We start from the raw sequence: 72,089 nt of genomic DNA, 5'->3' as shown, positions 1-72,089 counted from the left end.
TATTTTCTTTTTTTTTTTTTTTTTTATTCTTCCAATTTTATTTTATTTTTTTAACTTTACATAATTGTATTAGTTTCACATCTTCCCACCCTCTCCCTCTCCCACAGAGTCCATAAGACTGTTCTATACATCAGTGTCTTTTTGCTGTCTCGTACACCGGGTTATTGTTACCATCTTTCTAAATTCCATATATATGCGTTAGTATACTGTATTTATGTTTTTCCTTCTGGCTTACTTCACTTGTATAATAGGCTCCAGTTTCATCCACCTCATTAGAACTGATTCAAATGTATTCTTTTTAATGGCTGAGTAATACTCCATTGTGTATATGTACCACAGCTTTCTTATCCATTCATCTGCTGATGGACATCTAGGTTGCTTCCACGTCTTGGCTATTATAAACAGTGCTGCGATGAACATTGGGGTACACGTGTCTCTTTCCCTTCTGGTTTCCTCAGTGTGTATGCCCAGCAGTGGGGTTGCTGGATTACACCTTTTTTTACTGTTCTCCATAGTGGCTGTACTAGTTTGCATTCCCACCAACAGTGTAAGAGGGTTCCCTTTTCTCCACACCCTCTCCAGCATTTATTATTTGTAGACTTTTGGATCGCAGCCATTCTGACTGGTGTGAAATGGTACCTCATAGTGGTTTTGATTTGCATTTCTCTGATAATGATGATGTTGAGCATCTTTTCATGTGTTTGTTAGCCATCTGTATGTCTTTTTTGGAGAAATGTCTATTTAGTTCTTTGGCCCATTTTTTGATTGGGTCGTTTATTTTCTGGAGTTGAGCTGTAGAAGTTGCTTGTATATTTTTGAGATTAGTTGTTTGTCGGTTGCTTCATTTGCTATTATTTTCTCCCATTCTGAAGGCTGTCTTTTCACCTTGCTAATAGTTTCCTTTGATGTGCAGAAGCTTTTAAGGTTAATTAGGTCCCATTTGTTTATTTTTGCTTTTATTTCTAATATTCTGGGAGGTGGGTCATAGAGGTCCTGCTGTGATGTATTTTCAAATAGTTTTGCCATGTATCAACATGAATCCGCCACAGGTATACACGTGTTCCTCATCCTGAACCCTGTCCCAGTGCTTTACACCTTGTTTTATGTCGCTGGGTATGTTCCACTGTCTCCTGGTTTATAGTCTATGGGAACTTGAATAGAATTTGTGTCCTACTGTTGTGTGAAAATTGTATGGTTTGTCAGTTGCTCGGTCATGTCTGACTCTTTGTGACCCCATGGACTGGAACCCCCCAGGCTCCTCTGTCCATGGGATTTTCCAGGCAGGAGTATTGAAGTGGGTTGCCATTTCCTTCTCCAGAAAATTGTATACATCTTATTTATGTTGAATTGGTTCATGGTGCTTTTGAGTTCTACTATATCTATATTGTTCTACCTTTCTCTATATATGTGTGCTGTGTTTAGGCACTCAGTGGTGTCTGATTCCTTTGCGACCCCATGGACTGTAGCTTGCCAAGCTCCTCTGTCCATGCAGATTCTCCAGGCAAGAATACTGGAATGGGTTGCCATCTGAGCCACCAGGGAAGCCTTTTTTTAGAGTTTGATACCGAAACTAAAACTAAAAGTGTTAATTTACCTCAGTTTAAAAAAAAATTATAATACACAATGCTTCCCTGGTGGCTCAGACCGTAAAGAATCTTCCTGCAATGCAGGAGACCTGAGTTCGATCCCTGGGTTGGGAAGATCCCTTGGAGGAGGGCATGGCAACCCACTCCAGTATTCTTGCCTGGAGAGTCCCCATGGACAGAGGAGCCTGGCGGGCTACAATCTATGGGGTAGCAAAGAGTCGGACACATCTGAGCTACTAAGCCACAGGACATACAGTAGAACTACATGTAACTTTGTTCTGTATTTTCCAAGTCTCTTGTAAATGTGTTATCATACTTTCATAATTTAAAGACTAAAAAAGAAAGAGAAAAGAAAAGAAATGTTGTGTACTCTGCATCATAAACCCCTTGTTCCATTGCACTTACAGAGGATTCAACAAATTTTAAATGCTCACTATACTCTGGTGGTAGTGAAGTTTGCCTTCATTCAAGCCTAAAGAAAAGGACTATGGGATGCTTAAGTATAAGTAGCATACCTAAGGAACCAGTCATCTGCTTGTATTAAGAAAAGGCAGAATAACATGGAAGCTAAGTGTGGGCTCTGGAGCCAGATAGCTTACATTTCAATATTGACTTGGCTGTTTATCCTAGTTATGTTATGGTTGATAAATTTTATATGATCCATAGTTGTGTGTTATTTGTGAAGATTAAATTAGATTATCCATACATTGGTGCTTAGAAGGGTGCCTAGTGTGTGAGAAATATTCAATAATTTTCCCTTTTCTTAATAAAAATTTTGAATGAATATTTAAAGCATGTTTGCTTAAATCAATGCCCAATTATTCTGCTGTGGCAAGTCATTGGATTAATTATTTATTCTTGATGAATCTTGTTTCAACTAGTTATATTTGGTAATTTTTAAAAATATTTCAATATCTTCATCATAAAAATGTATTATCTTATAGTTTTAATCTCTTCTTCTGTTATAAACATTTTAATTTTAATGCTATCTTTTCCTTGTTATAGTTCTCTTATACAAATTTGCAAAAATTTGCCTATTATATCAGTCTTTTTCAAAGAATCTACTTTTGGTGATATTCATGAAACCATTTTCCTTATTATTTTCTATTCCATTATTTTTTATATTTATCTCTATTTTTAATTGCTTTTACTTCTTGATACCGAAGAATAGGTGGATTCCTTTATTTTCAGTTCCTCTTAATTTGAAATTAACATACATGTTTTCTTTTTTAATCTATTTTAATTGGAGGCTAATTACTTTACAATATTGTGATGGTTTTTGCCATACATTCACACGAATCAGCCATGGATGTATATATGTTCCCCATCCTGACCCTCCCTTCCACCTCCCTCCTCATCCCATCACTCAGGGTCATCCCAGTGCACCAGCCATGAGCACCCTGTCTCACGCATCGAACCTGAACTGGTGATCTATTTCACATATGATAAAATACATGTTTCAGTGCTATTCTCTCAAATTATCCCACCCTCACCTTCTCCCACAGAGTCCAAAAGTCTGTTCTTTACATCTGTGTCTCTTTTGCTGTCTGGCATATAGGGTCATCATTACTGTCTTTCTAAATTCCATATATATACGTTAATATACTGTATTAGTGTTTTTCTTTCTGACTTACTTCACTGTGTATAATAGGCTCCAGTTTCATTCACCTCATTAGAACTGATTCAAATGCATTTTTTTAATAGCTGAGTAATATTCCATTGTGTATATGTACCACAACTTTCTTATCCATTCATCTGCCGATGGAAATCTAGGTTGCTTCCATGTCCTGGCTATTATAAACAGTGCTGTGATGGACATTGGGGTACACGTGTCTCTTTCAATCTGGTTTCCTCAGTGTGTATGCACAGCAGTGGGATTGCTGGGTTATATGGCAGTTCTATTTCCAGTTTTTTAAGGAATCTCCACACTGTTCTCCATAGTAGCTGTACTAGTTTGCATTCCCACCAACAGTGTTAAGAGGGTTCCCTTCTCTCCACACCCTCTCCAGCAATTATTGCTTGTAGACTTTTGGATCGCAGCCATTCTGACTGGTGTGAAATGGTACCTCATAGTGGTTTTGATTTGTATTTCTCTGATAATGAGTGATGTTGAGCATCTTTTCATGTGTTTGTTAGTCATCTGTACATACATATTTTAACATATTAAAAATAATACTTTGTCTACATAATATAGCCTTTTGTTTTTAAATGAGAAACACCATTAGTTGTTATCTGAGGTATAGTTTATAAAATATATTTTTTTATTTTACTTTATTGAGGTTTTCATTTGGGTTATAAGGTAAATTTTTGTAAACAAATTAGTGCATTTTGAATGAATGCATTGGGTATATAAGTCAACACAATTTTGTTATTTATATCTTAATATTTCCTACCTTTCCTTAGTTTGGGGATTTTGATATGTCAATTCCAGAGGGAAATTTGTTGTATCTTTCAGTATACTTATTATGTATTTGTCATTTGGCTCTTTCTCACTTTCTTTTCTCCTTAATATTTCAAAATATATATTGGATAACAATACTTTTTAGCAAAATAAAATCTGTAGTCTAATTTTTGTCCTGAATTTTATTCACCTGACCTGAATTCCAGTTCTAGTGCTAAACTTTCTTTCCATTAGTGAAATTTTCTTGATAGGCTTATTTTTCAAATCGATTATATTCATTTGTTGAGAAATTGTATATAATTTTGCTTTTTAAAACTTTTCATATATAGATTTTTATATTTCTATATATGGATTTACCTTTAATAGTGTTGGATAACTTGTATTTTTAATGAAAATATGAACTCAATCTTATTTTTTAAGATCACTCATAAATATGGGTTTATTAAAATGCTATACTATCATTTTGTTATTTTTTTTTAAGATTTAGCATTTTCACCACCTTCCTTCTTCCCTTTATTTTTCTAGTGGTTTAGGTGATGCGTCTCCTATTTTTAGTTTCCTTGTCACTATTTTCAAATATGTAGCAGACAAAAATTTTTGATCAATATATAAATAGCGATTATCTATATCTTTCTTCTGAATAAGACAAGAACTTTGCTATTAACTTTTCCCCTACCTTCCACCCATATCCTGCCTTGAATACTACCCATGATCATTTGGAGAGTTAGTGACAGAATTATAACAATGTTTAAACCGAGTATTTTATGAAGTACTAAACTTGAGTATTTTCTTTGTCTAAAATATCTTTATTTTGTTACTTTTGTTATTTTCACATATATATGAAAGTTTAGGTAATTAATGAAGCAGGTTTAAAATTATGATTTCTAACAGGTTTAAAATTATGATTTCTTACAAATTGGTTAAGTGCTTTTTTAGAATCCTGAAAACCTTTTTTCTTTTCACTCTATGAACGTTTAGGATCTTCTCTTTATCCACACAATGCTGAAATGTCATGATTTATCTAATTATATGCTTTTTCAATGAGGGCTTCTCAGATGGTACAGTGATAAAGAATCCACCTGCCCATGCAGGAGATGCAAGAGATTCTAGTTTGATCCTTAGGTCAGGAAGATCCCCTGGAGTAGGAAATGTCAAGCCACTCCAGTATTGTTGCCTGGAAAATTCCATGGAAAGAGGAGCATGGTGGGCTACAGTCCATGGGGTTGCAAAAGAGTCAGATACAAATGAGCACATACACACACACACACATGCCTTTTTCATTAATCTTGTACTGTATTTTTTGCACCCTATAATCTGAAGACTTATGATTTAGTTATCAACTGTTGTCTACTATTATTTCCTTGATTATTTCTACTCTTTTATTTTTGGGAATTTTAACTTTTTAATTTATTTAAAAAATTTTAAGTTTATAGCAAAATTGAACAGAAGACATAGAAATTTCCATATGGCACTTATCCCTCACACATGCATAGGCTCCCCTTTTATCAACATCCCCCACCAGAGTAGTACACTTGCTACAATCAACAAAGCTGTATTGACTCATTATAACCACTCTAAGTCCATATTTTCTCTTCTTTTCATAGCTGTTTGTAAGCCATCCCCAGACAGCCATTTTGCTTTTTTGCATTTCTTTTCCATGGGAATGGTCTTGATCCCTGTCTCCAGTATAATGTCACGAACCTCTGTCCATAGTTCATCAGGAAATCTATCTGTCAGATCTAGTCCCTTAAATCTATTTCTCACTTCCACTGTATAATCATAACTGAACAGCAAAGGAGAAAAGGAAAGATAAGCATCTGAATGAAGAGTTCCAAAGAATAGCAAGGAGAGATAAGAAAGCCTTTCTCAGCGATCAATGCAAAGAAATAGAGGAAAACAACAGAATGGGAAAGACTAGAGATCTCCTCAAGAAAATTAGAGATACCAAGGGAACATGTCATGCAAAGATGGGCTCGATAAAGGACAGAAATGGTATGGACCTAACAGAAGCAGAAGATATTAAGAAGAGGTAGCAAGAATACACAGAAAAACTATCCAAAAAAGATCTTCACAACCCAGATAATTACGATGGTGTGATCACTCACTTAGAGCCAGATATCCTGGAATGTGAAGTCAAGTGGGCCTTAGAAAGCATTACTATGAACAAAGCTAGTGGAGGTGATGGAATTCCAGTTGAGCTATTTCAAATCCTGAAAGATGATGCTGTGAAAGTGTTGCATTCAATATGCCAGCAAATTTGGAAAACTCAGCAGTGGCCACAGGACTGGAAAAGGTCAGTTTTCATTCCAATCCCAAAGAAAAGCAATGCCAAAGAATGCTCAAACTACTGCACAAATGCACTCATCTCACACGCTAGTAAAGTAATGCTCAAAATTTTCCAAGCCAAGCTTTAGAAATACATGAACCGTGAACTTCCCAATGTTCAAGGTGGTTTTAGAAAAAGCAGAGGAACCAGAGATCAAGTTGCCAACATCTGCTGGATCATTGAAAAAGCAAGAGAGTTCCAGAAAAACATCTATTTCTGCTTTATTGACTATGCCAAAGCCTTTGACTGTGTGGATCACAATAAACTGTGGAAAATTCTGAAAGAGATGGGAATACCAGACCACCTGACTTGCCTCTTGAGAAATCTGTATTCAGGTCAGGAAGCAACAGCTAGAAATGGACAAGGACAACAGACTGGTTCCAAATAGGAAAAGGAGTACGTCAAGGCTGTATATTACCACCATGCTAATTTAACTTATATGCAGAATACATCATGAGAAATGCTGGGCTGGACGAAGCACAAGCTGGAATAAAGATTGCCGGGAGAAATATCGATAACCTCAGATATGCAGATGACAACACCGTTGTGGCAGAAAGTGAAGAGGAACTAAAAAGCCTCTTGATGAAAGTGAAAGAGGAGAGTGAAAAAGTTGGCTTAAAGCTCAACATTCAGAAAACTAAGATCATGGCATCTAGTCCCATCACTTCATGGGAAATAGATGCAAACAGTGTCAGACTTAATTTTGGGGGGCTCCAAAATCACTGCAGATGGTGATTGCAGCCATAAAATTAAAAGACGCTTACTCCTTGGAAGGAAAGTTATGTCCAACCTAGATAGCATATTCAAAAGCAGAGACATTACTTTGCCAACAAAGGCCCATCTAGTCAAGGCTGTGGTTTTTCCAGTGGTGATGTATGTATGTGAGAGTTGGACTGTGAAGAAAGCTGAGCACTGAAGAATTGATGCTTTTGAACTGTGGTGTTGGAGAAGACTCTTGAGAGTCCCTTGGACTGCAAGGAGATCCAACCAGTCCATTCTAAAGGAGATCAGTCCTGGGTGTTCATTGGAAGGATAGATGTTGAAGCTGAAACTCCAATACTTGGTCACCTCATATGAAGAGTTGACTCATTGGAAAAGACCCTGATGCCTGGAGGAATTGGGGGCAGGAGGAAAAGGGGACAACACAGGATGAGATGGCTCGATGGCATCACTGACTCTATGGACGTGAATTTGAGTTAACCCCGGGAGTTGGTGATGGACAGGGAGGCCTGGTAGCAAAGAGTTGGACACAACTGATTGACTGAACTGAACTGAAGTCCATATTTTATCTTAGAGTTCTCTGCTGGTTGTATATTCTATGCATATGCACAAACATCTAAATAACGTGTATCCATACTTATAGTGTTATATGGAGGATTTTTACTGACTTCAATATTCTCTGTGCTTCACCTATCCATCCTTCCCTTGGTCACAACAGCTCCTGTCAATAAGGAATCTTTTTTCTATTAATATCTCTATCATTTTGCTTTTTCCAGAACATCATATTCTTAGAATCATACAGCCTGAAGTGTTTTCAGACTAACTTTTTTCACTTAGTACCATGCATTAAAGACTCCTCCATGTCTTTTTATGGCTGGATAGCTCTTTTTTTTTAGTATTGAATCTTATTTCCCTATATGGATGTACCATAGTTTAGTCATTCATTCATCTACTGAAGGAGCTCTTGGTTGCTCCTAAGTTTAGGTGGTGATGAAGAAAGCTGCTATAAACAACTGCATGCAAGTGTTTGTGTGTACATGTTTTCAAATACTTTGGTTAAATGCTCAAAGTGTAATTACTGGATCGTATATGGTAAGTATTCTTTTGGAACTTTTATGAGGTAAAGGTTCGAGTAAATGGCCTATCATGTTCTTCATCCCTTCTGTTTCAGAGCCATCCTGAGATGATCCAGAATTCTGATACACCATCAAATATGGCTGCTAAGAGGTCTGACACTCTGGGGTCAGGTTGGGGTCAAATGCCAGTTAGTTCTCCTACTTTTTACCTGTATGACCTGAGGATTATTATTTCATCTTTCAAGCAGAAAATTTCTCACTTGTGTTAAAAGAAAGTGGAACTACTGATATTTGTTATAATTATTGTAGATACTAAGTCAGATAATGCATATAAAGTACATAGCACAGTGCCTATCACATACATTTTTGGTATCTGTTAACTATTATTGTTGTTGGATAATTTTTGTCAAAATTTGGAGATCCTTAATATGGGCTAATGACCTCTAGTGTGGATGTGTGAATTATCTTTTTTGGGAATTATGGTCACCTAACCACGTTGACACCTATTTTTCCACATGCGGTTGATCCACTGCTACAATTTGTCTATAAATATCACTATTACTAATGCTTGGGACTATTACTAATGCTCAGGGAAAGAAGGAGAATCTGGACCACCCAGCTGCAGCAAATGCATCTCTCTAATTTATCACCCCCAAGCCAATGACACTGCTTATTGATCAAGACCTGGTCTTCCTCCAATGTTCCTACTTTTTCATATTTCAGCTTGCATGTGTTTAGGGCTTTTTGCCTCCAGTTTTGTTCCCCAATATAGTGATAGTCATATATTTTCTAACTTTAAGAATTCTTCATTATTTATGAACAGGTAAAAATGTACTTATCAGATTCAGCATGAATTTAGTCTTCTTTAAAATAGTTTCTATTGTATCATGGGATTTGTGGTAGAAGGAAATCGTTGACTGCCTTAAACCAATCTCAATAGTTTTTTGAGAGTGTCTTGAATTAAGTTTTTCAGTCTATGTTTGATGTTCTGTCCATCCTCCATGCCTGGCTCCTATGATCTATTCTAAGTGAGAGGCTCTTATGGAAGTATACCCTTGGATATGTGGACTTTTATCATGATTCCCAGCCAGTCACAGGCACCAGAATTTCAGCAGTGTTCCAAGGAGAGTTGTCCTGCTTGAAGACCATTATAAACCTGCTTACTTTCTGGTTTCAAGGATTCAAATATTTTTCCAAACTACTCTCCTTTCTTTCAACTCTTGCTGTTCCTCCTCATAAATGGTAATGCTATTGCAACTATATTAATATTAGTCACAGCTTGAAAAAACATTAGGCCATATTTTTTATAAATCTACATTATAACATAGGACATAATGCTTTCTTTCTTAAGCTAACCTTGACAAAAAATACAGTATCCATTCATTGCTGTAAAAATATAAGCTATTTTCTAAATAATCCACTACTATTTAATCTTACTTTAAAAATTCTGATTCCATTTAGCCATTAATTGTGAAAAGTAAAATTAAGGGGCCAACAAATATACTTGGAGGTCTTACTTGAAAAGCACTTGAAAATATTGTATTCTTTAATCTTCAAAATAATCCTATGAAGTAAATGTACTCTCATATTACCAAAGAAATAGTTGGGGTTCAAAAATATAAGTAACTTGTCAAGACACCAGGGAAGGCTACACGATGGATCAGAGATATAAAGTCTGCTGGACAACAAAGTCAATTTCACATAATTTCACAGTTACACATAAGCAATTGGTAAGTGAGAACTTAAAGAAATAGAAGTTACTTGCTTCTTTTCAAGATTTTCATGAGTATCATATATTGCAATGGAAAAATATGTATGACTATGAAAAAGACTCAAAAATAAATAATTAGAGAGTATGACATTTCTACATCAGGGGAGGAGCTAAATGAAAATATATACCTAAATCTTTACCCTGAGACTAAAAAAAAAGGTTAGACATTATTCCATTATCTGGTTATCTTTAATGATGAAATCCTAATATATTTAATTCATTTTTCTTTTTAAATTGAAGCATAGAAAAGGATTAATAGTTTAAATAGAACACTCTTAAATTCTTCCACTTGCTCCTCTATAAAAATAAACTGGATTATAGGGGTTAAAAGTACAATGCCTGTAAAATTAATTTGTATTATTAGACAAGTTATGTTTTAGCTAAAGTACTGAGTGATGTTAATACGTGCAGAATGGTATCATAATATTTATAGCAAACAGAGTTGAGCTTTGGTACAAAGAGGGAAATGAGATTCCCAGATCAATTTCAAACTGTTGTATTGTTTGAGTCATTTCAAATGCCTCCTCTGGGACTGTCTAGATTGTGGGGTTCAGGGTAACGGTGCCTTCAGTACACATGAACTTTTTTAGGATATAATAATTAGTCAACATGGCTTATGTGATTTCTCATTTGTTAAGGAAAAAAATAATCACTGGAAAATTAAACAATAAAAAACCATGTTTCTCTATAACTTAATAACATCAGTTCAAATTAGATAATTTGGTGGCAATTACATATGTGGGTTAACACTGAAGAATGTCAGTCCAGGCTATTATTTTTAAAATTGCCATAACTTGAAGGGATTCAAACTATATTTGCTGAATCAATTTAGTTTTTGAATCAGTTACAGTATATTCCTTGAAAAATTATTTATTTTGTTTTAAAAAATTTTATTCTTTACAGAATGCAGAATCAGAGATGAATATGATATCTTCCAATCTTGCAGTATTTGGTTTTTAATTTAGATGACTGAAATAAAGATGATTTATAGTAATTCAAACAAACAAAAAAACCTTTTATCCAAGAATGTTTGTCCTATAGGGCAGAAAGTGGGAATGTTTATTTAAAAATTTCATTGAGAGTACCATTGTGCTGTGATGTGAGTAATTTGCACTTCGGGCTAAAGGTAGGGTCTCTTTATCACATCTTCAACCAATTAATTACTTAATTTTCAAAAATCTTGAAATAAGTTTGGAAATATGAATGCATTATTAACCAAAAAGATTTTTTTTCCTTTTCTATAACATAATTTAAACTTGTTAAGCTTATTTAACTTACATGAAAGCTTTGTTCATGATATGTGTTCTGAAGTATGGAGGGGATTCTAGTTCAAACCAACCACTAGCTTTACCTAAACTGAAGAAAGTGAAAGCATTCTTAAAAATAATATTGCCAGAGACTAAACTGTTAACTTCCACTTCAGCTGGCAGATCCTGTATTTTATTGTTCTCAGTGTACTAAGGCACAATTGTGTAACTGCGTTCCCTCTGGAACCTCTATAAAAATAGATGCCTATCTTAAAAAGCTGTCTAAGGAAGTAGAATTTTAAGTAAACAATATGATAACTTGTCTTAAGGCTAATCAGAGTTTTCAAATATCTGAAAAGAGGCGGTTGAATTGAATTTTTAGTTACTGTTTCTTTAAGTGAAACAAATATTAAATCTTTTGAAATGTAAAATAATATAGCTTATTTGAAATTTATAATTACAAAGGACTAAAATTATGTATGTATAATCTCAATTCTCCTTTTAAGTATCTCTAGCACACACTATAAGCTAATGGACAATTCATTTATGAATGTGTGGAATCACAAATAAGTTAGGAAACACAGAAAGCATTTTGAGAAGCACTCAAATATAATAGATATGTAGATAATGACACATTTCAACTGCAAGTTTGCAATAGTTATCTTCCAAGCAAAGTGGAAAGCTTGATTGAACAAAAGATAAAGTTAATACTATCTAATAAGAACAGACCATTATAGATCAGTGAAACTGCAAAACAGAGTTATAAGACAAGGGGCAAGCCACATTATCTAAATTAACATTTTTCCAGCTTGAACAAGAAGGGCCACTGTAGGCAAGCAAGAACTAAATAGTATGGCCTGCATTTAGTCAACCTGAAGTAATTATTAATTTATGGTTGTCTGTGATTTTAATGAAAATGAAAGCTATGAGGAAAGAATTGAGAGAGATAATGTGCCGTGAAATTGAGTTTCATTTACTTAGGGGCCACCTTTTCCTTTTTTGTTGTTAAAGGAAAGAAAGTTAATGCAAGATGTCCGCATTAAAATTTCACTAGGATTATGTAACCACCTAGTTAACTGGTAATCATTATATTCAAGGCAGAGTTAATGCAAAAGAAATTGAAGACTGGATTTAGAGCCTATTGGCAAGGGCAGAGTAAAAAACCACCAATGGGCTACAATTAATGTCAAATTTATAATTATTGTCTTTATAAATATGAAGAATCCAATAGCTATTTCATTAGGCATTTTATTCTTATTGTCATCATGAAATGCCCCTTTTGGTGATGCCATTGCTGGGAAGAATATATGTCAAGAGTAAGGAGGAAGCCACAGGAGGCAAAACAAATCATCAAAATGCAACCTCTTTCTTTGACCTCAAACAAAGTGTTTCTAAATGGTCATAAGAATGACAAGCCTTCCAGAGAGTAACAGACATGTCTAGTGTAATAGTGTGGAAAGAACAACAGTTCATGAATTGAATTTTGTAGCTTCCCACTACAAAAATAGCAACTCTGTTTCAAGAAACATCTGCAATGAGAAGTCAAATGATAGGTGTAAATCCCTCTTACAAATTGTAATAGGAAAAATAAAACTCAATGGTTTTTCAATCTTTTTTCCTTTCATGAAAGAAAAGCTTATTTTCTGATAGTTTATTTTTCAGTGTTAAGAAATAATAAGAAAATAGTCTAAAATTGAGATAATGTCAATATTTATTCCCATCTTAGACTTGAAAGGTTATCTTTGCTCTAGAAAATCTTAGGTGAAGTTCATGGAATGGAATGTATTTGATGACATTTGATTATGAAAAGATTATTATAAATATATTTTACCACATATATGTTATATCTTTTAATTAGGCATTTATTCAGTGTTTGACATTGTGCTGAAGTGTTGAATGCAAAATTAAATAAACATTACCTCTATTATTAAGGAGTCTGTACTGCACTAAGTCACTTCAGTCATGTCTGACTCTGTTTGCCCATATGGACTATAGGACAAGGCTCCTCTGTCCATAGGATTTCCCAGGCAAGAATACTGGAGTGAGTTGCCATGTCCTCCTCCAGGGGATCTTCCCCACCCAGGGGCTGAACCTCGGTTTTCTGCATTGCAGGCAGAATCTTTACCACTGAGACACCAGGGCAGCCCATTAAGAAGCCTACATGTAAGTGCTGCATATGGTGCTCTCTCTCACTGTAGGCAGATTCTTTACCATCTGATCCACCAGGGAAGCCCAAAGGACTAAATGAAACTTAATAAATGCAGCATATTTTTTTCTGAGGTGAGAGGAAAGGATTTATGTAAGTATGAGCATTTGAAGAGCACAAACTCTAGGAGGATAGAGCAATTGAGGATGTTTAAAGTAGACGGTAGAGAATGAATGTTTATTTCTAAATGAAAGAAGTGGAATTCAGATTAGTGTCCTGCAGGAATTAACAAGTGAAAGTGAAAGTGACTAACACTGAGTGACTAACACTCAGTCTTGTCTGACTGTTTGTGACCCCATGAACTGTAGCCTGCCAGGCTCTTCTGTCCATGGAATTTTCCAGGCAAGAATATTGGAATGGGTTGCCATTCCCTTTTCCATGGGATGTTACTGACCCAGGGATCAAACTCAGGTCTCCTGCATTGCAGGCAGAATTGCCAAAGACCTATGATATTTTGAGTAATACTTACTAAAGTACTAATAAAGCTACAGTAGCAAATGAATTCTGGAATTTGAGAAATAGCTATAAAGCAGCCAGATTTAAGTGGAGGTTGGTAGAGATGGGGTATAAATTTCCTTTCGTGTGGAAGGAAAGGAAATATTAGCCATTTCTTGTTTGTTTTATGTAAATTATCTACTGGGATTAAAGTTCAGGGAGAGCAATGTGAAGGCAAAAACCAACAAATACCTTTACTCTGTGAAGCCTAGACAACTCTGTTTCCTCAAATAGCCTGTGTGCTCGGTTGCTCAGCTGTGTCTGACTCTTTTCTGACCCCATGGACAGTAGCCCGCCAGGCTCCTATTCAGAAATCCTAAGGGGATTTCCCAGGCAAGAATACTGGAGTGGGTTGCCATTTCCTCCTCAGTGGACCTTCTCTACCCAGGGGTCAAACCCACTTCTCCTTCGACCCCTCCATTTGCAGGCAGATTCTATACCACTGATCCACCTGGGAATCCTTCAAACAGCCTAGTCAGACTAAAATAGCAGATTCTGGATTGTTCTGAACTCAAAGATCCAAAGCATCTAGATTACTATATAATGCTCCAATTCAAAAAGGATAGTTTGATTTAACATGTTCTTATTACAAATTCCACATGTATTTTGTTTTTACATTTGAAGAACTCTATAAGATTGATATTTAAAATCCTATATTGATTTGGAATATTTGACCAATTGTCAAATGTTATGCTAACTACTACAGTATTCCAAAATTCCAGGCATTAGATGCTCCTGAAGTAATAGCTATTAAACCCAAAAGAGAGTTGTCATATTTGATACAATCTATGGAGTATATTCGGAGAAGGCAATGGTACCCCACTCCAGTACTCTTGCCTGGAAAATCCCATGGACGGAGGAGCCTGGTAGGCTGCAGTCCATGTGGTCGCTAGGAGTCGGACACAACTGAGCAACTTCACTTTCTCTTTTCACTTTCATGCATTGGAGAAGGAAATGGCAACCCACTCTAATGTTCTTGCCTGGAGAATCCCAGGGATGGAGGAGCCTGGTGGGCTGCCGTCTACTGGGTCGCACAGAGTCGGACACGACTGAAGTGACTTAGCATGGAGTATATTATATTCCATTTGACCAGAAAACATTCCTTTGACTATAAAACCAGAACAAATAGAACATTTTCCTTAAAATGAAAAATAAAATGATTTTGTAATACCACCTCAGTTGATGTTACCTATAATATGATTTGACTAAGACACAGATCAAACAAACAAACAAAATCAGAAACTTGGCAGCAGTAACATAGAAAAATTCACAACCTCTTTCCAAACTTCTTTCATTTTTTCCTTATGCCTTATCATCACCTGGTAACATCTCTTGCTTTTAGAAAAAGCAGCTCCTGATTTCCTGAACAAACAATGCAATTTGAACCTTCTTTCTCAGTTTCCTGCTCATTTTGGACATGTCCCTATTGAAAACTTTCTTAGGATTCCCTCTCAAAGTAGGAACTCTCTCTCTGGGCTTTCTTTCTGAAAATATAACCATATCAATTTTGTTCATTAGTGGTACATAAGGTCTTTCCAAGTTCCAGCCATGTTTTATTCATTTTAAGGTATGGACCCATTTTTATCATTTAAAATAAGTGTGCAATATATACAGGCTGAATGCTGAAACTAAAGAAACCATACTATAAAATAAAATTTAAAGCTCAGTAGAAAATGCCTAGGCAATGCTATGGATTTGGAACACTCATGACTCATCTTAAAATCAAAACAAAGAGCTGTCATAATTCTTTAAAGACTAAGTACATCTGTCCATCTATGAGAACATCATTGACTGGGAAGGGCAAACATTTCTAATAGAAAGCATTCTCCAAAATATTAATACATCTGCTATTATTTCCATCATTCCACAAAGTTTTATCAATAAAACAATAGAAAATAAATATAAAGCCTTTTCAATGAGAAAAATTACTAAAAAAGCAGTAATTTTGAAGATTGAATAATTCATCAGGAAACGATAGGACTGATTTGCATTAGCAATGTGCATTTTCTTTAGAATACTTCCCTATTGAGGAGAAAGAAATAATGTCTGTGTTGTTTTAATCATCAATAGGTCATATTCTAACATGAATTTAATGTTTATTTTCACACAATGATAAATGGAAAGGAATTCTTACACTGTTATGTATTTCAGTCCAAGAGAAGATCTATTTCATGTTCCTGAGTCAAAGTGCAGAAATCTGATGTATCTGCGAATACCAGGAAATAAAAAAAAGTGGTCCACAGCAATAATTTTGTTTTTCATTCTTATATTCCATTATGAATACTTCCAAAAGGATTTCCCCTCTGGATTTGCCTACCTGCTAGAGTTCAAACACCTCTTAAACAAAGTGGTAATAAAAAGCTTTAATAAGTGCAAGACTTGCTGAGTGAGGAATCATTAGTGTAGAGGTGCAGAAAAACACACTTTTCTTATTTGTAGAAAAGTGTTAGGAAAGCAGAGTGTAGAAATAAGAGTCATCAAAATGCAAATATAATAAGCCATTTAAATAAGCAAATGTCACACTAATATTGTGCACTAAATTTTCTTTTCCCTAGCCTCCCTCCAAGTAGAGATTTCATTTCTTCTTCTATCTTAATAGACATTCTTATTTACTTTAGAATCTGTTGAAATGCTTCTGCCTTAGCAAGGTCCCTATGTGAATAAATTGCAGAGTTTGATCTTCTAACTCTGATAATTTCTTATTTATTTTACAGATATCTCTTAAAGGGGGCAGGGATTTTACTCTTGCTATTGGCCTTCTTAACAGACACCTATCTTACAGAGTCTTGAGGAAAAGAAAAGCATGACACTTGAAACAGTTTAAGAAAAGTGATTTTTACTAGTTCCACCAGGTCAGAGGTTAAGAAATATAATTAACATGATAGCTCTAAATCTTTCTGGATATAATAAAATAAAATGAAACAAAATTTTTAAATCAAACAAATAACAGTATTTTGCCACCTTCATAATCTCAGTTAACTTTTCATTTCATGTAAATGGTTGGTGCACAGAAAATGATGCTTAAATAATAACCCACATAGTTCAGTTCAGTTCAGTCACTCAGTTGTGTCCAACTCTTTGTGACCCCATGAATTGCAGCACGCCAGGCCTCCCTGTCCATCACCAACTCCCGGAGTCCACCCAAACCCACGTCCATCGAGGCGGTGATACCATCCAACCATCTTATCCTCTGTTGTCCCCTCCTCCTGCCCTCAATCTTTCCCAGCATCAGGGTCTTTTCAAATGAGTCAGCTCTTCGCATCAGGTGGCCAAAGATATATAACCACATAGCTGACTATCAAAATAAAGAGAGATCATTGCTCCTATTGGAGAAGGAAATGGCAACCCACTCCAGTATTCTTGCCTGGAGAATCCCATGGACAGAGGAACCTGGTGGGCTACAGCCCATGGGGTCACAAGAGTCAGACACAAGTTAGCGACTAAACCACCACCATTGCTCCTATTAGAGCAAGGGATAGAGAGATTTGAAAGTAAACAGTGAAGTTAAAAAAGCTTGAAAGATGTTTTAAAAGATATTTGCCACTGAGATACAAATCTGGTCGTGTGTATTAGGAGTTACTTTATAAAAAGTCCTGAGGTAGAAACACAATCTGAGAAGAAATTATTTTTTATAGATATAATTCATGGAAATACATAATTTTTTCTTAGGTCTGAATGGTAACTTCTTACTGGAAATTTCCAACAAGGTACAGAACGGTATCATTCTTCCTTTTTGTAGGTAAAATGATGGAGAGAGATGGACTAGAAAGGTAGATTGGTGTTTGAAAGTGACACACTTCTCAATTGCTATTATTTTAAGATAATATTTATGTCCCCTCTCATTTGATTAGGATATAAAATTATGAATGCCAAAGTTATGAATTGGATTCCTATGTAATTTTTATTTATTTACTTTTCTGCTTAGTCATTGATTATTATTCAAAGCATTTTTTTAATTCTCAGAATAATTCTCTGATACAGGTATTACAATTATTTTTTCCAGTTTATAGAAGGAAAATACTCAGATTAGTAACATTTTAAAATTTGAATTATGTTTTAAAATTACTCAATGAAAGAGCTCTAGAATATGAAACTATGCTGTTCAGTATGAACCTATGTCAGAGAAGGTGATGGCAACCCACTCCAATATTCTTGCCTGGCAGATCCCATGGACGGAGGAGCCTGATAGGCTGCAGTCCATGGGGTTGCTAAGAGTCGGACATGACTGAACAACTTCATTTTCACTTCTCACTTTCAAGCATTGGAGAAGGAAATAGCAACCCACTCCAGTGTTCTTGCCTGGAGAATCCCAGGGATTGGGGAGCCTGGTGGGCTGCCATCTATGGGATCGCACAGAGTTGGGCATGTCTGAAACGACTTAGCAGCAGCAGCATAAACCTATGTTGTCCAATGTGATATCCAACCTCTTGACTAGAACTATACAGCTACTGCTACCAAAAACAAATCTAAAAAACAAGAAAATTTTAATAGTGCTATAAAAGTTAGAACTAGGGTAAATTAAACTATAAAGTATTAAAAATTAACAAAACATGTTGGTGGCTGTATTTTCCAGAAATTCAACTGACAATATAAGAGCTGAAAACATTGGTTTAAAAAAGAGAGTGGCTTAAAGACAGCAATTTTTATTTATTTTTCTCTGGTACAATAAGTGTAAGTGTAGACAGTCCAGCACTAATAAGAAGGCTCTCCTGGCTGACCTCATAAATGTTCTGAATGCCTTCAGTCTTTTGTCTCTCTATCATGCCTGAAGCCTGGATTTTATATTCAATCTGTGGTTACAATATGGAAGCTCAAACAATTACATCCATATTCCAAGTAAAAAGGATTAAAACCAAAAAGGAAATAGATGGACTAAAGCTACCTGTCAGTTAAGCCATATATCTTTAAAAGGAGTTATCTAGGAAGTCCCTATTAAAACCTTAACCAATATCACACAAATTAGAAGTTGGTCACATGGCCTCCTCTGTCTATAATGATAGGAGTCAAATGAAATTTTTCAGGGGGGCATGTTTCTTATTCACTAGTACCAAAAAAGTGTGTTGGTGAAGAAGACTGAATGCCTGTCTTGTAAATAATCAACAGAATCTTTCTAACTTCAAAAATTATTTGTAAATATATATACATATTTAAAAACTATATGTAAATATGTGTGTGTGTATATATATATATATATATAAAACTGTGTATTTGTATGTTTCAAGTCATTTTTTTCCTCCTTAGGTAAGACCCAACAAATCGTGTATTTCCTTGTATTTTAAATATAGTGTAAAGAATGAATTATAAGGAAATCTAAATTCTTATAAAAGAAAAATTCTGTAAAAGCTATCCTACATCCAGAAAACGGCAACTTTCCTCAGGATTCACCAATTCTTGATTTCTCCAGCAGGATCCTGTTCTGAAACTGTCTGGGAAATCAGGAGGACATAGCTGAGTGATGGCCAATTCAATGTGGGATCACAGAGAAAAAGACACATTAGCTTTTTAATTTTATTATTATTTTTATCGTATTTTAAAAACTCACTCAGGGAGCACTAAATTTGAATATAATAAATACACTCAATTTATAGTAGTCAACACATACACATTCTGTCTTCGACTTAATAAATTGTCACTGTAATTATTTTGATGCACACGATGTTAACCACCTCATGCCTCTTCTGGTTCTTTTGTTTGGGAAGAAGTTAACTTTGGATAGCTTAAGTAAACAGAATAACTTATGAGAAAATTATGAGCCTAAATGAAGGCAAAGATGAGTGGAAAAGTTTGAGAAGTACTGAAATCAGGACAAGTTCACAGAACTGAGGGACAAGACTTTAAGATGATATCAGCCCCCAAATCTCCAGTTTTTGTTATTATTATTGGAAGATAGTTGAATTGTGTGTGTGTGTGTGTGTGGGCACGTGTGCATGCACCCTGGGTCACTCAGTCATGTCCGATTATTTTGCGACTTCCTATACTATAGCTCCCCCATGCTTTTCTGTCCATGGCATTTCCCAGGCAAGAATACTGGAATGAGTTGCTATTTCCTCGTCCAGGGGATCTTACTGACCCAGAGATTGAACCCACATCTCCTGTGTCTCCTGTAGTGGCAGGCAGATTATTTACAACTGATCCACCTAGGAAGACCCTATAGTTGACATACAATGTATTAGTTTTATGTGTTCAGCAAGTGGTTCGTTAAGTTTGGGTAACCGGGAGTTGGTGATGGACAGGGAGGCCTGGCATCCTGCGATTCATGGGGTTGCAAGAGTCGGACACGCCTGAGGGACTGAACTGAACTGAAGGTGGTTCAACTACACATATATATCTCTCTATATATCTATATATGTATATGTGTATATATTAGTTTCCCTGGGGGCTCAGTGGTAAAAAATATCTGCCTACTAATGCAGGAGACACAGATTCGACCCTTGGGTCAGACAAATCCCCTGGGGAAAGAAATGGCAACCTACTCTGTTACCCTTGCCTGGGAAATCGCATGAACGGAGGAGCTTGGCAGGTTACAGAAGATGGGTTCGCAAAAGAGTCAGACATGAATTGGTGACTAAACAAAAACAACTATATATATATATATATATACTATATATATATATAGTATATATATAAACATTCTGTGTGTATATATATATATGTATATACATATGTATGTGTATATATATATACATTCTGGTCTTTTTTTACATTCTCTTCCATTATAGGCTATTAAAAAATATTGAGTATAAGTCCCTGTGCTATACAGTAGTTTCTTATTGGTTATCTATTTTATATATAGTAGTGTGCATATTTTAACTCCAAACTCCTAATTTATCCTCCAAATTTGGTAACTATAAGTTTGTTTATGTCTGTGAGTCTCTTTCTGTTTTGTAAGTTCATTTGTACCTTTTTTTTTTTTTTTAAAGATTCAACATTCTAGTGCTATTATATGATGTTTGTCTCTCTCTGGCTTACTTCACTTCATATGATAATCTCTAGAAAATTTCAGTTCCAGGAAGACAGAAGCCAATTAGCTTATTGAACATCACTCCTTGGTATGGATAATCACTTGGACTGGCAAAAAGACCAGACCATGACCCATGGAAGACAGATGGTTTTCCAATACAAATTCACTCGCTTTTATCCAAAGTGGCAAAAACAACTCATGTTGAGTGTAGCTTCTTAAGATTTTGTCTTTCTCTTAAGTAGCATAGTGAGTTTTCAGTGACTCAAAAGTGTGAATATTGGGAATTTTTGGAAACACAAAATAATAATTAGGTCCATTATAAAAGAATAGGTTGTCCTTACAACTTCCTTTAATGTTTAAATGCCAGGTGCTGTGGAAACTTTTTATTTGTTTTATTATATCAAGACGAAGGTCACATTTTAATGACCACTGATGTCACCCTGTTTTTCTCTTCACTGCTTGTATATTTTCATGCACTTTGGCCAAAAATGAAAAGCACTTCCCTTCTATTTCCTACAGGATCCCATACAACACAACAGTGGCAAAGGACGCAAGCGACTTTTTCCTACTGCGAATCTGGCAACCGAAACTGTTTCATCTCAAGCAATTGCAATCAAAATTGCTTTTTGATCCACAGATACATTTGTTTTCCTATTTTATTCTTGCTATTACTTTTGTTTCTCCTCAAACACACAAATATAATACAGGTATTTAAATTCACCTCTGAAAAGAAAGCACATATACCTATTGTATAAACTGGGTGAACAAGTTAGCATTTTTATTTGTAGGAATGATAGGCAGAAACCAACATTAAACTTTTCATTTCTTCACGTTTGTCTTATTTTATTTCTGTACACCTAAACTGATGCATTCAAGTGCATTTCTGATTTTTTTCAACCATTTCAGACAAGTATTTCATAGATGAAGTTCTGATAACTTCAATCATCCACTATTACAAATTTTAATTTTATGAAAATCACAAGGAAAATCTGAAAGTTAACTTTCAGTGATTTAACTCTGTTGATAGAAAGCTCTAGTGGTTGACCTTGGACCTGGAACATGTTTTAAAAAATGACTATTAAGAAATTAAATTAAGGAGATGTATGAAATGTATTCATGTGTAAAGACACAGATGACCAGGGCCTGAAATATATTTATCAACATATTTGATTATTTATATCTTTGCTATCATCTTATATCTTTTTTTGTCAGAAAGTTAATTCCACTAATTTGAGTGCTGTAGGTCCTTTTAGGATGACAATCAAGAGCTCCTCTGGATATATATATCCCAATCACTTATAATCCAAATTATAAAGTTACCAGATAAATGAGATGGCTTGAAATATCTGCTAAATATTTTTGCTAAAATCCTTTCTGGATTGTCTTTCCCAAAAAACTTTTAATTAATTATCAATATAATATCTTTTTTGGATATCGAAAATACAAACAGTAATTATTTCATGGTCTACAGATAGATGATTAGGCAAAACAAGATTAAACCTAAACAAACATGGTTAGCTGGCTCACAGTTTGAGTGAGGTCATGAGCCCAAACCATTTTCTTAGACATTATTATCAATAGTACTTTAAAAATGAAGACAAAATTTTTCACAAAATATCACAATTTATATGCACGGTAACACAATAATACTGAATATAGATGCCATACTTCCTTTTTAGTGGTAGAAAGCAAGATTTGCTCATAAAATCATTTATTGAACTCATGGGTTTTGAGAAGCTGCAAAGAAGTGCTAGTGTGCAGACTATGGCCCAAGGGATTTGAGTAGAAACTACTCTAAGCAGAGGGCAGTGATGGCGTAATGACATAAATATTTGCAAGTGGTAATGTAAATGATGTGTCCTATTCAGGCTAGTTGCTAACTACAGTATTGTTACACATTTAGTCTGGAGGAACAAGTTGTGGAGAAGTAAAATCATACCTACTCCCTGAGCTGGACTTGCTTCTGAAGAACTACTCTTGTCCTTTATCCTCTTACCCAATTTGCCTAAGATTCAGTATTAACTGTTGACTGTTTCTATAATATGCCATTGAAAGCTGTGTGTGTGTGTGTGTGTGTGTGTTTGTGTATGTGTTTGGGGTGTGCTTGTGAGTGTTTACATTTAAAGCCTGTGTAAAGACTCCCTAATCCAGAGTCAGCAGAACCACATTTTACTTTTGTCAGAAGTGGTTCAGGACCTTGATGAGCATGTTGAAAACTGTGTAGATAGAGAAGCTCCCTGTGTAGATTAATTCAGTGCACAGCTGGGGCTGGGATGGCAAGCCCATTCTAGGGAATGAAGAATGGCCGATCAGGGGTGGAGCTGTCCGCCTCCCTCTCCACAATATACTAATCCTCAATTTGGCACTGCTTTAAAAGAAAAGAAATCTAAATTGAGGCCAGCTGATTTCTTACTGAATCAGCCAGCTGGATGTGGAGCCAATTTCCGCAGCTTCCACGCTGTGGTAGCCAGGAAATATTTTAATTGAAAGAACTCTATGTTGACAAATACTGAACACAGCCTATTTATAACTTTTAACCAATATTTATGGAATTCCCTGATTTAATAACATTTCCCTTTAAACCCAACTGAAAAATAAAAAAAAATGTTAGGGCAGAACCAGAGCTAAATGATGTGGAAGGATAATAAGTAAAATCAGAGAAGAGGCAAAGGAAAGAATAACTAGTAAATGTTGTACACAAATCAATAGGCATATGTAACTGCGGCCAATAATATACATAGGTATGTAAATATGTATTCATATACACTCAGTAAAAATAGTGTCAAGTTGTAATTAATATATAACTTATAAAACAATGTAAAATAAGTGATGCTATGATTTTTAACACATACAGTCATATGAGGTATGTCTTTATTATATATATATTAGGAAGGGGATTTTATTTTTCTATACAATCAAAAAAACTTGGCTTTCTCATTTCTTTTTGAAGAGGAACCAACTTGAACTTAAATAATTTCAAAACACAAACAAAATACAATATAAAATTTCTCTATTAACAGTGATTGGAAAGTGCCAACCTTGATTATAAGGATGATATCATATTATAATTTAAAAAATGTTTCCTCCATTATTAAAAATTGTATAGGAGTTTATTTGCCCTGTTCCATGGTTAAAGCTACTTAGTTCTGGCAGTTGTTTTTTCATCAATATTTCTTAATGTTAAAAGCAATTCTTTGCTTTTAGCTGCTACTTCATCTTTATGTAAATCTATTTTATTTTAAAAAACTTCTTATAATTCTCAAAGTGATGCACACAAAAGATAATCTTCTTTTTTCTTATAATTGGAAATACTATCATATACTTTTGCTCAGTCAAAGAGGAGTGAGCATTTGGACAATAAATATGGTTTGGAACAGTGTTCTTTCCATATTGAAATGGCAGCAAACCCCGAAGTTGATGATTTCTGTTGTTCCGGATACCTGTAAATCAAAATCAACACAATGATATGGAATGTTGGGAAGATGGTATTACTAATTCACCTGGTTGGGAAAGCTACTGTTATTATTATTATTTTTCCATTACTGTTACTGATGGAGTATTATCAAGTGTGGCTGTGCTGGTAGCTGTGGTATGTTGTAAGGCAGCTCTCCCTAGTGGACACTTTGCTATAACCGTGCTCAGTCTATGCCTCAAGAGTGAAGAACATCCCCATGAAATTTCTGAGTATAGATCTATCTATCTACGTATCTATAAAGATAGATTTCAAACATGTTAGGTATAGTGTATATACATTTAAGAATATTATCTCAAATGATAAATTAATTTGAGGATGGAGATATTAAAATCCAATGTCATTAATCTCTCAAAGTAGGCAAAATATTTTGAGCACTGTCACCCTTCAAAATAGTTATTGTTTATGAAAGTAAATAGTAAGTGGTGATAAGAGAAATATTTGAGTTCATTCATGGGCGAGATAAGAGAAATATTTGAGTTCATAGAATCTGGAATAAAAGCATTCACAAATAAAACCCAAGTGTAAATTTTTTTAAAAAGAACTTGGCAGAAAACTATTCAGAATTATTTTATCATAGAGGAATATGCCTGCCATAGAATTTCATAAGTAATCATAGTGGGGAGATAGATGCACCTCATTACTCACTTTCCATTTTTATGAAAGGTTCATCCACATGTGCAATGATGCATTTAAAGGTTTACACCCTCTCTGGAAAAAAAAAAAAAAAGGCATTTTGCATTTAAATTGCCCTTCCTATTCCTAAAGCAGCTCTAAGGAGAAAAGTATGAACCTTAAAATAATATGTAATAAAAATAGTTAGTACAATGCTGAACATAGTTTGAAACAGTATAATATATTTTGATTTCACATAATTCATTTTGTTATGCTGTTTACTTTTCATTCTATGAGGTCATGAGGTAATAATTATAAAGGAAACAATCTCTTCTATAGAACTCAAGGCAAAGTGATGGTTACTGGTGTGGTCTGTGGGTTCCAGTCTGCTAGTGAAAGTGTGAAAGTGTTAGTTACTCAGATGGATCCAACTCCTTGCAACCTCATAGACTATAGCCCACAGGTCTCCTCTGTCCATGGGATTCTCCAGACAAGAATACTGGAGTGGGTAGCCATTCTCTTCTCCAGGATCTTCCCAACCTAGAGATAGAACCTGGGTCTCCCACACTGCGGGCAGATTCTTTACCATCTGAGCCACCAGGGAAGCCCACAGTCTTCTAGAGAGAAACCTAGTTACACACAGAGTCTATGCTCACTGCTTCATTCTCACCTATTCTCATTTAGAAGATAAGGAGAAATTAAAAAAACATTAAAAATATCACTCTATGTGTTATCCTTGAGAATTCCATTCCTGGAATACCTTAATCATTTTTTCTGAGGAGGCATAGTTACAGAAGTTATAGGCTTTGTTCCCATCTCGTCATCAAGGGAAGTAGTAGAGTTAATATTATTTTGGGGGAGTAGCAGTCTACATGAGCTCCAAGGATGATCAAATAATACTTGAATAGTAGTCCATATGTGCTTCTTGCCGAGGTGACAGTCTAAATATATGACTATATTAATACTACCTAGGGAAAGAAAATATTCCATTTCCAAATCTGCCTCTGCATTTATGTAGATTTTTTTTTTAGATCTCTGCTTCAATTAAAGAACAGATTAGAAGAATAGAGGTCACCATTAAAGTTGTAGCCTCTCATTCAAAGTAATACAGGAGCCTCAAATTAGCTAATCATTAAAAAACACCAGGAGACATAAAATTGATACTGTAATAAATGCTCATTTTTGTACTTAAAGTCCTGGGCTAGCTAATTTTTACTAAGAGAGAAAATGAAGAGTCCAAGAGTAGTGCACAGATAGGTTGGGAGGGGAGAGAGAAAGTTGTGAAAGAGGGATATGCTGAACTCAGTTGTGGCTGTGGCTTAGCTAAAATTGAAACCCTCCACAGATTTCTGAGGTTGTAATTCTGATATGCAGAAACCGAAAGAAAAACAGCAGATTCATATTATCAACTTAGAAGGACTAAGTGACTGGTGTGCTAACATTCTCTGGAAAGGTTTGTTTTCTTCCTATATCTACATGGGTAATAAGAGCAAACTTTGCATTAACAGCTGAGGGAAAACAGCACATGTTACAGATAGGAGCTGGAAAAGACAGATACGCTAGACAGACACAGTAAATAAATAGTTGTCACCATCCTTGTAAAGAAGACTTACATCTCCATTGTGTTTATATATTGAACTTTTAGAGATCAAATCAACATTAAAAAGGAAAAAAAGGAAAATATTATGAGATGAGCTTGGACGCCTCACTTGTGCTTATTTAGAATGATGTTTCAGTTCAGTTCAGTCACTCAGTCATGTCTGACTCTTTGCAATCCCGGGAATCACAGCACGCCAGGCCTCCCTGTCCATCACCAACTCCCAGAGTTCACTCAGACTCATGTCCATCGAGTCAGTGATGCCATCCAGCCATCTCATCCTCTGTTGTCCCCTTCTCCTCCTGCCCCCAATCCCTCCCAGCATCAGGATCTTTTCCAATGAGTCAACTCTTCGCATGAGGTGGCCAAAGTACTGAAGTTTCAGCTTTAGCATCAGTCCTTCCAATGAACACCCAGAGCTGATCTCCTTCAGAATGGACTGGTTAGATCTCCTTACTGTTCAAGGGATTCACATGAGTCTTCTACAACACCACAGTTCAAAAGAATCAATTCTTCCACACTCAGCTTTCTTCACAGTCCAATTCTCACATCCATACATGACCACTGGAAAAACCATAGCCTTGACTAGATGGACCTTTGTTGGCAAAGTAATGTCTCTGCTTTTGAATATGCTATCTAGGTTGGTCATAACTTTCCTTCCAAGGAGTAAGCTTCTTTTAATTTCATGGCTGCAATCACCATCTTCAGTGATTTTGGGTCCCCCCAAAATTAAGTCTGACACTGTTTCCACTGTTTCCCCATCTATTTCCCATGAAGTGATGGGGCCAGATGCCATGATCTTCGTTTTCTGAATGTTGAGCTTTAAGCCAATTTTTTCACTCTCCTCTTTCACTTTCATCAAGACGCTTTTTAGTTCCTCCTCACTTTCTGCCATAAGGGTGGTGTCATCTGCATATCTGAGGTTATTGATATTTCTCCCGGCAATTTTGATTCCAGCTTGTGATTCTTGCAGCCTAGTGTTTCTCATGATGTACTCTGCATATATGTTAAATAAGCAGGATGACAATGTACAGCCTTGACGTACTCCTTTTCCTATTTGGAACCAGTCTGTTGTTCCATGTCCAGTTCTAACTGTTGCTTCCTGACCTGCATATAGGTTTCTCAGGAGGCAGGTCAGGTGGTCTGGTATTCCCATCTCTTTCAGAATTTTCCACAGTTTATTGTGATCCACATAGTCAAAGGCTTTGGCATAGTCATAAAGCAGAAATAGATGTTTTTCTGGAGCTCTCTTGCTTTTTCAATGATCCAGCGGATGTTGGCAATTTGATCTCTGGTTCCTCTGCCTTTTCTAAAACCAGCTTCAACATCGGGAAGTTCACGGTTCACGTATTGCTGAAGCCTGGCTTAGAGAATGTTGAACATCACTTTACTAGCGTGTGAGAAGAGTGCAATTCTCAGTAGTTTGAGCATTCTTTGGCATTGCCTTTCTTTGGGATTGGAATGAAAACTGACCTTTTCCAGTCCTGTGGCCAGTGCTGAGTTTTTCAAATTTGCTGGCATATTGAGTGCAGCACTTTCACAGCATCATCTTTCAGGATTTGAAATAGTTCAACTGGAATTCCATCACCTCCGCTAGCTTTGTTCATAGTAATGCTTTCTAAGGCCCACTTGACTTCACATTCCAGGATGTCTGGCTCTAGGTGAGTGATCACACCATCGTGATTAACTTGGTCCCATTATATTTAATTTCTTTTATCAATGCATTTTTCCTGATTGAATTTTTAATTGTTTTAAATATAAGAAGCAAAGCAACAACTGAACTTCATTGTATATTCATTATATGTGCAAATTTGTTGTCTTTATTGGTATTGTCATAAAATTTAGGATTATCAAACAGTTTCTAGATACTACGTTTTCTAGCTAAATTCATACATTTGTCCCACTGTCTATAAAGTTATATGATTTTAAATGTAAGAATATAACCTATATTCAAATTGGCTACCTCTCTGACTATGGCTATACTCATCACATTTCATATATGTTTTATAACTTGTTGTCTAAATGTCATTTAAGTTTATCATTTCATTAAATTATGTGTTACAACTACTTCCTTTCCAAGTGCTAGATTTAGTAGCAATTTCTGCATATCCAGGTTAGTGTGATTCAGAGAAATTATACCATTTTTCTGTTTTCAGAAATTTATATTTTATTATATTTATATAATACTATTTACATCAGTAGGCACATGATAATTTTCAGTAATACTGACATTATGTGGGTCCAGTTATCTGTTCTAAATATGGCAGGTGTAGAACTAAAGCTTCATTCACCCACAAAGGAATAACTCTTGTTCTCATAAACTGTCTTCACCACAAGCTATGTTGTTACTTTTGACTCCCATGAAAAATCCCTTGGTGTTTCCTGAATCAATTGTATCCTTTTTCAAACAATGGGAAGCAAAGTGTTATTATATAAGGCAGTGTATCCAAATGATGGCAAATGCTTATAAGTATTACTAAATATGGGAAATTCTGAATGATTAATAAAAAATACATCTTACCAATTTTGTAAGTAAGCATTATTTTTAGATATGAATATAAGTTTTCATCTGACAGTATTCTATGATAATATAGTGCTTCTATTTCACATATTTGTTAAAAATGTTGAAATCTTTCAGTACTACTGCAAGAAAATTGAGAGAAAATCTAAATTGCTCTCTGAGGAATTAATAATTCTATAGAATTATTGAATGAATAATTTTGTTTTGGCTATTAGTGACACTGGCGCTTTAAAGGCCAATAACACATAATCAGCCATTCCTTGACCATTCAAACAGAAATCTAAGGATGTTTTCAGTTGAATAGTTGCATCGCAATGTGAAATGGGGTGTATCAACAGAAATAACCCTTTTCATTTGATCTAATCCCAGGAAATAAAAGCTTTAGCTAATAATAACCCACCCTTACATTAGAAATGTAATTTTAGTAATGGAAAAATCTGAAATAGTTGACCACATACCATTCATTGTGGAAGTTCAAGAATAGACTTGAAGTGTCAGACTAGTAGATATGAAGATTTATATGCAGGTACTCTTCCTGTGAAAAGAAAACAATGGAAAGCTTCCAATACACCTCCTTTAAAATTTTAGCATTGGTGTTAGAGTTAGAAATATCAAGCATGCAAAATCAAACTTGATTTCTTCTATTTAATATCTTTAAACACTTTATGTGAAATTTATATTCAAAACTAGGCAAACCAAACTGTATTAAAACAAACTTCAGTATAAGAACATAACTACTATGTAACCTGAGAAAACAAATTTGCTGAGAAAGCAAAAGTATCTTCCATCTCATTCACAAAAGGCTTATAGGTTAGTCCACTGAATAGTAAAAATATTTATTTTAAGATTTATATATAAGTATCATCTTAATAATTTATATGATTATATACATTTTAGCAATTGATGTATGTCACTGGAAAATATATGTCTATATATGTGGTCCATATTAAATAACTTTATATACAGTTGGAAACTAGATGAGTATAGTGTTAACCTGTAGTTATATATATATATATAAAGTTGTTTAATATGGACCATATATATACTATATATATATATATAACCACAGGTTAATATACTCATCTAGTTTCCAAAAAGCAGACAGTCAATACAAGTATGAAAAGTAACAGAAGTGTTTTATCAAGGATTTTCACTTTAAAACGAATGTCATAGTTTAAAATTTTATAACACTAATCCAAGTTAATATCATAAAGGTGAATAATTAAGAAACCATGTACAGTTTAGTAGCTTTTCCACAGTCTGTTTTTTTTCTTTTTTTCAAAGAATTCCTTCTTGCCAAGGCATTGGCCTTTACATTAAAAATTTTGTTTTCTTCCAAAACATGCTTTTAGCATTTATGAAAATATCCTCAAATAATATGGTTTAGTTTTATCTGTTCTCAGAACTTGTAAAAGTGGGATCTCATTGTAATTATCTTTTGTGTCTTGATTGTCCTTTTCAATATTTCATTTGTAAGAGTCATCAACGTTGTTGGTGTAGTTCTAGCTGATTCATTTACATTGCTATAAGAAATATACAGGGAAATATTGTGGAGCACAATTTACTTATCCATTCTACAACTGAAGGCCATGTAACTTGTTTCCAGTTTCAAAGACAATTAGAAACAATTCTTCTTTGGATATTCTTTTACCTATATCTCAGGATATGTAAGATGTATTTATTATGATTCTATATTTGGAAGCACAATGATTTGATCGATCATAGCATGCACATTTTTTCAATATTATGAAATATTTCACACAGAATTTAAAGTGTTTATTATAATTTGACTTCTCACTAGCAGTGAATTCCTAATGTTAACAAAAAATTTAACAAATGTATAACCTGTGTAGGTTGAACCTCTTCTGGTTATTATTACCCCAGGTTATTATAACCCCAGGTTATTATATACCCCAGGTTATACAAATGTATAAACTGTGTAGGTTGAACCTCTTCTGGTTATTATTACCCCAGGAAGTTCCCTCCTGCCTCTTTCCAACTAATATTTACCTATATCCCCATACAGGTATATATTGCTGTGATTTTTTTTGCCAAAAATTAGTTATATCTGCTCTAGAAATTCATATATGTGGAATTCTGTGGTATATATTGTTTTAGTGTAAAGATTCTTTTTCCTTTACTTGGCATATCATTTGGAGATTCACCTAAACTGTTGTGTGTATTTGAATTTTTTTTATTACTAGGTGATATTCCATTGTGTGAATATACAAATATTTATATTTGATTATTCATTCTCTTCCCAATGGATATCAGGGCTCTTTTCAATTTTGAGGCATTTGAATATAGTTGTTATGAACATTCATTGTCACGATCTTTTTTTTTTTTTTTTGCTCGTTTGCTTTTGTATGTATAGCATTAAATTTTCTTAGAAACCCAGGAGTGGAATTTTGGGGCTATAATGAGTATATATTTATTTTTTACAAAAGAACTACAGATCATTTTGCATAGTGCTAGTTCCTCTTTATTCTTATTAGCAATGTATGAAAATTTGCACTACTGCATATTCTTTTCAGAATTTGGTGTTGTCAATCTTAATTTTATCTATTTTTATTGGCATGTTGTGGTAACTCATAGTTTAAATTTGCAATTCTCTGATGACTAATTATTTGACTATTTCTTCATGCAATTTTTGGATATTGTACATTTTATTTTCTGAAGAGTCTATTCAAGTGTTTTATCCATTTTTTTTTGAAAATGATTTCAAAGTTAGCAATGAAAGGCTATATGTCTAAAATGGTAAATAATAAGACAGGCAAAATTATTCTATTCTGTTAGAAGTTATAAGAGAGGAGGTGAAATAAATCTAGCTCAAAGGTGACATCACAAGCATTAGTAATGTTCTTTTTTTGATATGGTTGCTTACTTTATGAGCATATAAAAGTTTTTGATAGTTCAAAAATTGTGCAATTATATTTTCACTTTCCATAAGTAGAATATACACATGTATATCTATATTCTAAATTAGAAAAGTTGCATGTATTAGAAGAAACAAAAGAGAAATGCGGATTACAATTAGGAAGTTCTTGTAATAATCAAGAAATAAATGATTTCATGTAGACCCAAGATGATAGGAAATGTGATGAGAAGAAATGAATGACTTGTACTATTCTTTGAAAGTAAAATTTATAGGGCTTGATGGCAGAATTGGGAAAAAGAGTATTGTCTCAATTGTAATGCAGGTTTTGCATGACATGTTACATGACAGTTTTTGAGACTATTATGTAAACAACACACTTTTGGACTCAGTGTGAGAAAGTGAGGGTGGGATGATTTGAGAGAATAGCATTGAAGCATGTACATTTAGTGTTTAAAATAAATAACTAGTGCAAATTAAATGTATGAAGCAGGGCACCCAAAGCTGGTGCTATGGGACAACCCAGAAGGATAGGGTAAGGAGGGATATGGGAGGGGTTCAGGATGGAGGGAACACATGTATAACCATGGCTGATTCATGTTATGTATGGAAATAACCATACATGAATAAAGGTAAATTGGAAGTGGTCAAACAGGAGATGGCAAGAGTGAACACTGACATTTTAGGAATCAGTGAACTAAAACAGATTGGAATGGGCAAATTTAATTCAGATGATTATTAATCTACTATTGTGGGCAAGAATGCCTAAGGAGAAATGGAGTAGCTCTCTTTATCAACAAAGAGTCCAAAATGCAGTAATTGGGTGCAGTGTCAAAATGATAGAATGATCTCTGTTTCCAAGGCAAACCATTCAATTTCATGGTAATCCAAATCTATGCCCCAACCACTAATGCCAAAATAGCTAAAATTGAACAGTCCTATGAAAACCTACAAAATCTTTTAGATCTAACCCCAAAAAAAAAAAAAAAATGTCTTTTTCATCATGGGGAATGGAATGCAAAAGTAGGAAGTCAAGGGATACTTGGAGTAACAGGAAGTTTGGCCATGAAGTACAAAATGAAGCAGGGCAAAGACTAACAGAGTTTGCACTGGTCATAGCAAACACCCTCTTCCAACAACACAAGAGATGACTCTGCACATGGACATCACCAGATGGTCAATACCAAAATCAGATTGATTGATTAAATTCTTTGCAGCTAAAGATGGAGAGGCTTGGTACAGTCAGCAAAAACAAGACCGGGAGCTGACTGTGGCTCAGATCATGAACTCCTTATTGCCAAATTCAGACTTAAGTTGAAGAAAGTAGGGAAAACCACTAGAGCATTCAGGTATGACCTAAATCAGATCCCTTACAGCTATACAGTGGAAGTGAAAAATGAATTCAAGGCATTAGATCTGATAGATAGAGTGCCTTAAGAACTATGGATGGAGGTATGTAACATTGTACAGGAGGCAGTGATCAAAACCATCCTCAAGAAGAAGAAATGCAAAAAGGCAAAATGGTTGTCTCAGAAGACCTTAAAAATAGCTTAGAAAAGAAGAGAAGCAAAAGGCAAAGGAGAAAAGGAGAGATATCCATCTGAATGCAAAGTTCCAAAGAATAGCAAGGAAAGGTAAGAACGCCTTCCTCAGCAATGAATGCAAAAAAATAGAGGAAAACAATAGAATGAGAAAGACTAGAGATTTCTGCAAGAAAATTAAAGATACCAAGGGAACATTTCATGTAAAGATGGGCACAAAAAGGACCGAAATGGTATGGACCTAAAAAGAGCAGAAGGTATTAAGAAGAGGTGCAAGAATACACAGAACTATACAGAAAAGATCTTTATCACCCAGATAACCACAATGGTGTTATCACTCACCTACAGCCAGACATCCTGGAATGCAAAGTCAAGTGGGCCTTAGGAAACACCACTATGAACAAAGCTAGTGGAGGTGATGGAATTCCAGTTGAGTGATTTCAAATCCTAAAAGATGATGCTGTGAAAGTGCTGCACTCAATATGCCAGCAAATTTGGAAAACTCAGCAGTGGCCACAGGACTGGAAAAAGTCTGTTTTCATTCCAATCCCAAGAAAGGCAATACCAAAAAAGTGTTCAAATTACCTCACATTTTCACTCATCTTACGTGCTAGCTCAAAGTAATGTTCAAAATTCTCCAAGCTAGGCTTTAACAGTATGTGAACTGAAAACTTCCAGATGTTCAAGCTAGATTTAGAAAAGGAAGAGAAACCAGATATCAAATTGCCAAAGCCCACTGGATCATAGAAAAAGCAAGAGAATTCAAGAAAAGCATCTACTTCTGCTTCACTGACTACACTGAAGCCTTTGACTGTATGGATCACGACAAACTGTGGAAAACTAAAAGATATGAGAATACCAGACCACTTTTCCTGCCTCCTGAGAAATCTGAATGCAGGTCACAAAAAAACAGTTAGAACTAGAAATGGAACAACTGACTGGTTCCAAATTGGAAAGGAGTACGTCAAGGCTGTATACTGTCACCTTGCTTATTTAACTTATATGCAGAATACATCATGCAAAATGCTGGAGTGGATGAAGCAAAGGCTGGAATCATGATTGCCAGACAAGTATCAATAACCTCATCTACACAGTAGACACCACTCATATGGCAGAAAGTGAAGAGGAATTGAAGAGAGTCTTGATGATAGTGAAAGAAGAGAGTGAAAAAGCTTAAACTCAACATTCAGAAAACGAAGATCATGGCATCCGGTCCCATCACTTCATGGGAAATAGATGGGGAAACAGTGGAAACAGTGTCACACTTTATATTTTGGGGCTCCAAAATCACTGCAGATGGTGACTGCAGCCATGAAATTAAAAGATGCTTACTCCTTGGAGGGAAAGTTATGACCAACCTAGGCAGCATATTGAAAAGCAGAGACATTACTTTACCAACAAAGGTGTGTCTAGTCAAGGCTATGGTTTTTCCAATGGTCATGTATGGATGTGAGAGTTGGACTGTGAAGAAAGCTGAGCGCCAAAGAATTGATGCTTTTGAACTGTGGTGTTGGAGAAGACTCTTAAGGGTCTCTTGGACTGCAAGGAGATCCAACCAGTCCATTCTGAAGGAGATCAGCCCGAGGTGTTCATTGAAAGGACTGATGCTGAAGCTGAAACTCCAATACTTTGGGCACCTCATGCAAAGAGTTGACTCATTGGAAAAGACCCTGATGCTGGGAAGCGTTGGGAGCAGGAGGAGAAGGGGATGACAGAGGATGAGATGGCTGGATGGCATCACCGACTCGATAGACATGAGTTTGAGTGAACTCCGGGAGTTGGTGATGGACAGGGAGGCCTGGCGTGCTGCGATTCATGGGGTTGCCAGGAGTTGGACATGACTGAGTGACTGAACTTAAGTGAACTGATGATCAATTGATCTATGATTTGTATCTATGATCAATTGAGAGGCATGATGAAGAGATATCAAATAATCAGCTTTATGTATTAATATAATGTTCAAAAGGGGTGTTTAGTCTAGAAGTAAAATATTTTAAGTTATTCATGTGCAGATAATATACCAACAGGGGAACTAATGAAGTTACTATGTAGTTCATGAAACTAAGAAGAAATCGAGTCACAAAATGAAATCTGAGTAATTTTAAGACAATAGGTAGAAGAAAATGAGCAGTGGGGGAGAGTGGCAAAGGTATGGCAAGTGGTGAATGTAAGGAATCACAGCTGAGGAAGCTTCCTGATGGTCCAGTCCTTGGGACTTCACAGTCTAACCAAGACATGAATTTATTGGGAATGAAGGGGAGATGAAGAAGAGAAAGTGTATATAGTGCAAAATTTGTTAGCTTTTGTAATAGAGGTAAAACAGTCATAAGAGCTTAATGTGTGATGCTTAAAAATAATGTTTAAATGCTGGCAGGAAGGATTTTTGATAAGTTGAAATTATAGAAGAGTGAAAGAATAAAAATGAATATAATATTTGAAGAGACAATATTCTGGCATTCAGAACACATACAAAGGGTTACCTTTGTTAGGAAAAAGTAAATTTCTTAATTTTTTTTTTTAAAGAAGACAGAAAATTTGTTTAATTGCAAGTGGCTTTGAATATTTTTGGAGGGTGAGAAAGTTTCCATCTGATAGCTCTCAAATTAGAGAACAATTGAATGGGGGTAATGATGGATAGGGATGTGGTTTAAGAGAGTGCATACTGTATTGATTAGTCATAGTGGTGAGTAAATCCTTAGGAATAAATAGATGGAAGGAAAGCTAAGTCCCTTGAGATGATGAAGGCAAGGAGCTGAGAGATTAGTCAAATGGGAGAGCACTGAATCCTAACCACTAGGCCACCAGGGACAGTTCAGGGAAATGGATATTTATTTATTGTGGCCTTGGAAAATCTTCATAATAATACCAAGATTTGGGGAGAAAAATTACAGTCATCTTCAGTGAATTGGATGTGGATAACATAGTCCATAGATGATAACAGTGAGGAGGGGGAATTGTAAATGAGCCTAATAAGCTAAAATTCAAAAGAGGAGGAACTTTATTTTTTGTTTTTGTTCTTTAATTGAAGTGTAGTTAATTTACAGTGTTGTGTTAGTATCTGGTGTAAGCAAAATGATTCAATTACACTTATTCTTTCTCGTATTTTTTTTTCATTGTAGGTTATTACAAGATCTTGAATATAAATCCCTGTGCTCTAGAGTAGAACCTTGTTGTTTATCTATTTTATATACAGAAGTCTGTATCTGCTAATCCCAAACTCCTTAAAGTATCCTTCCCTACCTCTCCCCTTTAGTAACCATAAATTGGTTATTTATGTCTGTGAGTTTCTTTCTGTTTTGTAAATAAGTTTATTTGTATCCTTTTATAGATTTCATATATATGATATCATAGGATATTTGTCTTTGTCTGACTTACTTCACTTAGTATGATAATCTCTAGGTTCATCCAAGCTGCTGCCAATGTATGAAAGTGAAAGTCACTCATTTGTGTCTAACTCTTTGTGACTCAAAGGACTATTCATCCATGGAATTCTCCATGCAAGAATACTGGAGTGGATAGCCTTTCCCTTCTCCAGAAGATCTTCCCAGCCTAGGGATCAAAACGAGGTCGCCCCCCCCCCCACACACACACACATATACTGCATCTTCTTCATTCATCTGTTGATGGACATTTCATGTTTTGGCCATTGTAAATATTGGAGTACATGTATGATTTCAAACTAGAGTTTCTTGGGACATATGCTAGGATGGGATTGCAGAATCATATAGTAGTTCTATTTTTAGCTTTTGGGGGAACTTCCATACTGTTCTCCAATAGTGGCTCTATGAATTTACATTCCCACCAGCAGTGTAGGAGGGATACCTTTTCTCCACACCAAAAGAGTAGGAATTTTCACATGGCTGAGGACATTTTATGACCTGGGACAATAAACAGAAAAAATGACACAATACCATTTTCATACCAAAGGTAAAGAAAAAAATTCCTTTGAAGAAGGCTATAAGGAAGCAGTATTATTTCCACAAAGATGTGGTAGTGTTCAATGAGTTTCAAAGTGAGGAAGTATAGGAAAAACACAGAACCAGAGTTCAGGGAATACAGTAACAGGGTGTGCTGTGCTATGTACTTAGTTGATGCTTCGTGACCCCAAGTATCCAACTTTTTGTGACCCCACAGACCCCTCCAGGCTCCTCTGTCCATGGGATTCTCCAGGCAAGAATACTGGAGCGGGTTGCCATGCCCTCTTCCAGAGGATCTTCCCAACCCAGAAATCAAACCCAAGTCTCTTTCATTGCAGGCAGATTCTTTACCATCTGAGCCACCAGGGAGGCCCAAGAATACTGGAGTGGGTAACCGAGGATCCTTGAATCCTTTCTCCAGGGGATCTTCCCTACCCAGGAATTGAGCTCAGGTCTACTGCATTGCAGGTAGATTCTTTATCTGCTGAGCTGATAAATAGGGTGTGAGAGGGAGGCAAAAGTGGAAAGCTTGGGTCAAAAGAACAGATGTGTGAAGTATTACAGGGTGAAGGATAATGAGTTGATTATGATAAGGATGGTTTTATTTGGGTGATGAGAAACATAAATACGCACACGAGGCCTGATGCATTCAGTGGAGATTATGTCTTAGAACAAGGGCTTTCCTTTCTATATGTTTGTTTCAAACATAGAAATTTGTCTGGTGTTGCTTATTTCTTTTTGTTTGTATGTAGTCAGGAGTTCTTCACTAATAGCATATATAAGAAAGAAAGAGGAAAGAGTGACTGAGATTAATAAATATTGATCACGATCATAAAGAATTTAGGTATCAACAGTTAGTTTAACAGACTCAAACTTCATCCTATAGGTCGGTTTTTAAGCTGACAGTTGGGTCTGGATGGTGCTTGATGATCTGTCTCTGTATACAGGAGGATATAGTTTTAGGTTGAAAAAATTTGAGGATTGTGAGAGACAATGTTGGTACTAACTTATGGGGAAATTTTTTCTTCCCAAAGGATAAAATTTTGTGCTCTAATAAGATAAAGATAGAACTTTAAACTCTGCCTCATTCCCCCGAGAGCTTTGCAAAATCATTTTTAACTGTTCTCCAATATTTTAATTTATTTTCAATGAAAAGGAAAATACATGAGTACATACCCTCTTTAAGATATAAAAAGAAAGGAGTAAGATTTAGAATTATTTTCTAAGACAGAAATAGGAGTAAGTGGGGGTAATCTACAATTTAAAGCCCAAACATCACCAAGAATCTGACTTTTTCCCCACCACTGGTTCACTGGTATACATCAGTCTGACAGTAAAAGGACATTTTAATTCCTGTATAATACCCTGGGGAGTGACATTTGTGTGGAATGTCAAGTTCTCAGGACTTGCTGTTAATTACTATGCTTTTCAAGATATTTTTAATTTAATATGAAATAGTAGATTTGTGTCACTATCTCCTTTCTTTACATGATACAATATCATTTCCAACTTATCCCATGCTTTACCTCCCATCAGATTTCGAAGTGACCTTTTGTTGCACTGGCAGATCTAAGATTATATCAATTATGAATTGCAATGTATTATCAATCAAATGTTGCTCATTAGGCTGCTTTTCTGATCACATCAAATACATTCTCAGAAGTTATAATTTTATATTTGAAAATATGATATGAAGAATTTTATTCTCCTATCAATGAATGCACATAAATTTTTATTCCCACTAATAGTTATAAGTTATATAAGTTATAAGTATGTGTCAAGTATAGAATAAATCTTAAAAAAAGAATATTAGATAAAGATTTATCATTAAATTTTTTAAAGAGGATTAAAAGGTGAAATACCCTAGCCTAGTTTTAATACAAAAGATAATCATACTTAAAGATGTTTATGGTTTTGATAAATGCATTTTTAATATTATAACTATTCTAGTTGAAGTTATTGTAATGCTTGCTATTATCTAGTATCTCAAAATTGGACTAAAACACTACATACATGATCATTTACTTAGAGACTGAAAACTTCGTTTCCAAACAAAATTGATCACTCTGCCAAGATGAATGGTCACACAAATGCTGTGTTGAAAGTGTACCTTGTTATACACAAAAGTAAATAGAGGTAAGTGTATTTATTTTTCTATTTGTGTAGCATTTTCTTTCTAATTCAATGTTTCTCAAAGTTTGATCTGTAGCAGAATATTCTGTAGGATTTGTAAAAAGAGGAAAGGCAATGTCTCCTATCTCACTTTCATGTGTGTCATCTAGGGGTTCATAACAAATTGTAAGAACCAATGCTCTGAAAGACTTCTGTTTGGTATAACTTCTGTATTTCTTTAACTCAAATAAATATATATTTTTTCTATTTTCTTCCTCTGTTCCAACTATTTTCAAAGAAATCAGGCATTCTATAATCAGGGGTGCATTCAAATTTAAATGTGGGGAACACCCAAGGAAACAGCACCAATACTCTCCCATTGCCTTTATAAGCAACATACTGCACAACCCTTTTGGCTACTGAAAATAACAAAATGGGTGAATCTTGTAAAAATGTAATTTCTCCTTCAATTATGTAAATAGATGTTTAAGGACTGGGCTGATGGCTATTACTGTAAAGAATCCACCTGCAATTCGGGAGACCTGGGTTCAATCCCTGGGTTGGGAAGATCTACTGGAGGAGGGAATGGCAACTCACTCTAGTATTCTTGCCTGGAGAGTCCCCATGGAAAGAGGAGCCTGGTAAGCTATAATACATGGGGTCACAAAGAGTTGGACAATACTGAGTAACTAAGACATAGCATTTAAGGCCTAATTGAATTCTCAAGTTAAAATTCCCTTACCTGATTTCTCATTTTCTAATCATTTGCTAGTATCTCAGAAAAAAGAAAATAGTTTTCACTATTGTCTTTCTTAACAGAATGATCAGCTAAGACCTCCATGGATGTTAAAGTTTGAGGTAGGGTGAAACTCTTCTTGGACTTCCCAGGTGGTGCTGGTGGTAAAGACCATACCTGCCAACTCAGCAGATGTAAGACATGTGGGTTTGATCCCTGGGTCAGGAAGATCCTCTGGAGGAGGAAATGGCAACCCTCTCCAGTTAGCTTGCCTGGAGAACCTCATGGACAGAGAAGCCTGGCGGGCTATAGTCCATAGGGTCACAAAGAGTCAGATATGACTGAAGCGAATTGGCACGCACGCACACATGCCAAACTCTTCCCAGTGTCTGCAAGTTCTTAGAAAAATGCTAAGTATGAGGTGCAGTTTTAGTAGTTCTAAATGTATTCTCTGATATTCATGTCCGTGGTATTCCCACTTGGACTACTCTCAGACATAAAACTCCTGTGTAGGAGTCATGTCTATCCTCAACCCTCCAAGCAAACCCAGACTTTGAAGATCAGCTCTGGTATTTTGTCCATGAGCCACAGTCAGCCTTTCCCCATAGCTCTGTGGTTTGCTTAGTCACTGCTGCAGCCAACCCACACTGTACTTTTTTGTACTCTACTCATCAGTTTCACATGACACTGTATTACTGCCTATCTGGAATCCTTTGGTCCCCTGGTTGCAATCTCAAAACCACAGCAAGTAAGCCACTAAGAATTCCATTAAAATATAGAGTGAACATAATCATATTGTTCCTAGATGTAAAAATCTATGTAATACCTACTGTATAACATAGGTAACTATATTCAATATCCTGTGACAAACAATAATGGAAAAGAATATGAATATATATATATATACACACATTTTTCAAGGCACTTGCTGTACAGAAAAATTGAATACAATGTTATAAATCAATTATGCTTCAAAAAAATTTTTAAAAGAGAAAATTACAGTATCAGTTGTCATGACAGAACAGTATTAAGTGCATATTAATAGAGTATAACTGAATCCTTCCCCAGGTTGCCACCCCCAATTTACAGGTTAGCACACTGAGGCTCAGAGGCATTAAGTTCTTGTTGAAAGCTGTCCAGATAAGCAAGTGGCCAAGCTTTTATTTGAGTCCAAATCTCTGCAATCCCAGAGCCGATCTCTTAATGCCCAGAGTACACTCCAGCGTGTAAAGATGCATGTAAGTAATGGTCATGGGGGAAAAACTGGGGGAGAAGCCAGGTGGGAGACAGCAGCCACTGTCCAGTGAGAGTGGAGACGTCTGAGGGAGCTGTGGCAGAAGCATTGGAGGGGATGGGACTGCTGATAGCAGCTCTTTGGAGAAAGAATGATAAGCAAGAAAAAATAATGCAAAAAGACGAAATAAAATAAAAAGGAAAGGAAATTGAAAAGGGATAAAGAAGGAAAGGGCTCTCCTAGTGGATCAGATGGTAATGAATCTGCCTGGATTACAGGAGACCTGGATTCGACCTCTGGGTTGGGAAGATCCCCTGGAGAGGGAAATGGCAACCCACTCCAGTATTTTGGCCTGGAGAATTCCATGGACAGAAGAGCCAGCCAGGTTACAGCCTGGGGTTGCAAAGAGTTGGACATGACTGAGCAACTTTCACTTCACTTCACTTCAAAGAAGGAAAACCAAAGAGAGAGAATGCATGGTGAGGATCTGGCACCTGTATACAGGTCGAGGTGTGCCATTTCCTCTACACATGTATCTCTGATAACCCACTCAGAACTACCCACCCAGAACTTAATCTCCAGTTAGGAATATGATACTGCTTACTTCTCTGCAGTAAGTGTTAGCTAAATAATGCCATGGATTTATTTCTCTAGCATTTTCCTTCTCTAATGCTGCCACCACTGGTGTCAAATGAAATATGGAAGTCCTTTTGCCGCTGGCAAAAGGGGATGATAAAATAGTGTTTCCATTTCCTCTTGGATATGCTAGCATGACAGGTGCTCAATAGCTCTGTAAAAATGGGGAATGTCCTTTGAGGAGCAGCAAAGCTAAGGTGAAGAATCAGAAGACTAGGAGAATTTGAGTTTGAAACAGTCATAACAATATCATGCATTGAACCTAAAGAACAGAACAAGAACAGAAATAGATGAGCAAGTATATACAACAGGCAAGAGCAAAACAAGAACAGATTTGAGGAATACATCCAAAAATTGGTGCAACCCATACTGTGAGTCAGGTGAATCCCTGAGCACCTTTTTACTTCCTGTCCTGTGGGAGTATATAAGACCTTGCAGTCAGAGAAACCATGCTAAGCTAAACATTGAATTTTCTCCCTTAGACAATTTTGTCATTATTGGTGACTTCAGTTTCTCCTTGTCTACTAAGCCCTTCTTCTCGCAGATATTTTAGGTGATCCTCGAAGTGACTAGCTCATTGTTTTTAGTTATACATTTTTTTTATTTGTCAAACTCTGATTGGATCCATTCAAAATATTAGTGATGAAAATCAATGTCTTCCCTTTGTGGCTTTCAGTCAATTTCAAACACACATCTCAACATTGAAAACACTCTTGTATCCTGTATCCATTATTTCCCCCCTTCTTTTCCCCCCTAGTAGTGTCTCTGATCAAATGTTTGCTTTTTTCCCCTTCTCATCTTTACTCTTTTTCCTCTTGAGTAAATCATTTTTTTCTGCACATCTGTCAAATCCTCTGTCATTTCTCCTTTAGTTCTTTACTGCCACAGATCTTAGTCTTACACATCTAAAGACCAATGTTGAATCAGCTGAGATGAACGAAGAATCAAAGAAATGAGACTCTACACCTCCACGGACTTGTCTTTTCCACCCATTATTTTTACTGCTTTTTATTCTTTTAATCATGAGTATGCAAATATCTTCATTGCTACTCTTCACACAACAGGAGAGAGCATCTCCCATTTAATTTCAGTTTTTGGCTACTTGTTTTTATATTAAAATTTTATTATTTCTATATGTTCTTTTCTGGGGAAACACACATGCATGCACGCATACACACAGACACACAGACACACACATTTTAAAGTGCCGAACAAAAGAAAACTGCTAAGCCAAACACAAGTAATAGAGAATAAGTTTAGTGTTTGAGTATAATGTAATAACATGCTAGATTTAGAGGTATTTTTAATAAGATTATTCTAGCAAAACCTGTGTTAAAAAAAAGTATAAAAGTAAGCTAAGATAATATAAATGGTATGCCTAAGGTGAATGGTAGGAGACTGTTTCTCTTGATTTTAACTCACTGTTTCAGAAAATAACAGAAATTGAGCATAAAATATATTTAAGTAATAAGTTATAATATAAAAAAGTAATTTTTGAGTATAAAAATTCATGATCAAATTTCAGTGTGGGAAGTAAACATAAGTTGTTGGTATTATAAGCAGTGTCATGTTTGTGTTTTAAAAACAATTTGGGTCAATATTAACTGAAAATTAATTTCACTGACCTTAGGCAAGAATAGTCACAAGACCCAACATTGACTAAAAAATAATGATGAATGGCTATTTATTGAGCTGAGATGCTAGATATCTAGTTGAGTGAAGTGAGAATCAATGTAAGATAGGTTTTATTTAATATCTTCATTATGCTTGAAAATTGTAGGGACAAAAATGACAATTTTCAAGGATTGATTCATGAGAGAAAGATTAAAATTACATAGTATTTATAGCTTTGCCAAAAAATGACTTGCAAGTAATGGTAAATATTTACAGTGACTGAGATTAATTATTTAATGGGAGAAAATTAGATAAAAATAAGCTAATTTGTTCTCCAATTATTTTTAGTGAGCTAAAACATAATGTATCTACTCCAACTCCCAACTGTAGAGAACACCATTGCTTTAAAAATGAAGATTATAATAAAAATTAGTGTTCATTGTGTTATTGCTATGTACTAGGTATTGTTCTCAAGTGTCTTTTATTGACTCCATTAGCCCTCACGATAACCCTCAGGTGGGCTCTATCATTGTAATTACAGAGTATACCAAGGAATAGAATATTAATATGACTTTTCAAAGGTATCACACCTTGAATGAGGTGGTCAGGACTTATAATTAGTGTTTAATAGTGTTAGTAGCTCAGTTGTGACCGACTCTTTGTGACCCCACAGACTGTAGCCTGCCAGGGTCCTCTGTCCATAGGATTCACCAGGCCAGATTACTGGAGTGGGTTGCCATTCCCTTCTCCAGGGGACCTTCCTGATCCAGGGATCAGACCTGGGTCTCCTGCATTGCAGGCAGATTCTTTACCATCTGAGCTATAGGGAAGTCCTTAAAAGGAAGACTTAAAATTGTTGGGACAATTAACCTCTACTCTCTACTGTCTCAGATTAGATTTCAAAATAACTATAAAGTCATTTCAGGAATTATGTGGTGCCAGATATGGGAGATTTAATGCATTCTATTCAGAAAATATTTATTGAACACACACTATACTCTAAGAATTGATAGGCACCACAGAGACCCTGAGAGAAAAATGAAATTGCAACTATTTCCTTTTCTTTCATTTTCTTCTCCCTCTAGCCTAATACATTTGATTATTGACTGCTTATTGAACTCATGATGTTTTAAACTTCCCTCTAGCAAAACCCACCCCCAATTAATTGCCATGTTATATCTGATATATGAAGTCACACCAAGGGGAAATAACAAATTAAAAAATCACATTTTTATTTTAATAACCTGTAGCTACTTTTCTTGAGGACGTTACACCTGAACCCAATATCATTAACTGTGGAGAGAGATTTTTGAGTTAGGGTCTTTCTAGGCTTCCATATGCTTATAACTTTAATAGTAAAAAGAATATGATTTTCAATAAATTAGTTCTCTGCACTTGGAAAATTCTGGGATGGCTTGAGCAACTCTAGCATAGTCCCAACTGGGTTCCTTTCTAAGCAACTTGGTAATTTGATTTGATACATTTTGCACCTTACATCCTAAGGAGAAGGGAGTTATGAAATTCATAGAGAATATTATTTTTAATTGAATGCTCCCTCTTAAAAGAGCATTTTAATTGAGATTTAATAACTCCATAAAAGATAAATCTAGTTGCCATGTAATAAACAGTAATTAATTAGTTAATATCAATTAGATACTAAAAATATTAATTTACATTTAACATCTAACTACTATAATTTGCTATAGCATCTTATTAAATGCTAATTAAATTCCTAAATATTCTTACAAATTTAATGCATTAATAACAAGAACGTAAGTACATATTTACTGTATCTGCACTTCTGAGTTCATTACATGGCAATGAGATTTATCTCTTTTACAGTAATTAAATATACTAAGCAAACCTCAGTAACTTTTCCTAACACATACCATAACTGTTTTATTAATTTCAAATTAAATGCTCATTTAAGGTTTTTAAACTACAGCTGCCCCAAACAATTTTCTACAGGCTGAGAAAAGGTTATTATATGTGTAGTTAAACTTTAGTTTTTAAATTTTGGGCTAAAGCTTTCTAAATATGACCTTTGGTTTCTCAGGGCATTCAATATTAACTTTTGATAATAATATTTATTCACATTTTCTATATCTACCATGTTTTTCCTTTGCCCTATCTTTATACATTTGTTCTCCATTTACTAAGTCTGTAACTACTTTTTCCTCTGTTTAATACAGGCCAGCAAAGTGTTTTTTTTTTTTTTCTTTTTCTATCATTAAAGAGCAGAGTTTTTACTAGCATCCTCTTCAAGTATCTTTTATTTCCATTAATTACCACTTCATTTTTAGAGAAACACCCTCATCAGGAATATTAAAAAAAAAAAAAGAAACAAAGAAAAGAAAGAAGACAAGTGTTTTGTGATATTTGTAAGCAAAAGTGAGTCTGATTGGAAAGGCTGAAAGAGAAAGTTCTGCCAAGGTTCCAGCCTCAGGATGGTTTTTGAAAGACTAAGAGAAAATACAGTCCTTGCATGTATCAAATGATTTAGAATCTACAATCCTTCCAGATATGATGGGGATGTCATAAAGACAGGAGGCGGCTGAACAGCAAGGAAAGCACATTAGCTATTAACCTTCCCCCAGCCGATCAACTTTATTTTGCAATCTTCCCTCAGAACCATTAGAATACCCTGAAGAAATAACTTTCCAATTAAAAAGGATCTCAGAGAACAAAGCCATTTTATCTCTGACTCCTGGTGTTCTTTATTCCAATAATTTAAATTGGAATTGATTTTTCAATTTAGCCGTTGACTTGCTATGGACACACAGCTGAAAAGGCCGAATGGAATTGCATGGCTGAAATATTTGTCTTCGTGATGCACTTCTCATAAATTCACAGGAGCCCTTTTTTTTTTTTTTAATGCATTTTCTTCTGCTGCTTTTGCCTTAGACAACAGCTTTTTAGCACAGCATGGGCAAAGCTGAGAAAACACGTCCACCATGACCTCCAGGGCCTCATCCTCCATTCCTCATAGATCTATCTCATTGTTACACCTCTTAGAAAATATATAAACCCAATGTATCAAAATGATCAGGCTTCTTGAATCCTGAATGTTTGTTTTCTAATTTACATAGAAGATTTAATTTTTTTGAAAAAGGATAATACCTTTCTTAGGATCTTTTACCTCCAAATACAAGTAGTGAGTATTGAACTTGCCTTTATTGCTTTAATTATTAGTAGCTAAAAATAATGAATTTTCAATTAACACTTGATAAGTTTGAGTTAAATACCACAAATATTAAATTGTTTTTATTACCCTTTTATATTTTATAATAAAAGCACTAGTAATATCCAGTTATTAAGGCTCTTGATTAGCAGTCCCAACTTTCCTGTCTATTCACACTTCTGAGCCTTTGCTTTCTGTGACCTCAGATGAAATGCCACAGTCTTTGTCACCAGGTCCTTCCTGTTTCCTCACCCTGTCACTCCAGCAGATGTCTCTACTTTCCTTTGTCTTAGAGACTCAAGTCCTGTTCTGCAATCAGTACTGATGTGAATAGCAGGTATGGAAGGAAATCCTGAGCTCAAAACATTGTTTAATTTTTACTAAACACCATATTGCTTATTACTCACACGCCTTGTAGTTTTGCTATGCATTGTCTTTCTCAGAAGTGTCCGAATGCATGATCTCAGACCTGGCCTTGAATGCTGGCACAGCAATCTCTTTTATAATATCGAGAGCAAAAGAGATCACGGAAACCTTAGACTGTGAAGGCCATAAGAACACAATTCTTACAGGTATTTCTTATTCACTCTTCTAGTCCTTACACCAAAACACTGCTTGGCACCTACTTGGTACTCAAAAATCTGCTGAATTAATGAATTATACTCTGGGTCCTGTCAAATCTTCTCCCTGCCACCACTTATGAATTAGCACAGGAAGACATAATATTTGTAGTAAATATATATACTTTTGTGCTTACTGTTATAAGAGAGTAGCTATTAGTTATTAACATTAAAAGAGATTTTCCATAGTATTTTGATAAGGTATTGGTACTGGTTCTTTATCTCTGGCTATTGTATGGGTCCCGACACTTTTAAAGTCATCATGAGTAAAATAACAACACAGTACCACTGGTCACAGTCCTAAGAGAAGCAAGAGTTTCTCACCAACTAACATCAGAAAAAATGTTTTTACAGCATTCATTCATTTAACAAATTGATTGTGTCCTGTTATGTGCTTGGCACTGTTCTGAGCACTATGGGTACACCTACAAATATACTGGACTGAAATGCCTATCCTTATGGAACTTAGTCTAATGAGAAAAGTGAAAGTCACTCAGTTGTGTCCAATTCTTTGTGAGCCCATGGACTGTCCTTGGAATTCTCCAGGTCAGAATACTAGAGTGGGTAGCCTTTCCCTTCTCCAGGCGATATTCCCAACCCAGGGATTGAACCCAGGTCTCCCGTATTGCAGGTGGATTCTTTAACAGCTGAGCCACAAGGGAAGCTCACGGACACTGGAGTGGGTAGCCTTTCCCTTCTTCAAGGGATCTTCCTGACCCAGGAATCCAACAGGGGTCTTCCGCAATGCAGGCGGATTCTTTACCAACTGAGCTATCAGGCAAGGAAACACATAAAGAACAAGCATAATTTTAAAAATGATATAGTTGGTTAAATCACTATGAGATGAGAGATGTAGTAGTAGGTTAAAATGTGAAGAGATCAGTGTAAGGGGGCTCTCCAAGGGGAAGGGGCAGAGCAGCAATTTAAAGGATAGTTAGAAAAGGCTTTTTCAAAAGGGATTTGAATTCTGGTTTTCTCAGGATATATGCCCATCAGTGGGGTTGCTGGGTCATAGGATAGTTCTATTTTTACTTTTTTAAGGAACCTCCATATTGTTTTCCATAGTAACTGAATTAATTTACATTCTTACCAAGACTGCAAGAGGGTTCCCCTTTCTCTACAAGCTCACCAGCATTTATTGTTTGTAGATTTTTTAATGATGGCCATTTTGACTGGTTTGAGGTGGATGGACCTAGAGGATGTTACACAAAGTGAAGTAAGTCAGAAAGAGAAAAACAAACATGGTATATTAACACATATATATGCAATCTAGAAAAATGGTACAGATGAACCTATTTGCAGCAGGAATAGAGACACGGAAGTAGAGCATAGACATGTGGACACAGGGAAGGAGAGGACAGGATGAATTGGGAGAGTGGGATTGACATATGCAAACTACCATGAGTAAAACAGATAGCTAGTGGGAACCTGCTGTATAGCACAGGGAGCTCAACTCAGTGCTCTGTGATGACCTAGAAGGGTGGGATGGGGTGTGGGAGGAGGCTCTACAGGAAGGGGATATATGTGTATGTATGCTGATTCACTTTGTTGTACAGCAGAAACTAATATAACATTGTAAAGCAATTATACTCCGGAAAAAAGAAAGAAAAAGGATTAGAGCAAAGACTTGGGGGAGGTGAAGCAGGGAGCCATGCACAATCTTGGTCAAGCACCTTTCAGGAAGGAAAAGCAGATTCCTAGGGATCTAACCAAGAAGTGTTCTTGGAAGGCTTGGCAGTTGGAAGCCAGGCTGGCTGGAGCAGAGTGAATGTGGTGGGAGAGTTTAGTGAGAGGAACTGACACCAAATCCTATAAAGTGACTGCAGGGACTTTGGAGCTTATCCTGTGAAAGAATCAAAGAGCCACTGCCAGCTGCTCCCATTCTGACTCTACTTGAATAAATGGAGCATTCTCTGCAGTGACAACTGATTATACACTGCCTTGCTTTTGGAGGTGGGGGTGGATTGAGACATTTCTCAAAAAAAGACTTGTATCTTCATTTGATCTTAAGTTTTACAGAGATCACATCTCCCATTTCCAGTTTCCTCTTGACTTTAAGCATTTACTGTGTCCAGCTACATCTGTCACCTAAGATTATGAGAATTTGTTTCCAGGCTTTCCCCACTGAAATGTAGGTAACTTGAGGACAGCCTTGCTTCTTTGTATTGATCTGTTTTTGGGGTCTGTCACAGGATAAAGACTCTACAAAAGTTTGATGAAACATTGAGCTTAACAGAGCTAGCAGAAAAAGAAGCCAATTTATAGAATTAAAGTATTACTAGTTTCTTTTTACAATAACTTGGATTCCTTCTGCTTAAATTCCTGTACGAGATTTTTGTCATGAAAGCAGTATAGTAAGAAAGTTGGAGTCTTCCTAATGTAGACAGTGGTTATAGTTCAAAAATTATTCATCATTCTCTCAGAAAATCTACTAATTTAAGATTTCCTTAACTTTGACAGTTTTGGGAAATTTGTCTGATATATGTATGCATTCAAATGTACCCCTGCACATACGAAGTCTCTATCTGCTTGTCTCTGAGAGAATTCTCCATTCAGTCTACTGAAGTGAAAATCAAAATTTCCGTATTCTTCTAAGGACTCTGTGAAATCTTCAATCTTTAGAATATCTCTCCAACGTAGAGGACAGATGGGGAAAACAAAAACAATAGTCTTTTGCCTTATGTGTATTAATATCTGAAGTAACCTAAATGCACATGTGTGCTCACTCATACCCACTTTGAAAAAATTCAGCCTCTAACTTGGTTATACTGAAAGTTGTTTCCCTGTCCAACATTCAATCGTGTGGACCATCAGCGGGTGAGAGGCTATTTGCTGGACATTACCACAGCATGGAATAGCCTGTCACAGATGGTGACTGCAGCCATGAAATTAAAAGACACTTACGCCTTGGAAGGAAAGTTATAACCGACCTAGATAGCATATTCAAAAGCAAAGACATTACTTTGCCAACAAAGGTCCATCTAGTCAAGGCTATGGTTTTTCCTGTGGTCATGTATGGATGTGAGAGTTGGACTGTGAAGAAGGCTGAGCGCCGAAGAATTGATGCTTTTGAACTGTGGTGCTGGAGAAGACTCTTGAGAGTCCCTTGCACTGCAAGGAGATCCAACCAGTCCATTCTGAAGGTCAGCCCTGGGATTTCTTTGGAAGGAATGATGCTAAAACTGAAACTCCAGTACTTTGGCCACCTCATGCAAAGAATTGACTCATTGGAAAAGACTCTGATGCTGGGAGGGATTGGGGGCAGGAGGAGAAGGGGACGACAGAGGATGAGATGGCTGGATGGCATCACAGACTCGATGGACCTGAGTCTCAGTGAACTCCGGGAGTTGGTGATGGACAGGGAGGCCTGGCGTGCTGGGATTCGTGGGGTGGCGAAGAGTCGGACAGGACTGAGTGACTGATCTGATCTGATAATGATTTCCAGAGAAGGCAATGGCACCCAACTCCAGTACTCTTGCCTGGAAAATCCCATGGGCAGAGGAGCCTGATAGGCTGCAGTCCATGGTGTCGCAAAGAGTTGGACATGACTGAGTGACTTCACTTTCACTTTTCACTTTCATGCATTGGGGAAGGAAATGGCAACCCACTCCAGTGTTCTTGCCTGGAGAATCCCAGGGACGGGGGAGCCTGGTGGGCTGTCGTCTATGGGGTCGCACAGAGTCGGATACGACTGAAGTGACTTAGCAGCAGCATAATGATTTTTGGAGAAGGCAATGGCAACCCACTCCAGTACTCTTGCCTAGAAAATCCCATGGGTGGAGGAGCCTGGTAGGCTGCAGTCCATGGGGTCACAAAGAGTCGGACACGACTGAGCGACTTCACTTTCACTTTTCAATTTCATGCACTGGAGAAGGAAAATGCAACCCACTCCAGTGTTCTTGCCTGAAGAATCCCAGGGATGGTGGAGCTTGGTGGGCTGCCATCTATGGGGTCACATGGAGTCGGACAGGACTAAAGTGACTTAGCAGCAGCAGCAGCAGCAGCATAATGATTTTCATGTTACAACATTTCATTGTATTTCATGAGACATGCTTAACTCCATCCAAAATAGTTTTTAGAGAGTCATTTACAAATTGAGTCTTATGAATTTAAGAGGATCAGGCAGGAGAAACTGCACTTACCACACCACTGATAATCTATTTTCATTGTATTAATCTTATCATTGGAATTTCAAGTAGAAATAATGTTAAAAAGTGGGTTTTGAGATATATATATATCTCCACTCTACTACAAAGGAGTAATCCTAAACCATGATGTGGAGTTGAAGATTTATCTAAGTCTATAATGAGCTCTTGTCTGGATCATTCATAATACAGACTCTGCTATTCTTCATCCTGTGCTTCATAGAAGTTCCTCATATGACTGTGTCCATGATATAGCAAATCCCCTCTTCTCTTGACTTCTTCAGAGATGCTCCTCCAATATCTTTCCATCTTTGTGCTGAATCATAATAATTTTCCCCTCTTAACTGGATCATCTTCACTATAATTCAAAGATACTATGGATGAAATTTCAACACTAAACCAAAATATATTATAACTCCATATTATCCTCTAGCTATTCTCCTACCCTCTGCTTATTTTTATAGCAAAGTTCCTTAAAAAAGTTGTTTATAATTTCCGTAATCAATCTGTTTTGTCCTATTCCATATTCCAATCAAGCTTTGTTCCAACTACTTTACTGAAAACGCTCTTGTCATGGTAATCAATGGTCCAATTTATCTTACTGACCATCAATCAAGTTGTGTTTGAACCAGCTGACCACTCTTTCTTCATTAATACATTTTTTTTTTTTAATCACTGTGGTTTCTCAGATACCGGGTATTCCTGATTCCTTCTTTCTTAGTAACCACACCTCCATGACCGTGAAAGCTGGGTGTAACTGGAAGCTTTTCTTTCCTTTATTGGATGCATTGTGTCGATGATCTCATTATTTCTCATGGTTTTAAGTGTGCTGCATACACAGATGCTCCCAGTTTAGACAACTCCCCTGGACTCTAGAATAATGTTTAATTGCCTACTTGCCATCACTACACGGTTTGCTAGAAGACATCTCCATATTAGCATGACTAAAATTTAACACCTTATCTGTCTTTCTAGATTAGGAGTGAGAGATCTCTTCCATAATCTCCCACATCTAAGGAAATGGTACCTCCATTCTTTTTGTTGCTAATAACAGTAAATCTGAGTCATCCTTAAGTTTTCTCTTTTTTTCACATATAATCTTTCAGGAAATTATGCTGTCTCTACTTTCAAAATTTACACAGAATCCAACCATTTACAACCTTAATTGTTGCTACCTTAATGCAAGTTACCAACATTTCTCTGTCTGACTAGGGGGCTTCCCCAGTGGCTCAGCCATAAAGAAACTGCTTGCAATGCAGGGGACACAGAAGACATCCGTTAGATCCCTGCCTCGGGAAGATGCCCTGGAGAAGGGAATGGCAACCCACTCCAGTATTCTCAGTTCAGTTCAGTCGCTCAGTCGTGTCCGACTCTTTGCGACCCCATGAATCGCTGCATGCCAGGCCTCCCTGTCCATCATCAACTCCCGGAGTTCACTCAGACTCACGTCCATCGAGTTAGTGATGTCACCTGGAGAATCCCATGGACAGAGGATTCTCTGGTGGGCTAGAGTCCACAGGGGTGCAAAGAGTCAGACATGACTAGAGCGATTTAGCATACACGCACGTTCTGTTTAACTACTGCAATGATCTTCTAATTGATGTCCCTGTTCAAAGCTGTCAAATCTTTTAAATATGTAAAAGGAATACCAGATTTCTTCTCTGCTCAAAACTATCAAGGGTTTTCCATCTCATTTAAAGTGGAAATCAAATTCTTACAATGCCTGTAGATTATTTGGTTATACTATGTGTAGCTTACATTAATGTGATAAGAAATATGGGGGAAATAGTGAGGGAAAAACCCAAGTTGCCACAGTGTTCATTTAGCTACCCAGAACCTGCTTTTCTTTAAACAGGTCCGGATGTGTCAACGGCCATCCATTGGCTGTTCTCTCTTCCTTGCATGCAATTCCTTCACCTGCCTTGACTCATTCCCTCATTTTCTAAGGACTTTTTTTTCAAGCGTCTCTTCTTAAGTAATATCTTCTCTGATCACCTGATTCAAAGTGCACCCCATTTCCATCCACTTTCTTGCATCATATTTTCTTCATAACATTGATCACCATCTGCCACACTGTGTATTTTCCTTATTTATTTCATAATTACTTATCTGTGTCACTAAGTATAAAGTACAGAAGGACAGAGGCACTTGTGTTCTTTTTCTTTGGGGTAAATATTTGTTAAAAGAGTAAATGATCAAATATTAGTTTCTGGCTTAAAGGTATTTATTACTATTTGTATATTATTCATATTTACATCTAAAGTAATTTCAAATTACTTTATTTATTTTAAATTTAAAATTTATTTTAAATAAGAATGTTTAAAAAATCTCTTTAGATTCTTCCAAAAATCTCTTGTTTCTTCTCATGTGTTCAATAAATACCTGCTAAAATGTATATGTTAATCTAAATTATTTCTCTCTAATACTTTTACTTGAACACACATTTGCATTGCTCTGTTATAAGCTCATTTTGATATGGAGAATCAAGTTACATCAATATTTGGGGTTGAAATAAGATATAAACTTTTCTATTAGGCAGAAAACTACATTTTGGTAGCTCAGATTTTTCTTTGATAAGCCATTTCCCATCAAATTCGTGTTGACTCTATTAAAATTATATCCTGCTAATATTAATTAGCTCTTACATTTGCAACAGGGCTTTATGTTTTGATGTTTTGGAGGCCTTTCTATACAACTATTTATTAATTGCTTGGGGGTTATTTCAGTCATCTAATGGTAAATGTTTGGCTAAAAAATAACAAATACATCTAAAACCCTTGCAAGTCAAATTCTTTTAAGTTTAAAGTAATAATGAAATGGTTCACTTAAAGAAGGACAATATCATTCATCTTAAAATCACACACAAAAATACTGTCCCATATTTCCTAACTTTTGAGCTATTAACAGTGGGAGCTATTGCTTAAATGAAGAAAAACTTCACCGAAAAAGATGCTCAAGTATTGATTGTAACTATTTACTTTGAAAATGGAACTGATATACTCTTCAAAAATAAGATTATCATATGTTCATTGACATTTTAGACACACTGTTATAAACAAAGCTTGATAGTTAATGACTGACAAAAAGTGAGGTGAAAATATCAGTCTTGATAATGTAGACATAAACAGCTGGTGGGCAGAATTTGGGAAATAGAAGAAAGAAAAGGTAGAGTGAGGAGTAGAAGCATAAATATCCTCAAAATATTTAATTTGAGAGAGATAGTAAATTTTATTTATTTTTGAGGAAACAAGAAAAATTTTTTTAAATCTTTAAAAATTAAAATTTCAGAAAAATAGAATATATTAATAGATCTATTAGAAGTAGAAAAAGATGATGAGGACAGTTTAAGTGATCTAAGTCATCTCTTTTTTGGACCATAAATGTGATCTAAACTTGATAAATTAATTAATACATATTAAAGAATGCTGTCTAGTGTTATAAAGAAAATAAAAAAATATATATATCCAGGTGTCATTTAAACAATGGGTTTTGGGACTAAAATGGCAGAGTGGAATGAAATAGTTTTATTTTGCTTTTCATTGTCATCCTCAACCCTGAGATTTCTGTTTTCTATGGGCATACTATTATTTGGGAATACCAGACCACCTGACCTGCTTCTTGAGAAATCTGTATGCAAGTCAGGAAGCAACATTTAGAACTGGACATGGAACAACAGACTGGTTCCAAATAGGAAAAGGAGTTCATCAAGGCTGTATATTGTCATCCTGCTTATTTAACTTATATGCAGAGTACATCATGAGAAACGCTGGACTGGAAGAAACACAAGCTGGAATCAAGATTGCCAGGAGAAATATCAATAACCTCAGATATGCAGATGACACCACCCTTATGGCAGAAAGTGAAGAGGAACTAAAAAGCCTCTTGATGAAAGTGAAAGAGGAGAGTGAAAAAGTTGGCTTAAAGCTCAACATTCAGAAAACTAAGATCATGGCATCTGGTCCCATCACTTCATAGGAAATAGATGGGGAAGCAGTGGAAACAGTGTCAGACTTTATTTTTCTGGGCTCCAGAATCACTGCAGATGGTGACTGCAGCCATGAAATTAAAAGACGCTTACTCCTTGGAAGGAAGGTTATGACCAACCTAGATAGCATATTCAAAAGCAGAGACATTACTTTGCCAACAAAGGTCCATCTAGTCAAGGCTATGGTTTTTCCAGTGGTCATGTATGGATGTGAGAGTTGGACTGTGAAGAAGGCTGAGCACTGAAGAATTAATGCTTTTGAACTGTGGTGTTGGAGAAGACTCTTGAGAATCCCTTGGACTGCAAGGAGATCAAACCAGTCCATTCTGAAGGAGATCAACCCTGGATTTCTTTGGAAGGAATGATGCTAAAGCTGAACCTCCAGTACTTTGGCCACCTCATGCGAAGAGTTGACTCATTGGAAAAGACTCTGATGCTGGGAGGGATTGGGGTTAGGAGGAGAAGGAGAAGACAGAGGATGAGATGGCTGGATGGCATCACTGACTTGATGGATGTGAGTCTGAGTGAACTCTGGGAGTTGGTGATGGACAGAGAGGCCTGGTGTGCTGCGATTCATGGGGTCGCAAAGAGTTGGACATGACTGAGCGACTAAACTGACTGAACTATTATTTGACAGATACTTTAAAATAACAAAAAAAAGCTGTGGAAGTAGTACCATTACCTAAATGACAAAATATATCCAAAATAAAAGTGTGTTGAGAACGAGAAATCTAAGTGCAAATATACATGAAGAGCATACTGATAATAATGTCATTCTCCCTTTGTACAATGTTTGTGAATATATGTTAATGTGAGAATTTCCATCAATCTTTAAATTTGTTTTAATCATGAGTTGTGTGTTTTTCACCAAACTCTAAATGTAGAGAGAGAAAAAAATCCCTGCTTATAATTATGTTCACTGACTGCCAAGAAAAATATTGGGTTTGGATCAGATATCTAGCAACAGAAAGCATTAGAGTTGCTCCAAAAAAATGATTTGGCAGTATATTTTTAGAAGAAAAGTAGGGAATGACTTGGAAAATAAACATTAAAATAGCAAAAATTGAAAACAACAGCTGGATTGTTTGATCCTCAATGAACTTCTCCATTGAAGTCTCAGTGAATGATAGAAAGGAGAAGAAGAAAGCTGAGCTGAGATATAAAATTAGAAGAGAAAGGAAGCTTTTATTTGCATGTTTCATCAGAGTGAACTTGAAGACTATTATGACATTTTCTTACAGATACTTAAAAGTAAAGTTAAGTTTAGAAAGAAAAAAGAAAATTCAATGAATAAAGCTCTTTACATAGGCTTAAAATTATTCAAATCCTTAGAAGAAACTTGTACTTTTCCTTTATTTCAAAAAATGAAAAATTTGAAATATCTGATGTTCTTTCCAAATAATTTTAGCACATAAAAAAATCATCAAATAAGCAAGAAATGTCTGCTGCTCTTATTCCACAGAGACCTACTTGTCTACTTTAAAATGTCTGCTTTTCTAAACGTTTATTATGCTCACAATCTACTGTTGCACTGAACCTGTCAGTAGTGTTAAGTGACTAGCAGGGGAGCAGAGGGATATTTTAAGACACTGAAGAATGTAAGGGGAAAGAGATTATAAGCATGTGTAGGACTGTAAACACAGATGAGTTAATGCAGCTAAAGATTACCTCCCAGATACAAACCTAGAATACACTGGGGAACAGGGTTAGAGTACGTGATTCATCTTCCAGTGAAAATGATGTGGCTACTTCCTATTTACTGGGGTACCTTCAATTCAAGTGCATTTTCTATCTGTAGGTATCAAAATTTTGGTTAGATTTCTAATTGCCAGCTCTTGATGTCCCCTGGGCCTATAAAAATAAGTCTTAAGTTGTCACTTTCCCTATCCCACTTCATATCTGCAACCCTTCAATTTCTGTTATAGATTATATTATTTCCCATCACTTCTCTTCTTCTTTTTAAGTACTTTATATATCCACACCTTTGTTGTGGAATTTTGCATTGTTTTACCTCTAGGCAGAGAAAGCTTGTCTATTCCACTGCTGTTCAGCTTGGTCATCTGACTTGCCTTTGCTAAGAGAATGTGAGCATACATGAAGCTAAACCAAGACAGCAGAGTTCAGGTGAATAGTCAAGTCCAGCCAAGTCCAGTCAAGCCTAATGGAATCCAGCCAAATCCAACAGCGGCCAGCCAATCTCCTAAAAACACAGGTCAAATACAACATGAGCAAAAAACAAATGCTTGATGCTATAAACCATGAAAATCTTGGGGCTGTTTGTTAGTGTAGCAAATGCTAACTATTTCATGCTGCTGTTTCTGTAAATGTTGACAGTTGATGAATACAGGGAAGCAAGGTTATAAAAATTTGCTAAGAATAAGTTTAGGATAGAGATTGATAGAGAGGCATTGTCTCACTATATCTCATTGTTCACTAAACCCAGGGTAGGCAAGGCATGAGAGGCAAAGCTGGGAGAAAATGCGAGGAGGCTTAGGCATTGCAGACATTCACATTTAATCACTGTGGCAAGGCAGACACGCTTTACTCTCTAATGGCTGACACAGCAGCAACAATGATCACACGACTGGACTCACCTTGACTGGACTTGACTTCACTTGACTTCAAGAAATCTTCAGGTGGTGCTTATATAGGACCACACCATGATCATAGCTGTAGGATGTGAGTAGAGTGAGGCGAGAGAGCCTGACCAATGCCACCTTGGCCAATTTTCTCTTTGCCTACAGAGATAATGATTTTTAAAGCTGTCAGAAGCTATTGTTCTTAATTTTTATTCAAATATGAATATCAAAGATTTTGCTCCTAAATTCCTTTTTAAGGAATTAGACCCAGCAATCCCACTGCTGGGCATACACACTGAGGAAACCAAAGTTGAAAGACACAAATGTACCCCAGTGCTCATCGCAGCACTGTCTATAACAGCCAGGACATGGAAGCAACCTAGATGTCCATCAGCAGATGAATAGATAAGAAAGCTGTGGTACATATACACAATGGAGTATTACTTAGCCATTAAAAAGAATACATTTGAATCAGTTCTAATGAGGTGGATGAAACTGGAGCCTATTATACAGAGTGAAGTAAGCCAGAAAGAAAAACACCAATACAGTATACTAACGCATGTATATAGAATTTAGAAAGATGGTAACAATAACCCTGTATATGAGACAGCAAAAGAGACACTGATGTATAGAACAGTCTTTTGGACTCTGTGGGACAGGGAGAGGGTGGGGTGATTTGGGAGAATGACATTGAAACATATATAATATCATATATGAAACGAGTCGCCAGTCCAAGTTTGACGCACGATACTAGATGCTTGGGGCTGGTGCACTGGGACGACCCAGAGGGATGGTATGGGGAGGGAGGAGGGAGGAGGGTTCAAGATGGGGAACACGTGTATACCTGTGGTGGATTCATGTTGATATATGGCAAAACCAAAACAATACTGTAAAGTTTAAAAATAAAATAAAATAATAAAAAAAGAAAAAAAAAAGAATTTTATGGGAAACTGCTTCTAATTGAAAGTGAACCTGCCTAACACTATGAATTGGAAACAACACTAAGACATGTAAATGTTGGCTTGAGGTGGGTGTGAATTTACAAACTGCTAAGGTTACCTAAGTTGTCAGGTAACTGACGTACGTGAAACGCACTTCTTAGGTACCACACATAGTAGGTACTTTGTTTCTCTTTACTTGTTCAGGGAGTCTTTCCTTGATACTGTATGCTAAATATGAACAGTCCATGGCTGCAAGAATCAGAACTTTTGTTAGTAAGTTACAGAACTCAACTCATCCTAGTTCTTACACAACTAGACATTTCCCTGGATCACATACTTGAGAAATTCAGAGGGCATCTTTTAAAAAATAATGATCTCTCTCTCTCCTAAATCTTAGATGTCTTTGTCTTCCCTTCTCTTTGCATGCTGACCTCATTCTTCCCTATCAAAGTGTGACTCTGTCCATATAATGTGAAAGATAGCTGCTGAGCCCAATGCCCACAGATGTAGGTCCCTATTTCAAAGTTAATGACAGTCTTTTTTATTGGCTTTAGGGGAAAGCCCAAGGAGAATCTCTGATTGGCTTAGGGTGGGCCTTTTTTTTCCACCAACCTTGCCCTTTTATTTTCATTGATTGTCACAATAAAAACACATAGAGGGACTGAGAATTTTCATAGGAAGGAGAAAAAAAGGGATCTTGCATTTTTTTTACCCATTTTGTGTGTGTGTGTGTTTATCTATCTCTTTGACCTCTGAGAATCATGCCTTTAACTCAACCTGAGTTCCTTTTTTATTTTGCTTTGCTAAAGCTACCTTGAGGTGATGAGAAGAGTTTTAAGCTATATTGTTGTCTTATGGAATGAGAGAAAATGTTTATAAATGACTGTCACTAAATTCTTTGTATAAGGATGAAAGTGAAAGTTGCTCAGCCATGTGCACCTCTTTGCATCCCCATGACCTAACAGTCCATATAATTCTCCAGGCCAGAATACCAGAGTGGGTAGCTGTTCCCTTCTCCAGGGGATCTTCCCAACCCAGGGATCGAACCCAGGTCTCCCACATTGCAACTGGATTCTTTACCAGCTGAGCCACTAGGGAAGCCCTAAAAGATTATAAGTGTTTGGAAATTGAAAATGAGATTCTGAGAGATTAGAATAAGTGAAAGATTTGACATCTATCAAGAAAGAGGAGAGAAGAATGTGGAAAGGAAGTGGAAAAAAAGTGAAATGTGCAATGAGGTAATGGAACCAGCTTAATCTCTAGAGACTTTATGCTCTAAGATACAATTCTTCCCTATGACCCTCAAATATTTAATAAAGTCATTAAAATCATGAGACGACAAAAATATATAGACTGTGTACAGAATGCATACTGTATATATGGATTGTTTGTATGGGAACTTTTGAAGGAAGTCCCCATTATCTTCATTGTTTCCATCAGTTTGGTCCCAAGTAAATAACTGGGACAGAACACAGCCTCACCCATCAACAGAAAATTGGATTAAAAAGACTTACCCTGGGACCGCCCATCAGAACAAGACTCAGTTTCCCAGTCAGTCAGTTTCTCCCATTAGGAAGCTTCCATAAGCCTCTTAAACTTCTCCATCAGAAGGCAGACAGACTGAAAACCACAATCACAGAAAACTAAACAATTTGATCACATGGACCACAGCCTTGTCTAACTCAATGAAACTAAGAGCCATGCCATGTAGGGCCACCCAAGATGGACGGGTCATGGTGGAGAGTTCTGACAAAACATGGTCCACTGGAGAAGGGAATGGTAAACCACTTCAGTATTCTTGTCTTGAGAACCCCATGAACAGTATGAAAATGTAAAAAAAGTAGGACACTAAAAGATGAATGCTCCCTGATCTCCCCAATATGCTACTGGAGATCAGTGGAGAAATAACTCCAGGAAGAATGAAGAGACAGAGCCAAAGCAAAAATAACATCCAGTTGTGGATGTGACTTGTGATGGAAGTAAAGTCTGATGCTATAAAGAGCAATATTGCATAGGAACCTGGAATGTTAGGTCCATGAATCAAGGCAAATTGGAAGTGGTCAAATAGGATATGGTAAGATTGAACATCAACATTTTAGGAATCCGTGAACTAAAATTGATTGGAATGGGTGAATTTAACTCAGATGACCATTATATCTACCACTGTGGGCAGGAATCCCTTAGAAGAAATGGAGTAGCCATCATAGTCAACAAAAGAGTCCAAAATTCAGTACTTGCTTGGATGCAGTCTCGAAAATGACAGAATGATCTCTGTTCGTTTCTAAGGCAAACCATCCAACATCACAGTAATCCAAGTGTGTGCCTTGACAAGTAATGCTGAAGAAGCTGAAGTGGAATGGTTCTAAGAAGACCTATAAAACCTTCTAGAACTAACACCACAAAAAGATATCCTCTTCATTATAGGGGACTGGAATGCAAAAGTAGGAAGTCAAGAAATATCTGGAGTTACAGGCAAATTTGGCCATGGAGTACAGAATGAAGCAGGGCAAAGGCTAATGGAGTTTTGCCGAGAGAATGCACTGGTCATAGCAAACACCCTCTTCCAACAACACAAGAGAAGACTCTACACGTAGACATTGCCAGATGGTCAATACTAAAGTCAGATTGATTATATTCTTTGCAGCCAAAGATGGAGAAGCTCTGTACAGTCAGCAAAAACAAGACCAGAAGCTGACTGTGGCTCAGATCATGAACTCCTTATTGCCAAATTCAGGCTAAAATTGAAGACAGTAGGGAAAAACCACTAGATCATTCAGATATGACCTGAATCAAATCCCTTACAATTATACAGTAGAAATGAGAAGTAGATTCAAGGTAGTAGATCTGATAGACAGAGTACCTGAAGAACTATATATGGAAGTTTGTGACATTGTACAGGAGGCAGTGTTCAAGACCATTCACAGAAAAAGAAATGGAAAAAGGCAAAATGGTTGTCTGAAGAGGCCTTACAAATAGCTGTGAAAAGAAGAGAAGCAAAAGGCAAAGGGGAAAAGGAAAGATATACCCATCTGAATGCAGAGTTCCAAAGAAGAGCAAGGAGAGATAAGAAAGCCTTCCTCAGTGATCAATGCAAAGAAATAGAGGAAAACAACAGAATGGGAAAGACTAGAGACCCCTTTAAGAAAAGTAGACATACTAAGGGAACATTTCATGCAAAGATGGTCACGATAAAGGAAAGAAATGGCATGGACCTAACAGAAGCAGAAGATATTAAGAAGAGGTGGCAAGAATACACAGAAGAACTATAAAAAAAAGACCTTCATGACACAGATAATCACGATGGTGTGATCACCCAACTAGAGCCAGAAACCCTGGAATGTACAGTTAAGTGGGACTCAAGCATCACTATGAACAAAACTAGTGGAGGTGATGGAATTTCAGTTGAGTAATTTCAAATCCTGAAAGATGATGCTGTGAAAGTGCTGCACTCAATATGCCAGCAAATTTGGAAAATTTAGCAGTGGCCACAGGACTGGAAAAGGTCAGTTTTCATTCCAATCCCAAAGAAAGGCGATGCCGAAGAATGTTCAAATTACCACACAATTGCATTCATATCACATGCTAGTAAAGTAATGCTCAAAATTCTCCAAGCTAGGCTTCAATAGTATGTGAACTGTGAACTTCCAGATGTTCAAGCTGGATTTAGAAAAAGCAGAGGAGCCAGAGATCAAATTGCCAACATCCGGTGGATCATTGAAAAAGCAAGAGAGTTTCAGAAAAACGTCTACTTCTGCTTTGTTGACTGTGCCAAAGCCTTTGAATGTGTGGACCACACAAACTCAGGAAACTTCTGAAATAGATGGGAATACCAGACCACCTGACCTGCCTCTTCAGAAATCTATATGTGTGTCAGGAAGCAACAGTTAGAGCTGGACATGGTACAGCAGACTGGTTCCAAATCGGGAAAGGAGTACCTCAAGGCTGTATATTGTCATCATGCTTATTTAACTTCTATGCAGAGTACATCATGAGAAATGCCACATCTGATGAAGCACAAAGTGGAATCAAGATTTCCGGGAGAAATATCAATAACCTCAGATATGCAGATGACACCACCCTTATTGCAGAAAATGGAGAATAAATAAAGAGCCTCTTGATGAAAGTGAAAGAAGAGAGTGAAAAAATTGGCTTAAAACTCAACATTCAGAAAATGACGATCATGGCGTCTGGTCCCATCACTTCATGTCAAATAGATGTGGGAACAGTGGAAACAGTGACAGACTTTATTTTGGGGGGATCCAAAATCACTGCAGATAGTGACTGCCACCATGAAATTAAAAGACATTTGCTCCTTGGAAGAAAAGTTATGACCAACCTAGACAGCCTATTTAAAACCAAAGGCAATGCTTTGCCAACAAAGTCAATGTAGTCAAAGCTATGGTTTTTCCAGTAGTCGTATATTGATATGCACTCTAAAGAAAGTTGAGAGCACTGTGGTGTTGGATAAGACTCTTGAGAGTCCCTTGGACTGTAAGAAGATCCAACCAGTCCACCCTAAAGGAAATCCGTCCTCAATATTCATTGGAAGGACTGATGTTGAAACTGAAACTCCAATACTTTGGCCACCTGATGCAAATAATTGATTCATTTAAAAGACCCTGATCCTCGGAAGGATTGAAGGTGGGAGGAGAAGGGGACCACAGAGGATGAATTGGTTGGATGGCCTCACTGACACAATGGACATGAGTTGAGTAAACTCCAGGAGTTGGTGATGGCCAGGGAGGCCTGACGTGCTGCCTTCCATGGGGTCGCAAAGAGTTGGACACGAGTGAGTGACTGAATTGAATGGAACAAGGAAAAAGGGTCTGAGTTTTGCATTTAGTTTGAGGTAAGCTGAGGTGCCATATGTGGACAACATGGGGGTCCTTGGAGTTGCAAAGAGCACAGAGAAAGTATAAACTGCATATAGTTTTCAGAACGGTGTGGCAGACTCTGCATTCTCCTGATTTGTAAGTTTGAGATATTGTAAAAGCCAACCTAAATACCTGAGGAGTAAGAAAGTCATAACATTATCTAGGATAAGAGCTTCTTATATCAATATCCTTATAGACTGATCAGGGAAATAATTTGAATATTTTTAATTCCAAGAATGCAAGTATTTTAACTCATTTCCTAGCACCCTATATAGTGGAAACACCCCACAAATTTGGTTGAATGACAAAGGAATCCTCTTTTGTGAATTGCATGTTGTTTCTGTCACACTAAGTCTGGTGTCATCCACTCTACTATAATGGTGTGTTTAATTTTTCAGCTTAACTCACCATTTATTTGCTCATGATTATGGGGGTCAGTAATTTAGTTGGATTCAATCACAGTCACTTATATACTTGGAGCTTGACTAGGATGGAAAAATCTGGGTCCTTTCTCTCATATCCACTCTCATTCTTAACATACTAGCCTGGGATTTATTAAAAAAAAAATCCATAACAGAAGTGTTCCCCTGCAGCATGAAAAGGCAAGACCAAGTATACAAGTGCTTTTCAAGTCTCTAATTGGATCCCAATTGTAATATCTCATTGGTTAAATTACGCCACATGCTCAAGCCCAGAATCAATGTGGGTGAAGTCTACTTACCATACACTGGAAGTCATCAGTGTAACAATCTACCATAGAAACCTTAGTAATACTGATTATGAAAAGTTTTGAGTCTATGCTATAAGCTTAGTGTCTTTAATGAAGACTGTGGATCAGTATGTGTGTATAAATTCTCTCCTGTTATTAGAAACAGAAATTCAGTTAAACCCTCTTGTAAAAGGCTTTGTAAAAGGTTCAACTTTGGTCTAGATTAAGAAATGGAATTTGCCCCTGTGAAGTTTATATATTTTTCAGAAATAATTACAGGGATATTCTCTTTTCCCATATTATTCTAGAACCTTGCTACTGCTCCAATAAGAAGACTAGTCTCCCCTTGTAGCTGGACACAACTTTGTGGCTCCCTCATTGTGGTGTTGGAGAAGACTCTTGAGAGTCCCTTGGACTGAAAGGAGATCCAACCAGTCCATCCTAAAGGAGATCAGTCCCGGGTGTTCATTGGAAGGACAGATGTTGAAGCTGAAGCTTCAGTACTTTGGCCACCTGATGCGAAGAGGTGACTCATCTGAAAAGACCTTGATGCTGGGAAAGATTGAGGGCGGGAGGAGAAGGGGACGACAGAGGATGAGATGGCATCACTTAATTAATGGACATGGGTTTGGGTGGACTCCGGGAGTTGGTGATGGACAGGGAGGCCTGGCGTGCTGTGGTTCATGGGGTCTCAAAGAGTCGGACACAACTGAGTGACTGAACTGAACTGAACTGAACATTGGATAGAATGCACCAAAGTGGTGCTATGTAACTTTTAATACTGGATCATAGAAGATGATAGTGTCTCATTTTCTCCACTTTCACTTATAGAACCTCAAACCTAGGCATCATTCTGCAAGGAAGCCTCAGCTATGTGTGGAGGTCATGTGTAAAGGTTCTAACCAGTTGTACAGCTAAGGTTCTAGCCAACATCCAGCCAATCAACATCTAGTACCAACTAACAAAAATGTAAATCAATTAACCTTCAGATAATTCTAGAACTGAGCTTGTGAGCCATCTCTTGCTTGTGTATGCATGCTCAATCATGTCAGACTCTTGGTGACCCCATGGACTGTAGCTCACCAGGCTCCTCTGCCCATGGGATTTCCCAGGCAAAAATACTGGAGTGGATTACCATTTCCTTCTCCAGGGAATCTTCCCAGTCCAGGGATCAAAGCCAAGTCTCTTGAACTGGCAAGATTCTTTACCTCTGAGCTACCTGAGGAAAAAATAGCAAAGCACAAATTCAGGCCGTATATAAAATAATATAAAAATGTTGTTAGTCAGACAGAGTTAAGGGAAGGTAAGACTTCATGTAATTAATGCATTTTTTTCAATTCGATTGAAAAACTCCATTGTTTTTCACAATTTTTGAATTTACAAGTACAAATCAGTGTCATACATCAAGCCATTGTCAACATGAAATATATCTCTTTCAGTGTTTGTAATATCAAGAAAGGTAATGCACAGGTTCAGAAGCAATTTCAGAGATAATCTAAGTTAAAGATAGGAAGTCCATGTGTAATGAATAAAGTAGCAGTGCAAAGAATTACATTCACACCTTTGCTTGACATATACAGTTTATACTATGACTCTTACATTTTTATTTATTTTCTGATTTATTAAAAAGCATAGTATTTATTTTTAGTTATTGGAAGATCTTAGATTGAACATTTTTTAAAAATATGGAGCCTAAAATACATTTGCAATTTAGTATAATTTTAAGGATTAAGTAATTAATTTATCTATTTTTTTTTGTATAATCTCTAGGAATGGTAGGAAAATTGTGTCAATACAATTGGATATTTTAAACCTCTTTGAGAAATGAACCAAGTCATTCATTTTCTTTAATGAAGCCTAACCTATTTTTCTAATCTATGCAGCACTTTAAGAAAGCTCAGCCTTCTTACCCTAATTGGACCTATCTATATCAGTGAAGTATTTAGCTAGGGTGTAAATTAAACAAGTTATATGACATGATGTCATTGGCCTTACAAAGAGATGTTTGCTGACATAGAAATAAGGGTTGGTTAAACAGTGCTTCTTAAACTTTGATGTGTATACAAATAAGTTACTGGGTTTGTTAATATGTTAACCAGATTAAGTTGACCTGGGGTGGAACCTAGAGGTTCTGACTTTCTAAGAGTCTGCCAGGCAAGGGCATGTTACTGGTCACTGGGCCACACTGTGAATGGTAAAGGTTTAGAGGTGTGAGTTCAGACTGAAGTGTTGCCACAGTGAAGAATCAGTCCAGTAGAGAAAATAAGGGATAGTTTTGCAAGTAATGCTCAGAAGAGTTGTAAAAGTACTTTGCTTCTCTAACCAGGAGTAATAGAAAAAATTAGAAGCATTTTATCAAAATCTGGACTAGCCAACTTTATCAGAAGCAAACTCAGCAGATGGTTCAGTAGATTCTGATCACCTTATCTGAGAAACTCACTCCTCATCTATCTGGGATCTCTCTGCATTCACTTCTGTGAATATGTAATACTATGTTTTCAGTATATTTATTTCTCTCTTTGTAGAAACACAGATGCCCTTGACTTTCTGCAATCTAGTTCCTGAGGATATTCCCTTTTTTGCCTCCACTATTTCTCCTCTTTCCTTCCTACCTTGTGTTTCCCAGGTGCCTCAGAAGTAAAGAATCCACCTGCAATGCTGGAGATGCAGGAGACACAAGTTGAATCCCTGGGTTGGGAAGATGCCCTGGATGAGGGCATGGCTTCTTGCCTGAAGAATTCCATGGACAGAGGAGCCTGGTGGGCTACAGTCCACTGAGTTGCAGAGAGTTGGACACAACTGAAGCAACTGAGTACACACACATGCTTCCCTCCTCCATCTCCTTATTATATAATCATTACAGCTGATTGTCTAATAAAAATGAAACATCATTTAATTTGCTTCTCACAAAACCAGAATAAGGTAGGTATTATTCTCAAGATGAGAACAGAGGAAATTGAGGCCTAGAGAGTTTGATTTCATGTTTAGAGTCTCATGTTATCAAGAACAGAGGAATATCTGAGTTCCAGATCTGATATCCACACTTGTCCACTCCAATCCACTTCCTTAATCTTCATTGCCCATATATAATTAGTCCTGCTAACAATGTCTGTCATAATTATTCTTTACCAAATATCTCCATGGTCATTATCTTTGTTTGAAACTTTAGTATCTCTCTATTTTTTTTTAAGTAAATAAAACATGAAAAACCCACTTAACACATTCTTCTTAATCTAGTCAGTCCTTCTTTCACAGTTCTGCCAGAATAATCTTCTTAAACATAAGTCTGATTGTGTCTTTCCCCTTCTAAATGTATCTAATCATCATAGTCCTTCTAGAAATAAGTCACTAACCTTTCTTATTATATAGGTACTTTGTCATCTGAACTAAGCCTACAGCTGCAGACTCCATCAATTATTTTTTTCCTCTAGAAACACACATAGTAACAACACAGGAATGTTTTTCTCCATATTTCTCATGCACTGGTACCATTGTTCTCTCTGCCAAAAATGCTTTACTCAATTCTACTTGTCCACTACTCACTATAAGTGTAAATGCTAGTATTATCATACTCACACTGCCCTTCTGCTTATTTAGAGGATTCTTTATATGCCTGTGTGACATGATCCACATTTGTTTATACTCATCTCATTGTTTTGTGATTATTTGTGCACATGTCTGTTCCCTTGATTTCTTATTGAAGTTGTAAAGTACATTGATTGTTGTATCAGTCAGAGTTCCACAAAAGGAACAGAACCAGTAAGAAATATATATTGAGATTTATGATAAGGGATTAGCTTACACATTTGGGGAGACTGGCAATATTAGTTCCAAGTCCATAGGGTTAGCTATAAAAAGGGAAGACTGGAAATCTTGGGCCCTGGATGAAGTTGCTGTTCAGAAATAAAATTTCTACTACAACTTGGAAGCCTGAACTCTGTTCTTCTTTTTTTTCATAATTAATTTTTATTGGGGTATAGTTGCTTTATAATGTTGTATTAGTTTCTACTGTGCAGCAAAATGAATCAGCTATATGTATACATTTATCTCCTCTCTTTTGGATTTCCTTCCCATTTAGGTCACCACTGAGGACTGATTAGGCCCTGTAGCTCAAATGGTAAAGAATCTGTCTGCAATGAAGGAGACCAGGGTTAAATCCCTGTATCAGGAAGATCCTCTGGAGAAGGGAAAGGCAATCCACTCCAGTATTCTTGCCTAGACAATCCCATGGACAGAGGAGCCTGGTGGGCTACTGTTCATGGGGTCACAAAGAGTTAGATATGACTGAGCGACTAACATACACACAGAGCACTGATTAGAGTTCTCTGTGCTATATAGTAGGTTCTCATTTATTATCTATTTTATACACAGTAAAGTATGAATGTCAGTCCCAATCTCCCAATTCATTCCACTCCCTCACCTTCTCCCTTGGTATCCATTCATTTGTTCTCTATGTGTGTGTCTCTATTTTTGCTTTGCAAAGAAGATCATCTATACCAGTGTTCTAGATTCTACATATATGCATTAATATATGATATTTTTCTCTTTCTGACTACTGCACTCTGTATGAGAATTTCTAGGTCCATCCATGTCTCTACAAATGAACCATATGCAATGGAATAGTACTAAGCTGTGTTCTTAAGGCTTTTCAATTGTTTGACTAAGGTCCAACGAGAATACCTAGGATGATTTCATTTACAATTATGATTATAATTACTGATTATCAACTTATTATGATTACTTTAATCACATTAACAAAATATCTTCATAGTGACACTGAGATCATAGTTTAATTGTGAACTACAGCCTAGTCAAGTGGAACATCAAAAGACCATCAAAACTGCTAATATAACTTTATTACAGCCAGTAACATCTTAGGATGAGAGAACTGAAACAAGGAAGATGGGATAACTTTTGTACGTAGAGATGATTATGCCTTAATCTTAAAAGAGAGAAACAATTATGCTATTGATTGTTTTGATATTTTTAAACTATTCAATTTAAAACACCATTAAGTCATTTTTGTTAGTTCAGTTCAGTCGATCAGTTGTGTCCGACTCTTTGTGACCTCATGAATCGCAGCACGCCAGGCCTCCCTGTCCATCACCAACTCCTGGAGTTGACCCAGACTCACGTCCATCGAGTCAGTGATGCCATCCAGCCATCTCATCCTCTGTCGTCCCCTTCTCCTCCTGCCCCCAATCCCTCCCAGGATCAGAGTCTTTTCCAATGAGTCAACTCTTCGCATGAGGTGGCCAAAGTACTGGAGGTTCAGCTTTAGCATCATTCCTTCCAAAGAAATCCCAGGGCTGATCTCCTTCAGAATGGACTGGTTGGATCTCCTTGCAGTCCAAGAGACCCTCAAGGGTCGTCTCCAACACCACAGTTCAAAAGCATCAATTCTTTGGCGCTCAGCTTTCTTCACAGTCCAACTCTCACATCCATACATGACCACTGGAAAAACCATAGCCTTGACTAGACGGACCTTTGTTGGCAAAGTAATGTCTCTGCTTTTGAATATGCTATCTAGGTTGGTCATTACTTTTCTTCTAAGGAGGAAACTTCTTTTAATTTCGTGGCTGCAGTCACCATCTGCAGTGATTTTGGAGCCCCCAAAAATGAAGTCTGACACTGTTTCCACTGTTTCCCCATCTATTTACCATGAAGTGATGAGACCAGATGCCATGATCTTCATTTTCTGAATGTTGAACTTTAAGCCAACTTTTTAACTCTCCACTTTCACTTTCATCAAGAGGCTTTTTAGTTCCTCTTCACTTTCTGCCATAAGGACAGAACATTCAATTAAATTAAATTTAGAACACCATTAAGTCATTTTTGTTAAGGCTACAGTAAATAAGACTGGAAAAGATCAGTTTTCATTCCAATCCAAAAGAAAGGCAATGCCAAAGAATGCTCAAACTACTTTACAATTGCACTCATCTTACACGCTAGTAAAGTAATGCTCAAAATTCCCCAAGCTAGGCTTCAATAGAATGCAAACCTTGAACTTCCTAATGTACAAGCTAGTTTTAGAAAAGGCAGAGGAAACAGAGATCAAATTGCTAACTTTCGTTGGATCATCGAAAAAGCAAAAGCATTCCATAGAAATATCTACTTCTGCTTTATTGACTATGCCAAAGCTTTTGACTGTGTGGACCACAATAAACTCTGGAAAATTCTGAAAGAGATGGGAATACCAGACCACCTGACCTGCCTCTTGAGAAATCTGTATACTGGTCAAGAAGCAAGAGTTAGAACTGGACATGGAACAACAGATTGGTCCCAAATAGGGAAAAGAGTACATCAAGGCTGTATATTGTCACCCTGCTTATTTAACTTATATGCAGAGTACATTATGAGAAATGCTGGGCTGGATGAAGCACAAACTGGAAGGAAGTTTGCTGGGAGAAATATCGATAACCTCGATTATGTAGATGACACCACCCTTATGGCAGAACGTGAAAGAGAACTAAAGATCTTCTTGATGAAAGTGAAATAAGAGAGTGAAAATGTTGGCTTAAAACTCAACATTCAGAAAACAAAGATCATGGCATCTGGTCCTATCACTTCATGGCAAATAGATGGGGAAACACTGACAAACTTTACCTTTTGGGGCTCCAAAATCACTGCAGATGGTGACTGCAACCATGGAATTAAAAGACACTTGCTCCTTGGAGGAAAAGTTATGACCAACCTAAACAGCATATTTAAAAGCAGAGACAATACTTTGCCAACAAAGGTCCATCTAGTCAAAGCTATGGTTTTTCCAGTAGTCATGGATGGATGTGAGAGTTGGAATATAAAGAAAGCTGAGCACCACAGAATTGCTGCTTCTGAACTGTGGTGTTGGAGAAGACTCTTGGGAGTCCCTTGGTCTGCAAGGAGATCCAACCAGTCCACCCTAAAGGAAATCAGTCCTGAATATTCATTGAAAGGACTGATGCTGAAGCTGAAACTCCAATACTTTGGCCACCTGATGAGAAGAACTGACTCATTTGAAAAGACTCTGATGCTGGGAAGGATTGAAGGTGGGAGGAGAAGGGGACAACAGAGGATGAGATGGTTGGATGGCATCACTGACACACTGAACATGAGTTTGAGTAAACACTGAGAGCTGGCGATGGACAGGGAGGCCTGGCATGCTGCAGTCCAAGCGGTTGCAAAGAGTCAGACACAACTGAGCAACTGAACTGAACTGACTGAACTGAAATGACGTTTTACAAGCAGTGAGTTCATTAGAGTTGTTTAAAATAGTGGGATGTATGGAAGTACATATGTAAGAAAGTATGAAATATTGTCTGGTTTGATATGGCAGACAATTAAGTGTAGAAATTAAATGTAGGATATGGGCAATACATATTTGGAATGTTAATTTTTTGAAGCACTTTTCTTTGAT

Source organism: Bos javanicus, chromosome 12 (genome assembly GCF_032452875.1).
Source record: "Bos javanicus breed banteng chromosome 12, ARS-OSU_banteng_1.0, whole genome shotgun sequence".
In the NCBI taxonomy this organism is placed as follows: Eukaryota; Metazoa; Chordata; class Mammalia; order Artiodactyla; family Bovidae; genus Bos; species Bos javanicus.
The sequence above is the reverse complement of the archived record's forward strand: the minus strand, read 5'-3'. Positions refer to the sequence as shown.